Source organism: Azolla caroliniana, unplaced genomic scaffold (assembly GCF_043228905.1).
Source record: "Azolla caroliniana isolate FFs.n. ecotype wild unplaced genomic scaffold, voAzoCaro1.0.p SCAF_4, whole genome shotgun sequence".
Taxonomy (NCBI): Eukaryota; Viridiplantae; Streptophyta; class Polypodiopsida; order Salviniales; family Salviniaceae; genus Azolla; species Azolla caroliniana.
This window is the reverse complement of record NW_028230439.1, coordinates 23,163,368-23,235,456: the sequence shown is the minus strand read 5'-3', so window position 1 is coordinate 23,235,456 and position 72,089 is coordinate 23,163,368. Positions and strand designations below refer to the sequence as shown.

Genomic DNA, 72,089 nt, shown 5'->3' with positions numbered 1-72,089 from the left:
TGGAAAGGAAACACAAATGTAGTCAAAGGTAGTTCATTATATCAAAGTGTTAGGATCAAAATAAACAATATGTGTATGGAAGTCGTATCTATCATAAAAGAGAGTGTGGCTAAGTTGTGCGTAAGTTATAGTGTGGGTGACATTGAAAGGGATGGCCTTTACCATTTATCAATGACTACAATTTTCCAATTTGGAGAAGAAGATAATTTGTAGTTTGGTGCAACATATGTAATTTAACATGATAAACGTTGCCCTAACGTGGCAGGTCGAACAGTGGAAAATAGGGTCACAATACAAAAAGAGTATAATGCAAACCTAAAATGCAAAGTCAACGGCCTCGTGGTGAAGATGATTGGTTTTGGTGGGGGAAGGTGTAAGGTTTAAATCTTAGCATGTGTTTGTGGGAAATAATTATTGCGTTTCCCATTTTCATAAAAAAAGGGATAGGTGAGCATTGAGCATTTAGTACATAGAGACGCTTCTTCTCTCAATATAAAATGGGGAGTTGAGGGCTTATGTTGGGAGGAAAAGTATATAGGATTTTAGAGTACTTTTGTGAGAGCTTTTGACTTCTCCTTTTTCTTCTCTTTTCTTAAGTTTTAGGCTTTTCTTGTGTGAGGTGTGAGAGTAGATATTGGGCCACTTCTCCTTTTTCTTCTTCTTACTTGGTTTCTTTCATAGTTGGTGAGCGTACACTTCCTCTTCTTTGGGATATTTTATTAGGGTTTTCTTGCTTGAGTGAAGGCGAAAGCGACAAACGAAGGGTGATCTTGAGGAGAACGTGAAAGAGGGGATGAGAAGCCACCACAACAAAAGGTGCGACAACCGTTGCTTGTGAGCTCATGCCACCAAAACCTAGAGTTCTTCCTAGTTTACTTTTTTACTTCCTATTTCTTTGTAACTATTTTTTATAAATATTCCTTTCTATTCACCATTTGTAACCACTCGCCATAAAACCTATTTTAGAAAGGGAATCTCTTTGTAAAACAATTATTGGGGTTTGTCCCAACCTAAGAGTTTGTTGGGTCTATCCACTCAAGTGGAACCCACAACCGACAAACGGTTGAGAGCCAGTTGATAGTAGCCAAGAGCCGGCCAAAGAGCCGACTAAGAGTCGGCTGAGGGGCGAAGAGCCAGCTGAGAGTTGGCTGATAATCGAGTGCGGGCCGAGGAACAGAACCGGAAAGGAGCGCCTAGAGTCGACTAGGGCCGATAGAGAGTTTAGAGTCGGCTAAGCGCATACAACCGATTGGGAGTCGGTTGAGTGCTAATTCGACCAAGGGTTGAGTCGGCTGACATCCGATTCACAATTGAGAGTCGATTAAGAATAGGCTCAGAACTAAAAAGTAATATTTATACTTATTTATAAATATATAAATACATATTATATATGTGTATGTATGTGTGTATGCATATATGTGTGCGTGTGTATGTGTAGGGGAAAAAAAAAGACGTTGCACAAAACGAGAGCAACACATATAAAAGGCATGGAGACACACATAGAGAAGAGAACTAAGATATTGAGACACAGAGAGCAAGAGAGAAAATAGATATAACTCTGAGTGAGAGAAAACGGTGTATACAGAGAAAACAGAGAAGTGAGAGGACAGAGAACAAAAACAACAAACGAAGAGATAAAGTGCTCGAGTACGAGAGCAAGAGCGAGAGCGTTTTGCGGAAGAGAAAGCAGAGATTCGTGAGGGGATGTTCGTGATGTAAGGAACCCACGATTGTACAACACCTCTCCCATCCATCCATATTAGGTTCCTTCGTTCTGTGTTTTTTTTCTATTTTCTACTTTCAATTGTTCTATCCACTCAATCGGGTGAAGATTGTGGCCAAGGCCGTTGCCTTGAGGCAAGTACATTTCCTCTAGTCAAAACCTAGAGAGACTGTACTCAGTTGTACTCACTGTTGTTCTATCCACCCAATCGGTTGAGATATTTACATTCCTCTAGTCAAAACCTAGAGAGGTTGTACTAAGTTGTAATCATTGTTATTCTATCCACCTAGTCGGGTGAAGGTTGTTGCCTTGAGGTAGATACATTCCTCTAGTGAAAACCTAGAGAGGTTGTATCCGGTTATACTTGGTACATAGTGAAATTTGTTTTGGAATCTAAGGTTCTAGTGGTTTTTCCCGATTTCGGTTTTCCATGTTAAAATTTGGTGTACTTTGATTTTTGTTTCCGTTGCGTCTCTCTTCTACCATGTTGGAAGTCTAAAGCTCATCTCGATTCAGATCCATATTCCTAACAAAGTTTGTTGTATTGAGCATGGGTAATCAGTTTTAATCATTATTATCCTTGCGTAATCGTGTGGAATGAAAGGAAATTGCATGAGAGAGGTTGATTCTCTGCATTATCAAGAATCCCATTACTCAAAGGGTTTCCTCGAACCAAGTTTCTTCAAACCGAATTCCTCAAAAGAGGATTACATGTACGATACCCACGAAGGATTCTAAATCTTCCCTCACACAATCACATCTTCCATGGTTTAGGTCCCTTCTAGGGGCCTTGTTGTTATGCTAGAGTAGCACAACATGCTTGTTTATACAACATCTTTGGTGATCTTAATAGGAAAGAGCACTAAGGGAATGTAACGATTGAGGGAGAAGACTTCGCAACCATGATCATTGTGTTGATGGACTGCATGTTCTGAGAAAAAGACAGCACGGTTAGGCTAGATAAAGCCATAGAGATGATCATAAAGACATCCAACCGATTCAATGGGAAAGATAACTCATGCTATTGTGAGGCTTACAAAGCCGAGTTGCTTATGAACGAAATACCAGAGGCAAGGTGGAAAAGCAACTTCACAAGGGTCATAACGCCAAGCCTCCATGTGGAGGTGCTTGAATTACAAATTGAGAGTCATGGTTGGGAGGAGTTTGAAAGAGGATTTTTAGAAGTATAATACTTCAATGATTCCTAGCCTTGACAACCACTAAGAGAGGGAAAGAGAGCGGTGCACCAACCATCAATTTCTATTTTGAAGTAGAGCAAACGTTCAAGTGGGTGATGGAGGAGAGGATCCTTGACAGTCACGTAGAGTTCACTCTACAAGAAATTATTGATATAGAGAAAAGAGGTTTCCATGATGTCACCATACACTTGATGAAGAGAAAGCCACACTCGGCCCAAATGGAAGGAATAAAACCTATGAGGGTGAATGCAATGTCATGGATTTCCGCGTGGATGTGTCAGAACGGGGCAGGACCGCGGGGTCTCGAACTAAGGAGCTAGTGAGGAAAAGGGATTATTCGAATCAGATTCCGGGGCTGGACCGACACACGTTATCAGTTCCGGAGCTGCGCCGGACAACGGGCAATGAGCACATGACTCACACACCAAACCCCCACACTCAAACGAGAATAGAATAGAGATGAGATCGCAAGCTCTGGACGTGATAAACACACGTCAAAACAGAAACGACACGGAATTACTGGGCATGAGTAGAAACTCGGCAGACACTAATCATTAACAGAGGAAAAATAGCAGATTACAACCAGACGCTTCCGTGAAAATCCGTCACTATGTGCGGATCGTGAGGCGGAACTGCCGGGGTTATGGACGGGAAGGAAATAGGGCTCACACCCACAACACAAGGACGACTTACACAAACAAGGCGTAAGTATTCGAATGTGTTTGTGAAAAGTAGAGGTGCATGGGCAAGCCTGAATCAGCCCCTAGTCATAAGGCGAATGAATGCACGTGAGGAAGGCTTACACACGGTGTCGTGCCTTTCAACGCCAGATCGTTTGTGTGAGTTGGGTGGGAACCGCTGGGGTTTTGGACTAGGAGGAAGAAGAATTTGAGACGAATCTAGTTATGAATAGATTTTAAGAAAGAGATATAAAAACCTTGTGAATCCCACGAGTATAATGTATTTTATTAGATTAATCAATATTAAGATACGAATATGAATTTGGATTGAAAGAGAGAGATATAGAAACCTCATGAATCCCACGATTATAGTTTATTTCGTGAATCCCACGAATATAATTTATTAATTGGTGTTTTTAGAAATATATCCAATTTCCAAAGTTTTCACACACCTATTACATTGTGCTCCCCATCCTTATATAGTGATGAGAGAGTCTTCGCAATCCATGCTTTTTCTCCAACTATGGATTCCATGCTTTTTCTAAGTATAGACTATATGCTTTCTCTAACATGCAAGTTTTCACACACCTATTACATTGTGCTCCCTATCCTTATATAGTGATGAGAGAGTCTTCGCAATCCATGCTTTTTCTCCAACTATGGATTCCATGCTTTTTCTATGTATAGACTATATGCTTTCTCTAACATGCAAGATTTTACACACCTATTACATTGTGTTCCCCATCCTTATATAGTGATGAGAGAGTCTTTGCAATCCATGCTTTTTCTCCAACTATGGATTCCATGCTTTCTCTAACATGCTTTTTCTAACCTCATGTGCTTTTTATCGACTATAGTGTTTATGCATGCTAGATGTGGGATATCTACTTTTCTAACTGGGAAGGTGTCAAATTATTAACATGGAGGTACAAGGTTAGAATCTTGCCCTATGCATGTAACATGTATTCTCATATTTTCTTTGTTTTCTTCATATTGATTAAATTGGGTACTTTATACGTTTTTCATGTAGTGTACGAATTACACTACGACATTCACACCCTTCGAACCCGCACATCCTCCAGTATGTGCCGAAGTTGTTGGAGCTCGTTATTCTCTTTCATCCGTAATAGCCTCTGTTTCTCCCGCAATGTTGACTTTGTCTCTCCATTTTGAGCACATCCATTCTTTCCACCCGAACCATTGTCGCCATCCGATCCACCATATTCTTCGTTCACTCTTTGCATGGCCATGACCAATTGTCATGACTCCTTGTGCTCTTCTTGAGCTTAACCCTTCATGTCTCGTGCATGTGCCACCTTCGTTCCGACTATCTCCTTGGTCAAGGCACTTCGACCTATCATTTATTCCGGGTTAGGTTTGACCCATCGGTTTCAGTCTGGGTTGACTTCCTTTTCCTCGTGTTCATCGGCCTCGACCGGTTTGACCTCCGGTTGAGTTGGATTAGCTTCTTTCCGGATCAGTCTCGTCCGATCGGCTTCCGATTCAAATGATTTCCATCTGGGTCGGGCTTGACTATTCGAATTTCGGCCGAATCCACTTCCGCTTGGTTCGGCTTTCGTTTAGATTGGTATTTCAAACGGATCATTTGACATCCGAATCGGCTTCTGACTTTACCTTCCTTGCCACCATCTCCCGTCTCTTGGATCTCACGTTGGTTCTCGGACACAACCACCAAAGTATCTAGAATTAGTGGGTAGGAGTCCTCGGTATTATCGTCCTCCTTCGTTTCACCCATAACCACCTTCTCAACTATCTCTTCGTTGTATGCATCGGCTTCGACCTTCATTTTCTCTCCGCCACCTTCCGTCTCTTCGGTCTCATGTTGCTTTTCGAACACAACCGCCGAAATCTCTGGAATTAGTGTTGGGAGAGTCTTGCCTCGGCCATCCGCCATTGACTCATCCATAGCCACCTTCTCGACTATTTCTCTGTCACATGCATCGGCTTCAACCTTTGTTTCCTCTTTGTTGGAGACAAGGTCGTCTATGCGGAAGATCAAGAAGCATTCGATTGTGTTCTGAACACCTGCGTATGACAGTTTGTAGGTCGTTGCACAGAGAGAGAGTGAGTGAGAGAGAGAGAGAGAGAGAGAGAGAGAGAGAGAGACAAAAGACTTCTTATCTTTCAAAGCAATAATACAACACCCAACCTTACAAAAAGGTTACAAGGTCACTATATATAGTGACCGACTTAGGGCAACTACCATTTATGCTAATTACACAAATGGCCCAAAGGGATAGTGTGAATACGTCCATTATACACTTGTATTCGACACTCCCCCGTAATGGGCGTATACATGGTTTATCTAAGATTACAGGTATAGACTTAGGTTCTCGGACATATCAGCTTTCTTCGAGTCGGCAGGGTCCGAAGGCAGAAGACCGAACTGGTCGGGTCGGAACAGTTGAAGCCGATCATTAAGGAACTGATGTCGGTTGTCGGGAACCATCCTGCTCTGTGTCCGGCTCTAACCGGACTGGTTTGTCGTTACGCCCATCTGATGCCGAAGAGACCGAAAACGGTCTGCCGAAAGACACTTGGTCATTCCATCTGCGACATTGTCGGTTGTGGATATTTTCTCTAGACCGATTTTCCCTGAAATGACGCAGTCCCGAACGAAGTGATATCGAACGTCGATATGTTTGGAGGCGTTGTGGTGAACTGGATTTTTCGACAAGGCAACAGCACCTTGACTGTCGCTGTAGACAACTGGAGCCGAGTCATGGTCGACTTGTCGAAACGTGTGCGCCAGCCGACCGAGCCACAAAGCTTCTTTTGCTGCGTCGGACGCAGCTACATATTCTGCTTCGGTCGTTGAGGTCGCTGTGCACTCCTGAAGTTTCGACTTCCACGAGATTGCTCCATTGCCGAATTTGAAGCAGTATCCGGTTGTTGATTTCCGACTGTCTATACAGCCGGCGAAATCCGAGTCGGTGTAACCGACTACGCCTGAGGTTCGGTTCGGACCGAAAAGAATGCCGTGGTCTTTTGTGCCAGCCAGATATCTGAACACATGCTTGACTGCGTTCCAATGCGATCGGCCAGGATTGTGCATAAATTTGCTAACGACTCCTACGGCGTGAGAAATATCAGGCCGTGTCGCGACCATCAGGTACATAAGGGAGCCGACTGCCGGTGCATACGGTACCGACTTCATATCTTCCCCCTCCGGACCGGATGTCGGGCAGTCTCGCTGAGAGAGCCGAAGATTCATGGGGAGCGGGGTTGAAGCAGATTTGGCTGATTGCATGTTGAAGCGTTCTAAGACACGTCGGATATAGTCGGTCTGAGACAAAAAAAGATGTCGTTTATCGCGATGCCGACTAATCTTCATGCCAAGGATGTGTCGTGCCGGACCGAGGTCCTTCATGGCAAACTTCAACCGCAGTTGCCGAATGAGATCGGCAAGTTCGCCCGCGTGGCGTCCAGAAATTAGCATGTCGTCCACGTAAATGATGAGGAAGATGGGTGATCCATCTTGAGCTGTGTTGGTAAAGAGACAATGGTCCTCATCGCTTTTTGAGAAGCCGATCGATTGGATGAAGTCGTCGAACTTCTTGTACCATTGTCGCGGTGCCTGTTTGAGGCCGTATAGACTCTTCCTGAGTCGGCAGACTAGATGTTCTTGGCCAATTGCCACGAAGCCTTTTGGCTGCTCCATATAAATTTCCTCTTCAAGATCACCATGGAGGAATGTTGTTTTGACATCTAGCTGAATCAGCTCCAAGTTGTCGGCTGCCACTACGCCGAGTAGAAAACGGAGGGTTGTCATTTTCACCACTAGTGAAAAAATCTCGTCGAAGTCGACGCCATATTCTTGTCGGAAGCCCTTCGCAACTAATCTGGCCTTGTACTTTGGGGTGGTCGAATCAGACGTCTCTTTTAGTCGATAAACCCACTTGCAAGGAAGAGCACGTCGGTTCCTAGGTAATTCAACCAGATCCCAAGTCTTGTTTGCCCGAATGGAGTGCATTTCCGACTCCATCGCCAGATGCCAGGTGGCTGAATCGACAGATGTCGATGCTTCTTCGTAAGACGTTGGTTCGCCGGCGTCGGTGAAGAAAATTCCAGGAGAATACCTCTCCGGAGGTTGCGACAGTCTCTCGGATCGTCGAGGTAAGATTGGACTGGTCGCATCGGGTATCGAGGTCGGATGGTCCGAAAGCGGATTGTTCTGCTGTGCCGAGTCGGGGTTGCCCGAGTCGGTAATGTAAGGTTCAGCTACCCGTGAAGCTGACCGTGTGTTAAGAGCGGGGCCTTCTTGAAGGGTCGGCACATCGGAAAATGTTACCCTTCGGACTTCGATCGGTTTTTCGACTGATGGATTCATAGCCGACTCGTTGAACACAACGTCCGAACTTCGAACGATTTGTCTGCGTTCGGGGTCCCAGAGTCGGTATCCCATTTCGCCGTCGGATCCATATCCAAGGAAAATGCATTTCCTGGACCGAGGTGCAAGTTTTCGGCGATCATCTTTCGGAATAAGGGCGTACGCCTCGCATCCGAAGATCCTCAGCTTCTCATAATTCGGCTTACTGCCGATCCATAGTTCCTGAGGAATTTGAAGTCCTAGAGGTCTACTTGGCGACATATTGATTATGTGTGCTGCCGTGAGTAGAGCCTCTGCCCAGAAGCCATCCGACAGTCCGGAGTGTTGGAGCATGGAAACTATCCGTTCTTGGATTGTCCGATTCATTCGTTCTGCAATCCCGTTTTGCTCCGGACTGTGTGGTGCCGTAAATTCACGTCGGATGCCGCGTTGTCGGCAGAATTTGACGAATTCTTCGGATTTAAACTCTCCCCCATTGTCTGTCCGAAAGCATTTCAGCTTTCGGTCGGTTTGATTTTCTACCATAGCGAGCCAATCGGTGAAGATCGAGAAGACCCGATCTTTGGTGCGAATTGGATAAGCCCACACCTTTCGAGTCGAATCGTCAATAAAAGTGACGAAGTAAGAGGCACCGCCGAGAGACTGATGCGGCATTGGGCCACAGACGTCCGAGTGGACCAAATCGAGAGGTCTCGTTTCTCTTGGTGCTGATGTCGGGTGTGATGCGGCTGCTTGTTTGCCATACTGGCAATGCTCGCAGAATTGATGGTCGGAGAAGGAGAGTTTGGGGATGTATCCGGCTCTAGATAGGTGCGTGATGCCGGCCTTGCTGAGGTGTCCTAATCTTCTGTGCCATAGTGATGACACAGGAATATCCACCAAAAACAGGTTACCCTCTCTGAGCGTAACATGTAACGGATACAGGGAGTGTATCTTGGGTCCTCTAGCAAGCAGGAGGTTCCCCCTGTGGAGTGTCCACCCTCCCGAAGAAAAACCGGCACGAATGCCGTCTTCATCTAGTTGTCCGACTGAGATCAATGGCCTTGAGAGCTCGGGTACATGTCGGACATTGTGGAGTACAAGTGTAGAGCCACCTGCAAGGTTGAGCTCTACTGTGCCGATTCCGATGATGTCACAGTGTTGTGAGTTGCCGACTCGAACTGAGTCGGAGTGACGGATCGTATATTGCCGAAATTGGGATCGATGAGGAGTCACGTGAAATGACGCTCCCGAATCTAAGAGCCATGTGCTCGATTCTTCAGTCGTGAGTAGAACTTCTGATCCGACTGGATTTTCGATTGATAGTATATTCGGGTCGTCTGGTAGCACATCAGCTGAGAAGCTGACGTAATTGATCTCCTCATGCCGGCCACTCTTCTTGTTGTTCTTGTTCTTGAGTGCGCGGCAGTCGGCTTTGATGTGTCCGGGTTTCTTGCAATAGTTGCAGATTCGGTTATCCCGTGACTGGCTCCGTCTTCGCTGATTGTTCGGCGGCCGTGAGGAATCTCTTCCTCGTATGTTCGATCGGTCTGTCGAACCTTGTACTACGTAAGCGTCGTCTGTTGAGTCTTTGGCGAAAGACTTTCTCCGAGTTGCTTCGGTCAGGATTGCGCTCGTGACTTCGGAGTATTTAACAGCCGTGGTTGACGCGTTGCACACGGTTGTGACGAAAGTTTCCCATGATGAGGGAAGGCTGCTCATGAGTATCATTGCTCTGAGTTCATCCTCGATTGCCGTCCCCTGTGACGAGATTTGGGAGCTTATGCTTTCGTACTCATTGAGGTGTGCTTGAACTGAATCGGATTCTTTCATCCGCAAGTTGTAGAGGCGCCGGATCAGAAACATCTTCGTTGCGGCGACCTTCTTTTCGTAAGTGTCCGACAGTGTTTTCCACAGTTCGAATGCTGTCGTACACGATTGCACCGTAAAGTATACCGATTCCGATAGGTGCATCCGAATCGTGGCGCGGACGATTCTGTCCAGCTTCTGCCACTCAATTGGTTTGTATCCTTCTGGAGGTTCTTCATTTTCGATGGGATCGATTTGCCCCTTGACTATGAGATAGTCCTGCATTTGCTCTTTCCAGAAGTTGAAGTTCGATCCATCGAACTTTCGTAGACTCATTTCTGACGAGCCGGATGTTGATGCCATCAAATTCGGTTTCGGTTGACGAAGCTCGGTTCGGAGTTGACTACGAACCTTGTTGGAGTGCAGCCGGTTGGCTCACCCGATATCGTTCTAGTCGGATTTGAACCCGAGTCGGTTTGGCTTCGGAACTTGCTCGAATTGACTCCGGTAGCTTGAGGGACAGAACCGACTGGTCTTCCCGAATGTTGCCTAGTCGGAGTGAGCCCGGTTCGCTTCGGATATATATGCCGAATACCGATTATTGAAACCGATTATCTGGACCGATTCTGCTTCGGGTGACTGCAGCGACGAGAGAGACGGATCCAACTGATCCTCTCGAATGTCGATCAGCCGGATGAAGCACGAATTGGGGTTGTTGTCTTGAGACCGATCTGCACCGAGTGGTTACAATGAGCGGCGAGCAGCGTTTGATGACCTCTTCGGATGCCGTTTAACCGAATGGAGCACGATCGTGTCAAAGTTGCACAAGGGGATTTCACCTCAAGCGGTTACGATCACAAGGAACGGAGTACAACCTGCTGGCTTACTCCAAGCAAAGATGATCTAACGCGATGAGATGCAGGCCTCGTTTTTCTTCTTCTTCTCTCTTCTTCGAATGACGCAGGAAACCGAATGCTGAGACGACGGCCGACAGCGGGATGAAGGACCGAATACTGTGCAGGCTCTGATACCAGATGTTGGAGACAAGGTCGTCTATGCGGAAGATCAAGAAGCATTCGATTGTGTTCTGAACACCTGCGTATGACAGTTTGTAGGTCGTTGCACAGAGAGAGAGTGAGTGAGAGAGAGAGAGAGAGAGAGAGAGACACAAAAGACTTCTTATCTTTCAAAGCAATAATACAACACCCAACCTTACAAAAAGGTTACAAGGTCACTATATATAGTGACCGACTTAGGGCAACTACCATTTATGCTAATTACACAAATGGCCCAAAGGGATAGTGTGAATACGTCCATTATACACTTGTATTCGACACTCTCTGCCACCTTCTGTCTCTTCAGTCTCACGTTGGCTCTCAGATGCAACTGCTGAAATCTCTAGAATTAGTGGGAAGGAATCCTCAGTATTACCGTCCATCCAATCGTCCTTAGCCTCCTTCGCCTCGAAGTCGTTATCCGTGGCTATCTCTTCAACTCCATAGGCTTCACAATCTTTTCCCTCCTCGATCATGCAAACATCGATTATGCTTACCCCTTTTTCAATCGATGTTTCGGACACTCATGTCCCGAAACCTTCTTCCACCCTTGAAGTGGTGTTCGTCACTCTCAAGTCATCGGCCTTATCCTGCCAGGCAGAACGAATGAATCAAACGTTGGAGCAGTATCTTCGGTGCTTTCTAAGCTATCATCAGGATTATTATAGATCTAGGTACTAAAGTAAGCTTAAGATAAGGATAAAGAAATGAAAGATAGAAAGGCGAAAGAGAAAGAAGGGTGCCGATCCACCCGACCACCCCCGAGCGAAGGGATCGAGACGGACTCGAGCCTCGATCGGCATCCCATACCACCGTTGTGGCGTCGAGTCGTACCTGGTGTTGGCGCGCTCGCTACAAGAGTTGACCCACCACACGAGCAGAGTCTCGATGTAGTCAAAAAATGATCAAATGAGGGTAGCTAGGCCTCTTATTTATAGCGATACCCAAGGCCCCCAGGCAAGTTCACAGTTGACCTAATGGGTTGTCTCAATCCCGAGGATTAAAAGTAATCCTCCCCTTCTTTACACTCTCGTTTAACCCTCACACTTATCCACGTGTATAGAATACTACGGTAAATTCTCACCACGGGATATTATATGGTCATGCCCGTAACATACTCCCCCTCTTTAAAACATTGCACTCTTGCAATGGAAAGTTAGGGAAATTAGTTTTGAGAGTATTTTCCCGTTCCCATGTGGCATCTTTTATTGATTTATCCATCCATTTTATTTTAAATTCTCGGATTTCTTTAGTACGTAATTTTTTTGTTTTAACATCGAGAATTCTTTCTGGTACATGTGGTTTAGAAGATAATTCTTCAGAAGTAACCAGAGTTTCAGTCGTAACTGTATTGTCGCCAGAACCTAGAAGTTCTTTTAGACGACTCACATGAAAGACTGGATGAATTCCGACACCATCGGGAAGAGCGAGACGATAGGCTGATGACCCAATGCGTTTGAGGACTGTAAAAGGTCCACAAAACCGTGGGGCTAACTTAGCGCACTTACCCGTAGACAGTGTCTTAGAATTGTGAGGTACACGTTGTCAAGATATTACGCAAGTGCGTGTGGAAACGAGGCGGGACCGCGGGGGTCTCGAACCAAAGAGCAAGCGAGGGAGGAGAAAGAGAGAGAACCGGCTACGCAGGACCGGGGATACACAGGGACACGGCCCTTCAGCACGGGGAGCGCGAACAGACACCGACACAGACAGATGCGAATGACTAAATATGTATATTAAGAAAAATGGCTAACACGACTACAACCCTCGATGGGGCACATGTTGGTTACAACCGAACAGGCCGGCGAACAGATGCCGATGCTTGTTCGCTTCAACGCACAAAGGGGTAGCAGGTCGGAGGTGCTGCCGGAAGCACTCAGGCGTTCCTCGAAACAGCGCGAGCCTCCTCGGGACCCTGCACAGAAAGCTATGGAGCTCAAGAAGGAAGGAAACAGAGAGAGAAGCGTCCAGAAACGGTCCGACAGCACTTCGTCCTCTCTGCGCGAGATGCCTGCAACAGCTCTTTCCTGCTCCTTATATAGGCCGACGAGCAGGCCGTCATGTCAGCTTTATTCCCTGTCCCTTTCGAACAGGGATCCGCTCCGTTCTTCACGCATCCGCGTAGTTACGCCGCCGACTCGTACAGTTCCTTAGCTCGCGCGCGTGACCGAAAAGACTATTCGCGCGGTCTTTGTCTCCACTTGTGTTAGGGCCCGTTCCTGCCGATTATCCTCCTAATTCGCTTCTATGTACAACTTGGAGCGTGCACGCGTGAAGAACCGGTTCCCACGCCTTGGTGCGCCGATTCCGTTTATGGACGGTTTTCTTCACGACATCCGCCCCCACCTAACCGCGCATCCTCTGGTATGCGCCAAGAGAGTTGGGACGGAGAAAACCGGCCCGTCTTCATTCCTCGCCCATCGGTTCTTCCTCGTTTTCGGATCGTTCGTCATTGCTGACTAGGAGAGCCGGGTCTGGCTCGTCGTCGTGTCGCTTCTTGAACGCTTTGATCCGCTTCCCTGCAACCGGTATCGCCATTCTCGTGCCGTCGAGTTCCGCCAGGTGATATGTCCCGTTGTCATTGGCGCTCCATACCACGTAAGGCCCGAACCACCTTCGTGCGAACTTCCGTGTAGCTCGGTGCTGGTTGTCGAGGCTGCTGTCGTAGACGAGCACCCAGTCACCTTCTTCGATTTTCTTCGGTCGGAGCCGGTGCGTTCGGTCGAACCTGGCTTTGTTCTTTGTCCTCGCCACCCGGAGCTTCTCCGCAGCCAGTTCCACATCCTCCAGTCTCCGCTCGAGCTGTCGTATACGCGCGGCCAACAACTCCTCCCGGCTCATCTCGTCCCTCCAGTCGACCGTTGCCCACGAGGAGATCGACCGTTCCATCGACATGATCGGCTTCTGGCCGAACATGAGCTCCGTCGGCATGTACCCGGTTACCGAACTGTGCGTGGTCCGGTCTGCCCACAAAGCATAAGGTAGCAGCCGCGGCCAGTTACCGACTCGGCCTCCGCATGCCCGAACCAACGCCTTGACGATCGGCCCGTGTCCGCGCTCCACCTTTCCATTCGCCTCCGGATTGTACGCAGTGGTGAGCGAGAGCTTGACTCCCAGCCGGTCGAACAGCTCCGCGGCTTCTTCGGCGTCCAACTCCCCTCGGTCAGCCACGATCTTCCCGACGCACCCGTACCGGCATATCACGTCCTCGATTAGGAACCGACATACGGCCGCGGTCGTTTTGTTCGGAAGGGCCCGGCCTTCCACCTGGTTCGTCAGATCCTCCCGCGCTAGGACCAGGTACCTCATCTGTCCTACCCCCATTGGCATAGTCACCAGATCTACCATCCATTTGAAGTGGATGGTCGGAGGGTGCGTAGGGTGAAGCTCGTCCCGGTGTCGGACCACGGAGTGCATCTGACAGCTCTCACAAGTTGTCACGAATCGATGCACGTCCCGGTACAGTCCCGGCCACCAGTACTTCTCCTTTATCTTCTCGAACGTGGCCCAAGTTCCACGGTGTCCGGCCCAAGGGCTGTCGTGGTAGGCCGTCAGCAGCTCCTCCTATTCTTCCTTCATCGCCACCACCCGGAGCGGAGCGCCGTCCCTCTTCTTCGGGTGCTTCCATAGATAGCCATCCCGGAGAAAGAACCGGTACGCTTTCTTCCGGATCCGGTTGGCCTCGTCTTTCGTCCATGACGCATCCGGCGCCATTGTCCTCAAGAACCCGCCGATCTGCAACCACTCCCCGTCGTACTTGCTCGCGTCGAAGTCGTTAAGCGCCGGAGTGCTCGTCCCGTCGGATGTTACGTATGCTGCCTCGAAGAAGTCCACGCCGACCTCTTCGTCCTCCGAAACCATGCCGCCCTCGTCATCGAACCTCGCCCTCGAAAGCATGTCGGCCATGGCGTTGTCTTTCCCGGAAATGTGTCGTATTTCCGGGTCCAGGGACTTGATGTACGCTATCCACCTGAGCATTGCCAGGTCCGGCGTCGCGCATCCGGAAACCATGCCGAGAATCAGCATGCAATCCGTCTCTATGATTACCTCTGTCCCGATCAGATAGTCCTTGTCGGCCTTCACCGCCGAAACGATACCCCAGAGTTCGCGTTTAACCTGGGCGTATCCTCGCTGCCGCTCACTGAGGACCTTCGCGCCGAATCGGATCGGAAACCGATTGCCGTCCTCGTCTTCTTGGTTGACCACCCACCCGATTCCGGTGGGACTCGTGTCAACCGTTATGTACACTGGGGTGCCCTTCCTGTAGACGGCCTTTCGGAGCGCCGGTGCTGCCGAAAGAGCCTCCTTCAGCTTCCGGACCGACTCCGTGTGCTTGTCTAGCCATTCGAATCTTCGCCCTTTCTTCAATAATCCGTACAGCGGCTCCGCGACGTGCGCGTAATGCGGGATCCATATGTGGTAGAAGGCGCACGCTCCCAAGAATCTTCGTACTTCCGTGACCGAGCTGCAATCAGGCTTCATCGCGGAGATGGCTTCTACCTTTGCCGGAGACGGTTTCCGGCCATATGGTCCACATAAATGTCCGACCACCATGATTTCCGACTGCCCGAAGGCTGACTTCTCCCCCGAGAAGGTGAGCCTCGCATCCTCTAGCCTTTGCAGCACCTTCTCGCAGTCGTCGATGTGCGTCATCACGAATCGTCGGCATCCGTCCGGCCCGATCGTCTCGTCCTTTTCTTCTACCGGGCATCCCTTGATCGGGATGTCGTCTAGAAACGGCATGGTGATGTCCGGGATGCAGTCCCTCAGCACCTTGTTCATTGCATTCACCATGTGGGCCACCGAGTTGGTCCCTCCTTGCGGCAGCGTACACATCCGCACTAGGCCGAGGGGAGTTCGCATCGTCGTAATGTCTCTGCTCTCCACGGCTAGCTAGAACTGGTCGTACCCTGAGTATAGATCACCGACCGAGTAAATCGACCTTCCGGCGAAGGCCTCCGCGAACTCATCTATGGTCGGTCCGATCCCTGCGTTCCGAATGGTCACTCTGTTGACCGGCTGCAGGTCCTGAATGAAGCGCAACGATCCGTTTTTCTTTGGTACGGTAAACCATCGGTTTGAATATGGGGCGCTCGACGGCTCGAGAATGCCCATATCAACTTTCTGCTTCAACAGTTCCATCAACTTCGGGATGTGAGCTCTCGGAACCGGAATTGGCTTGAGATTCCACGGTACATGCGGTACCGTGAATATCACCATTGGCTCTACGATCGTCGGGTCTACGCACCCGATTTCCTCCGGTGAGAATGCGAAGGCTTTCCCGTGCCTTCCGAGCATTCTCCGAAACCGGTCTTCCTCCACTGGCAGTAGGAACCCGCCCCCACCGATCTTCAGCTCGCAGAGCGTCTCGTTGGTGAAGGAGTGTCCTATGCAGGCCGGATCTCGTAAGCTGGGGTCCGATGCAACCCCTTTGATTCGGGATTCGCTGCCCTCCGGTAAGGGCGCCGCAACTGGCCTCACCTTCCGGTCCACAGTCTTGTACTTGGTGCTAACTCGGGCCGTCCGTTCCGAATCGAGCCCTCGACCGAAGTCCGCGATGACTTCGTACATTTCTTCGGAACATACCGGTATCGTCCGGTCTTCGTTAAGGTCTTCTTCGACTACCTTCCCCAGCATTCCCAAGGTGTCGTCGAAGGAGACTGCCTCCACGGCTCCGTCGATTTCTTCGTCAGGGCCGAGAACTCTGCACGCCCGAAGTCTCCCCTCCGTCTTTGTTTTCTCTCGGCCGGCGATGCCGACCATCGTACATGCTCCGCTGTCGGAGAAGCAAAATTTCCTACCTATTGTACACGGTTTTATCGTACAGATGTGGGGTTTTCCCGGAGCATCCGGACTGTCGCGGCCCCACGCCTTGGCAGTCCTCTCTAAAAATCCTCTCGGTTTTCGGAACCGAGGGAGTCGCGGTTACGTTCGTGGTTCGGCCGTACCGTCAGAAACTGGACCGAATGGCGCCCGTCTTGGCTTTTGACCCTCGCGTAGGCCGAACCATTGTCCAGCACCTTGGTCTCCATTCATGCCACCGTGATGTACGGCTCTCCCAGTATGACCGGATGCGAAGACGTCTCCTGCACGAAGAAGTGCTGGTCAATCTCGACGTCGCCGATCTTGACTCGCACATTCGGACAGGCCCCGTGCAGTTCCTCGGTGGCGCGCGTTGCTGCCCTTATTTTCCACCCGTGCTTGGTGTTGATCGGCCATTTGCCCTTCTTATAGAAGTCCATGGACATCAAATTGATCTCCGATCCGTGGTCCACCAAAGCTATCACCAGTTCCTGGACATCGCCGATCTTCACCGGGGTTTCCGTGGTCGCTCGGGCCCAGTGTGGTCTCGAATAGTGGCTTTCCGCCCACTCGTCTCCCAGCGCCATGTCGTCTAGGTGCGTCGTCCGCACTTCCACCGGTCTTTCCGGTTCTGTCTCCGTTGACAGCCTCTTCCGCTTCACCAAGTCCACGATGGAGTCGTGGAACTCCTTCTTGGCGATTCCCAGCACCTCTCGTAACGACAACTCCACCTTGCTGTCGAGGATCCGTTCCTCCAGGACCTTTCGTAAGTCCGTGGTCCTTTCTATCTCCGTCCCCAGACGGTACCCGCCCTTCTGGGGTTTATCTTGCGTACCGGCCCCGCCGGCTTCGTCCCGTCGTGGCCCGGACCGGGTCTCGTATCGTTGTGAGGGCCCGGTCGTCCCGGGTTTCCCCACCCGCTTCTCTTCTACCAGAGCCTCGTAGTTCTGGCAAGCGGCTTCCACGAAGCCCGTCTTTTCCTCGACCGGGTCGCTCCACCCGGTCATCTCCCGCACCCGTTTCTCCGCACGGTCTGATTCCTCCCTTTTAAGCCTTGCACCGGCAAGGCCTTCCAGCATCGTCGGCCAGAATCCGGCTTTGCTTTCCCTTCAGGCCTCGCCGCCCCCGACTCGAATGCCGGCCGACGCCGAGTAGTGGACGGTTTCCGCGTGTCGGGCCGCCGCCTCTTCCATCAACCTTTTCATACCACCTCGCCCGTCGTTTCGGCTCAGGGCCCTTCGGGTGTCGCTGGCATGCACCCGTCCTTCCCACAGGTACACCACCTTGTTCCTCAGCGCCTCCGCGAAGTCGCCGCAGTCCTTCCGAATGTGGCCGACTTCATCGCACCACATGCACCTGTTTCCTGCCGCCGGCCGTCGGTCACGAGCCGGTTCGCCACCTTCCCTTCGGGCTTGCGCGATTTGGAGGTCCTTTATCGCCCTCGTCAATTCCTCCAGCGCCGCTCCTCCGGTTGAGCCTCTGACTACGCCGGTCGAAGCCGAACCGGTTTCCAACCACTCTCGGGTCTCTTCCTTTCGCACTTGTGGCGCTGGTTCGAGCTTCCTTGCTGCGACCGAGCCCGACCCGGTTGCCCCGTTATCCGCCCATTCTCGCCGTTTGTCGAAACGGCCACAGACTTTCTTGACAGCCGCCCAGTCGGTAGTGAGCCCGTCTTCGGTTTCCAGCAAGAGGCCCACTTGCTCCCGATCCCGCTCGTCGACCGACTTGACAAACAGCAAGACCCGGCTCGTGTCCAGGATGGTTCGGTCGAGCGCCGAAAGGCGCGCAAAGTTTTCCTCGAACTCCCGGAGGAGTGCCGACGCGTTTCTTCCCTTCCCCGGGGACTCCACCCATTCCATGAACCTTCGCCTCGAAAGCCGGAGCGCGTCGTCCAGCCCGTATTTCTCTAGGAGCCGACCTTCGAACTCCTCCCAGGTACGGCTCTCCGCCCGCACCTCGAGCACCTCCGCATGGATGCTCGGCATCGCCACTCGGGGAAATCCGGCAAGACGCCTTTCTTCCGGAATGTCCCGCATCAGCATCTCTGCACCGTAGGACGCCAAATACTTCGTGGCATCCTTCCCATCGAACCGGCCGATCGTGCCGACGACCGCCTCAATAGCTCTGTCGAGGGCTCTGGTGCCCTCGCGCGCGTTTACAATCCGATCCACGGCCGAAGCCATGGCCTCTGCAAGATCCGACCCCCTCATCTTCTGCTCTTCTGCCGCCTCCTTCACGTCGGGTTCACCAAAGATGTCAAGATATTACGCAAGTGCGTGTGGAAACGAGGCGGGACCACGGGGGTCTCGAACCAAAGAGCAAGCGAGGGAGGAGAAAGAGAGAGAACCGGCTACGCAGGACCGGGGATACACAGGGACACGACCCTTCAGCACGGGGAACGCGAACAGACACCGACACAGACAGATGCGAATGACTAAATATGTATATTAAGAAAAATGGCTAACACGACTACAACCCTCGATGGGGCACAAGTTGGTTACAACCGAACAGGCCGGCGAACAGATGCCGATGCTTGTTCGCTTCGACGCATAAAGGGGTAGCAGGTCGGAGGTGCTGCCGGAAGCACTCGGGCATTCCTCGAAACAGCGCGAGCCTCCTCGGGACCCTGCACAGAAAGCTATGGAGCTCAAGAAGGAAGGAAACAGAGAGAGAAGCGTCCAGAAACGGTCCGACAGCACTTCGTCCTCTCTGCGCGAGATGCCTGCAATAGCTCTTTCCTGCTCCTTATATAGGCCGACGAGCAGGCCGTCATGTCAGCTTTATTCCCTGTCCCTTTCGAACAGGGATCCGCTCCGTTCTTCACGCATCCGCGTAGTTACGCCGCCGACTCGTACAGTTCCTTAGCTCGCGCGCGCGACCGAAAAGACTGTTCGCGCGGTCTTTGTCTCCACTTGTGTTAGGGCCCGTTCCTGCCGATTATCCTCCTAATTCGCTTCTATGTACAACTTGGAGCGTGCACACGTGAAGAACCGGTTCCCACGCCTTGGTGCGCCGATTCCGTTTATGGACGGTTTTCTTCACGACAACGTAAAAATACCTTCTGTCCAGGGTTGAATACACGAGGTTGCCTGTGATGATCGGCATAAAAACACGCTCTATCTTGAGCTATTTTTATATTATCTCGTGCAATATGCAACATATCTTGCATATCCCGAAGAAAGTTTTGCGTACTTCGCAACTCATCATGATGTATATTAACATCAATCGGGGCTCATGGCTGAAAACCATACATCAACATAAAAGGACTATATCCCGTCGACGTATGCTTGGAGCTGTTATAAGCAAACTCCAAAATTGGGAGATAACGTTCCCATTTTGTTGGTTTTGCACCAACGTATGCTCGAAGCATGTCCTCAATAATTTGATTTACTCGTTCTGTCTGTCCATCGGATTGAGGATGATCCATGGAGCTCATGCTCAACGTAGTTTCTAACTTCTTAAAGACTTGTGTCCAGAAGTCACTAGTAAACTTTGGATCTCGATCACTCACGATATCCATCGGTAACCCATAAAAACGAAACAATTCGTCAACGAATTGGTAAGCCAATTCAGGAGCTGTTACCGTGGTTTTAGTAGCAATAAATCTGGCCATTTTAGTTAGTCGATCAACGACAACCTAGATGGCATCATGACCTTTTTTGGTGCGAGGAAGGCTAACAATAAAATCCATGGATATACTTTCCCACTTATTATTGGGAATGTCCAAGGGATGTAGAAGTCCTGCGGCTTTAAGTCGCTCGGCTTTGTTAACCTGACACTGGTGACATTTAGTCACATAGCTATGTATGTCAGGATGCATCTTAGGCCAATAAAATTGAGTGGAGATGAGAATGAGTGTACGATGTATTCCAGGGTGCCCTGCTGAGGGTGCATCATGGCATTCAAAAAGAATCCTCTTTTTGACCTCAGGTAAATCTGGAACACAAACCTTCCCATTACGGTAGAGCAAACCGTTAGCAATGTGGAAGTATTCCTTCGAGGATGTGGTGGTGTCTGTTCCAGACTCAACTCTTGCCCAGTATTTTGCGAAATAACTGTCATCAGGATACTTTCCTCGAAGGTGATCATAAAGATCTGATGATATTTCAGTGAAGCTAAGCATGTTAACTTCACGGATGCGACTTAGTGCATCAACGACAGTGTTCATGGAACCTTTACGATATCGTATGGAAAAATCAAAGTCCTGGATGAGATCAGCCCATCGTGCCTTACGACCTTTCAAATCTTGTTGGTCACAAAAATATTTCAAGGACTCGTGGTTCGTAGTTACCACAAAGTGATTTCCATAAAGATAATGGCGCCATGTTTTGAGCGCATGTATAACTGCAAATAATTCCTTTTCTTGAACGGTATACCGACATTGAGCAGAATCAAGTTTCTTACTCTCGAATGCTATTGGTTTACCATCTTGATACAAGACAACACCTATAGCATAATCGCTTGCATCGGTTTCAACCTCAAAAGGTTTTGACGGATCAGGTAAAAGAAGTGAAGGAGCCTTGCAAACCAGGTCCTTGAGTTCCTTAAAGGCAAGGTCTAGTGTAGCATTCCACACAATAGGTTTTGTAGACTTACGCGTTTGACCTTTTAAAAGATCAGTAAACAGCGTCGTCAATTGGGAGTAATTACGAAGAGACTTTCGCAAAAACCCCACAAAACCAAGGAATGATCGAACTTCTCGAATATTCCGAAGAGTGGGCGAAAGCTTGATTTTCTCAATGCGAGAAGGATCAATTTCAACTCCTCGTCTGGTTATGAGATGTCCTAGATAAGTAATTGATTTCTTGAAGAACTCACATTTTGAGATCTTCGCATAAAATTGTTTGTCACGCAATGTTTGTAAAACAAAGTGGACATGTCTAGCATGTTCTTGTAATGTACGGCTATAAACTAAAATATCATCCAAGAAAATAACGACAAATTTTCCAAGTTGTTCTCGGAAAATGTCATTCATTTGTTGTTGAAAAGTAGCCGGAGCATTGGTCAAACCAAAAGGCATAACCAAAAACTCGTAATGGCCATAGCGCGTACGAAATGCCGTTTTAGGAACATCGTCCTCACTTATTCTTATTTGATGGTAGCCAATACGGAGATCAAGTTTCGTAAAATACCGAGCTCCCTGGAGACGGTCAATTAGATCGTCAGCCCGGGGCAATGGATACGAATTCTTGATCGTCACTTTATTCAAGCGTCGGTAATTAATACACATACGCCATGTGCCCTCTTTCTTTTTAACCAAGAGAACTGGTGCACCCCATGGAGATTTACTATAACATATATAACCCATTCGTAAATAGTCCTTGAGTTGCTTAGATACCTCATCTTCTTCGGATCGACTTAAGCGATACGGAGGTATACTTATTAGTGCAACACCAGCTACAATATCTATACGATGGTCTATATTACGTTTAGGAGGTAACCCATCAGGTAGTTCACTTGGAAAAACATCATGAAAATCATTTAAGATTTCATCAAGTTGTTGTTCAAAATATGTTAATTGAATCGGGACATTATCGATATTGTAAACGTGAATGTCCGGATCAAGTACACAATAAAATAACGTAGAACAAGACAACTCAGATATTGATGGACACGAGGAAACAATCGAGAGGGATTGTTTTTTTACACATTGAATAAAATGCGTACAATCGTTCAGTACAAAAGAAATGGAATGACGAACCCAAAAAGAAGAGTTTTTATTATAAAACCAGGGATAACCCAGTATTACATCGGTGGTACAAAGATTCATTACATGGAAGTCTACTTCCTCTATATAAGTATCAATAGAAATTCCTAATGAATGAATCGCCCCGTTGATGTATTGTACTCTTCCATCAGCCAAGTGCACCATGTAGGTGTGATCACTTACGGTGGGTTGGATTCCCCATATCTGAACCAAACGATCATTCACAAAATTGTGTGAGCTTCCCAAATCAAATAAAAATTGTACGGGAGATCCATTGATATACCCGTTTGCACGTATTAAATCATTGGGACCCAATACATAGTGAGAGAAAGAACATTGACAATTACTTAAATGATGTGTATAGACCTGAAGGACATTAGGAATCTGACCTTTATGGTCTGCAACTTTAGCTTTGTTGTCGTGCTCTTTCCGTTGGAGCTTTCAACATTGATCTTTTGTATGACCCTTCTTTTTGCAGAATACACAAAAAGGATGTTGTCGCTTACAATCGCGATCCAGGAATTCGTTGGGTGTCTTGCGTTTCCCAACAAATTGCGACTGCTTAGTCCCGGGCGCTTCGTTGGGTTTGTTATGGTCCTTCTTCGAAGTGCGTTGATAGCGAAGAACTATTTCAACGGCCTCTTCGAAGGATTTTGGATCCTTATCGTGCACTATCCAGTGATAGTCCGAATTGGGGATGCCATTGACAAAACAAGTTATCAACCAATTGTCCCCTTCTAGACCCAATTTTTGGATTTGGGTTCTAGCATGGTGAACATAGTTTTCTAGCGAGGAAAATTTCCTGCTAGAGAGGTTCATTAAAGCTTGTGCTGCCTCGGTTCGAGAGGGAGGTTGCAGAAATTGGCCCTTAAAAACCATGACAAAATCTGTCCAGGTATCGGGCAATTTCCCCATAGTACGGAGGCCACGCCACCAGGCGGCGGCCTTACCCCCGAGTTCTCGGCCGACATATGCAATCTTCGTACTATCTGGCGTGGGATAGAGCTCAAAATGAGACTCCCATCGTCCCAGCCATGTGCAGATTGCTTCTTCGGTTCTTTCCTTTTTGTCTCCCGTAAATGGCTTAACGACAAATGATGGTTCACCTTGTCGCTCATCAGGTCTATTAGTCTCACGTTGTAGACTAATGACACGTGCCTCAAGAGCACTCTGAGATTGCCGAAGTTCGGTCATCTGTTGAGTGGTGAAACTAAGGTATTGGGTTATTTGTGCCAAATACATGTCAGTGGACATTTGTCCAGGAGGATTCCCTTGAGTTCCTTCCGCTTGAGCGGATGACATCGGGTCGTTAATTTGAGCCATTAAAGATTATTTCTGGAAAAGAAATAGGATAAGGTCAGAGATATAGTCATAACATCATGTCGTGATGTAAACATATCATGGGCGAGCATTAATCGATATCATTATCTCACGTCAATACCCCTCTAGACGTATGAGATGAGGTTCAAGATCAGGTTACTATGGTAACACAAAGGTGTTTTAAAAACCATGGGGGTGACAAATAAATGTCTTTCCCTGATCTCTATATCGATTTTTTCATGGTGGCTCCCCGAGGCTCAACCATGTATGTTTGCGTCATGAATAGTTTATACACGAAAAAAATGTTAACAATAAACTATGTTTCGGTGCCCACATAAGTGGTTTCGGCTCTTTAAGTCCTATTACGAGGACCCCGAGGTGCACTTAGACCTTAAGTCTAAACATGTGTTATAGTCATATGTATCAAGGATGTTGTATGGTCTTGGTCATATTTGAACTCGAGACCTCGAGAACAAATACATTAAACACTTGAGCCAACCAAGTAAGTTGCTCTTCTCGAATGCTTAATGTTTGATGCGTATAAGAGATTAGCGAGGCAATTGATCATATATGTTTTTTTAAAAGAACATATATGTCAAGGGTCCTTATTTCGCCCTCATTTACCAAAACTATGTTGGTACGTTACCTAACCTCAAGTCTCATAATTACGATGGCATACGCCAAAGTGCAACCTAATGGTCAAGCCAAATGAGCCCTTGTTTCGTAGTAGGCTCACGTGGGCCATCACATGGACACGTCATTACGAATGCCTCTCGTAAGAACGAGCTCATGGTGGCATCGTATCCATGTAACGAGGGGGGGATGTTGGATACGTGCGTCATTGGAGCGACCTCACTTGAAGTGGGTCAAGCCCTACGTACTCAACATCATTATGGCTATTGGCGTTTCTTTACGTAACGAAATCGAGGTCATCAACGGGGTTATCAACAATAAAAAATTGTTGAAAAAGGGATGGTGACAACGCCATTCTCACAAAAATGTGAGGACGGCCACCAACATCCTTTTCCCAACCATGACAACTTTCGACATAATCACGTAATAACGAATATACACATATGTTTACTTATCACATATATACGATCAAATACGTATATATGTGACCACATATGCCTATATTAAACATATCGTTATATTAAATAGCCACAAATGATGTGATCGAGATACGTAATCGAGGTAGATACCTCTACGCACACGAAACATCCACAAATAAGAGATCATCGTAATACGCAATGGAGGTATTGACCTCTTACGCATACGAGACCAAACGCATATCGTTTACAACAAATCAAGGTATTAAACTCATACGCAAACGTAACATATGTTCGTGAACGTAATACGTAATTGAGGTATTAACCTCGTATGCATACGACACTCATCACATATTATTAATATGTCAAACGAGGTATTGACCTCGTGCACATATGTAAACGTTTTAGATAATCAATTAAAGACCACTACAACATCATTGACTTAATGAAAAAAATTACATATAAACTATACACATGATTAGATGGGAGAAGAGAGAATAGAAAGAAAAATTATGGAAAGAGTTACCGAAGTTCTTTGTTGATCGTTGTCTAGATCAAGGCCAACTGCACAACGATCGATCAGCATCAATCAAAAGACAAATGAAAAACAAAGAAACATTAGTACAAAAATCTGATACCAAATATTATAGATCTAGGTACTAAAGTAAGCTTAAGATAAGGATAAAGAAATGAAAGATAGAAAGGAGAAAGAGAAAGAAGGGTGCCGATCCACCCGACCACCCCCGAGCGAAGGGATCAAGACGGACTCGAGCCTCGATCGGCGTCCCATACCACCGCCGTGGCGTCGAGTCATACCTGGTGCTGGCGCGCTCGCTACAAGAGTTGACCCACCACACGAGCAGAGTCTCGATGTAGTCAAAAAATGATCAAATGAGGGTAGCTAGGCCTCTTATTTATAGCGATACCCAAGGCCCCCAGGCAAGTTCACAGTTGACCTAATGGGTTGTCTCAATCCCGAGGATTAAAAGTAATCCTCCCCTTCTTTACACTCTCATTTAACCCTCACACTTATCCACGTGTATAGAATACTACGGTAAATTCTCACCACGGGATATTATATGGTCATGCCCGTAACATACTCCCCCCTCTTTACACTCTCGTTTAACCCTCACACTTATCCACGTGTATAGAATACTACGGTAAATTCTCACCACGGGATATTATATGGTCATGCCCGTAACAAGGATGACTATGCGGATATTCTCCACTTCGCCGAATTTGCCTATAATAACTTTGTCCACTCATCGACTAAAGTTACGCCATTTTATGCTTATACGGGTTGTCACCCCCGATGGTATGGATTTGAAACCCTAGAGTTACCCACAAATACTTGTGTAGAGGATCGTTTGGAGCAATTATGCAAGATACAAGCAGATTTATCTACTCATTTATAACAAGCTCAACAAACACACAAGGTTTAGGCGGATCGTCATTGGCTTCCATCCAGTTTTAACATTGGAGATCGGGTATGGCTACTATGACGACACATCAAGACTACTCACCCATGCGAGAAGTTGGATTATCGGCGATTAGGTCCTTTCTGTATTATCGGAAAGATTAATGATGTCGCTTTTTGTCTCGATCTACCCCCGCAACTTCGCATACATCTGGTGTTTCATAGTTCTCTCCTCGAACCCTATCAAGACAACACCAATCCAGGATGTATTCCACAACCTCCACCCCAGATCGAACTTGAAGATGGACCTGAGTACGAGGTTGCCGCCATCCTCGATTCCAAGATTGTTCGCAACAAGCTCTACTACTTAGTCGATTGGCTAGGATATAGTCCCAACGAGCGTACTTGGGAACCAATAGAGAATGTGGCCAATGCCCGTGCTCTTCTTGATAAACCGGGTCCTCAATCCAAAACGACTCGTGACACTCGTTGTTTTAAAAGGGGGATAATGTCATGATATGGTAAGACTCGAACCCATGACCTTATGTTACATGGGTCGAGCTCTTGACCATTATACTATCTATTGTAATATGTAGGATAGTATTTTTATTTAAATTTTACTATAGAAAATTAATGTATATTCCAAATTTCTCTAGAACATTCTAGAAGCTTCAAGACTACTCCTGAGAACACTATAAAAGGAGGCACAAGGCATTATTTCGAACCAAATCGGTTCAATGCCAGTCTTAAGCCTCCTAGCCTTCCTTGCATATTCTTCTCACATAATATATCGTTGTCATCATCATTTTCTCTCCCTCGATCTCTCTCTCTCCCACCCTCCCTAAACTATTAGATACACTAGATATAAAGAAATTAGGTAGATATATCTTAGAATTGAAACAACACAGAGAGAATAAGTTACAAAACGTTGATAATAATGTTGCTAATGTTTACCAACATGTAACAAATGAAGTTTTTCAGGAACAGGGGGAGACAATGAATGTCGACACACCTGCACCACTCGAGCTTTTCCTTGACGAAGCAGAAAATCAAAGAAGAACCAAACGCCCTTGGATGCCGGGTTTCAAAGCAACTCGACGAGATGTAGAAGCAATAGAGAAAATAAGGGAACGTGAATTACACCGCCTAGAAGCCATGGCTAGGGCACTCTATGCATCAGGACCATGGGTCACACCCACACCAAAAACTTTTGACCTCCCACTTCTTTTTGAGAGACTTGGGTGGAAATGAGATTAGGGTTAGTGCAAAGTTTTATACACTACTAGAACTCTCTTGGCTTAAGCTATTTTCTTTTATTTTAGTTTTGATGATTGTATAAACACTCATTTTTGTTGTAAACCAATTGTCTCATGGGCCAAATTTGGCCTTAGAAGACGTTAATATATCTTTCTTTCTCTCTCTCTCTCTCTCTCTCTCTCTCTCTCTCTCTGCATGTGCTAAATTTTGGGGAAATCTAAAGGGAAAACGTGTTGAGAGTTATGGTGATTTAACTCTTCACGACTTGTCTATGCATTGTAAGAATTTATATGAGTTATCTCTTGCCGGAAAGATGATGTGTTATGGTTCTCTTTCACATATGCCTTCCTTCTTTACAATTGAAGATATATGCATAGGACTTAAGAAATTGGCCTCTCGAAAGGCAAGCGATCTTCAATGTATAAAGGCTGAAATGCTCAAATGGACGGGAAAGGAAGCACATATATGGATAAGCGATATGTTTAATGATGCATTGCAACATGGTATGCCGTACGATTGGACTACAAATTGGATCAAACCTTTACATAAAGGTGGAGATATAAATAATGTAAACAATTATCGAACCATCATGGTTGGCTCATTAATGGCAAAACTATTTGGATGTATAATGGAATCAAAGATAAGTGTATGGGCTGAAAAAAGTGGTAAGAGAGCTTATGGACAAGCTGGCTTTCGGAAACACCATAGCACCATTGATCACCTTATCACCCTTCGAGTATTAATGGAGGAAAGTCGCCTTAGAGGTAAAGGTTTATATTGTTGCTTTGTAGACTTCAAGAAAGCTTTTGATATGGTACCTCGTGAGCATCTTTGGAGGCGAATGGAAGAACTTGAGGTGCCAAGTGAATATATGCTTGCAATTTCCCGAATTTATGAGAAGGTTATATGTTGTGTGCGCATGAAAGATAAACTTTCAGATTTTTTCAAAAGCACTATTGGTGTTAAGCAAGGATGCCCACTCTCACCAACACTATTTGGTCTATGCATTGATGAATTGGAAGAAATGGTTACCAAGTTTGCAAAGGAAGAATGTGTTGAAGAAGTTGCCATTGGGAATGTTGTGATTATGCTTTTGCTATATGCAGATGACGTAGTGCTTTTTGCAAATACTTTAGGAGATGCACAAAAGCTTATGAAGGCATTGGAAAAATTTTGCATGCATACTAAATTAAGTGTCAATAGCTCTAAAACAAAGATTATGCTTGTGAAGAGCCAAAAAAGAGATAAACCATGCATTATGTACAACAATGAGCCACTTGAATGTGTGGAAAGCTTCAAATATCTTGGCCTTGAAGTTCCTTCAAATCATAGATGGAATGAATGTGCTACACGCCGCTTAGAGGCGGGCAAACGAGCATACTATGCATTTGAGAACACATGCAATCTTGGAGATATTAAGTGTTGGGTCCTCAAGAAATATCTTTTTGACACTTTGGTGACACCAGTTCTTCTCTATGGGGTGGAAGTATGGGGCGGTAGCATCCCTAAGTCTATGTGGAAAGAGTTTGAAAATGTCCAAAAGCATTTTCTTACCAAGTTTCTACAAGTTAAGAAACAAACGCCCTACACCCTCCTCCTCCTTGAAACGGGATCGCTTCCCATTGAGATCATGGCCATGGAAAGGGTTGTTGAATACATGCTTAAGGTTCAAAAAAGTCCCTCACATCGACTTCCTAGAATTGCGTGGGAAGCAAGCAAAAAGATCCAAAAGACGCATAAAAGCAAAATTTTGTGTTCCGGTTGGATGCAAGATATAGAAAAATGGTTTGGTAGATGGGATGCGAGACACTTGCTTCATGATGCATCATTAGATTCCTCTGTAAATGAGGCATTTTTGCAACGCCAATGTATCATGACATGGGACAAATGTGGAGGCTCACGCTTCACACATTATACTACACATGTTGCACCTAACTACAAAACCATATTCTTTGCGGAACGGGGAAATCGTACACATCCATACATGTTAGAGCCCATACCGTTATCTGCCATTCGAACCATTGCTTCCATGCGACTTAGCTCACATGCATTGCGATGTGAAACAGGGCGTTGGGGTACAAGTGATGAGAGTGGTCGGCTATGCACACTTTGCCCTAAACAAGTTCGCGAGTCTGAGTATCACACTTTGATACAATGCTCTGCCTTTGATCATATTCGACCATGCTTTCCACATCTCTTCGATCGAGCCCAATCTTTGCATGAATTCCTCTCACAACCACAATGTGCACTCTCGATTGCAACATTCATTGGTAAAGTTCTTGAACATCGAGAGTCACTACTCACTTTCACACGTATCACGTGAAATGTAATATTTTTGGTCTCATAGGTCATATTTGATCTCCGAAGACGATAATATAATCTATCTATCTATCTATCTATCTATCTCTCGTGTTCTACACCCTCTATTCCTCTTAGTACTAATATTCCTCTCTTAGTACTAATTTCTTCTTTGTCTCAGTACTATTCCTGACAATAAGTTTGAAGTGGTTATATTTGAAGGTTGTGCATTGTACATCTTGGAACTAAAGAATCAAGGATGTTTGGCACTAAGTTATGTTTTTAAAGCCCTGCTATAAGATAGATTGTTACCAAGATAAAAAAAATGGTTAATGTATTTCATGTTGCTCCACTACAATATGAATTGAACTTTTCATTTGATTTAATTTTACAATGAGTTGCAAATGATTGCTTCTTATTGAAGTTACATTAATGGTGATATCATAAGTATGTGTTGATAGGTTGTTATCATGTAATTAAACACCAAATGGGATTTATATTCTAGTTGATGTAACAAGATTTAGCTTATTTGAAGGTTTGTTTTATTACAAATAATGTTTAACATATTAGTGGTTGAAGTTAATCTTTCCACCTATAATGGCATGACTATGTTGTTTTGACTCATCCTTTTATCACATTGGAATTAACTCTAATGAATGAGGGTACGAAATCATTCAAGGTTAGATACTTTCTTATATATTGAACTTTAGAAAATATTATTGGGTTACTCCAAATGGAACTTCTTCTTCTTCTTTTTCAAAAAACACTACGCATTAGTTAGCAAATAGAATACAACAGAGTTTACCCGAATCCACAGTAGAATCAACGTATACAACTCAGAGGAACAACTCCAAAACTATCAAACAAAAACTCACACGACCCTTAACTCCAACAAAACTGAAATAAACCCCATTTTAGCTGACTCTACTTCTCCCAACTAACTCTTTTATAACAAAGTTATCCAAGTAACATGACTATAGTAACCCATTGCCGCTTCAATTATACATACATAATTACAACCCATGTACAATATTGGGAGCCATTGGTAGAAATAGCCACCTAGGTGCCTGATAATTCCACTTAAGCCTCAACGAAGATTTGACCATCATGGGAGAACCACCCCATTTCAGCAAGAACTTTGGCCTTGCCCTTTCTGCTTCATCTGATTCCCCTTGAATCGAGTCACATCATCCACGCAACCAAGTCACAAGCTCAAACCAGATATTTAACATCACCTCCCCGCATGAAAGCTTTTGCTACCGAAAAACAAATTTACAACACCTGATCCAGATGTGCCAGACCAATAAACATGCCACCATAAGCCAAATCTCCTCAAAAAAATCAGAATTTGTGTCAGGTCTCACCCCATCACATTGGAACGCACTACCATCTTGTACTATAAATCCATGTCCTTATGGGTTTAACTGTTTCCCCCAACTTTCCCCTTTTAGAGACAGTCTTTGTAGGGAGCCCCACACAACGTTCCCATTCACACCATAGGCTGCCACAATTCGAAGGCTTCTACTCCAAATGCTAATCGCCTCTGTACAATTCCAAAAACAATGAGAGATTGATTCCAAAGCATGTCCACATAACTTACAGCTAGTCTCATGACCACGAGAACTCAACCACTCCCCTACAGGTACCGCCTTGTGGCTAAGAAGCCACAACCAAGGCTTTAGTATTTTTGGCGTATCCAATGCCCATAGTGTCCTCCAAAATGACCTCAAATCGTCATTTGATATGCCTTTATCCTTCCAACTATTGCGAATCATTACAACACCCACCACTTTGGAGCCAATGATTCGTTTTCCTACCTTAGTATTGTACTCAAAAAACGTTTTCAAGTTGTTTGTTCCCAGTGTCTACCACCATACCTCCAATGGATCCCACTCCAAATCATATAAGGGCTTGTTGTCGAAAAGCCGTATTTTACAATCCTGATCTATTGTCTTATGGTTCGGGTTCAATTGCCACCTCCTACCCTCCAACAAGTCAACCAACTTAAGCTAGGATATTTGGCTTGAGAGAGATCTTTGAAGCTACATATAATCCCTTGGAAAGTTGAGTTATGTAGGTTATTTCTTTGATGTATTAGCATTCTTATTTGAATAATTCGTTCTAACAAGTTGCATGATATTTGTAGTTGATTCACTCTTGATACATAATATCATCTCCTTAGTGTTCTCAATATTTTACTAATTGTGTGTTCGTGACAAATTGTGAAATTTTCCTACGGTTGTTCATGTTCTATGATTTGGTATGTGAAGGAAATTTTATTAAATTTATCATTGTTCTAGATTACATGAAAACTCATAGGTAAATGGCCGGGATTAAAGTTTTGAAAGTATGGTTAGACTAATGAGAAGTAGGAGATTTTCCAACAAGGATCAAAATGTTTGCCCAAACATTAGCCTCAAATACATCCACTTAGCTAATTAGCTTATTTTAGCTTATTTTAGCATCTACTAAGTATTGTGTGTAGCATATGCTAGTTATTTCATTAACTATTCGGCTCTCTCATTATTGTATGCCTAACTTGCAACGTATAAGTCAATATTAATTTGACTTAACCTTTCATATTTTTTCTCATCTTTATAAATTTCATCATAATGTGTGAGCATTTCAACAACAATATAATGTTGCCCTTCAATGTGGCACATGCAACACTGTCATTTTTGTATTTGTTAACATAGAAATTACTATGGTCTAAGAACAACATTAGTATATTATTTACAAACATGAGAAACTTGATGTTTATCTTCAAGCTTAATTTCGAAAAACAATTAGTGAAGTTAGACCATTTCACTTGCTCTCCATCTCCTTGCACTACTAAACATCAATTCAACTCATTAAAAATTCATGAATGAAACTTGAAAAATGAAATCATGAATCAGAAGTTACTTTGCTCTATTTCATTTTTTGACTTTTTGTCTTCATCGCAATGTTATGTGAGGGGAGTTTTCTATCTATGTCATTGTCATGATGTTATGCTAAAAATGCAAGATGAATGAGGGTTAGATGTCTATTGTTGTTGTGGACGATATCATTACATATTGCATGTATTGATTGTGATGGAGATATAAACCTTTGTTATCAATGACATTAAACATATTATGCCTTATACTTGATTTTGTTGGTAATTTCTATATGATTTTGAAGTGATTGTGAGACCTTTTGAATGCATGTTTAGTGTAATATAATCAAATATTATGCTAATCTCCATTATGAAATATGAGAGAGAGCTAGATTAATCATTTTCATATGCATTGAAATATTTACACATCCATATCGATGCCACATTTTAATATGGATAGACAATGATCTACATACTTTCATAATCTAGAATGATCTCCAAAAGAATCTTGAAAGGTTATAATTTTTTTTATAAAGAGTATAAAAAAACTTAATTTGCTGCATCTTAATCTGATTGCGTGATATTCCCTAATAAGTTTTTGTTATTGATGTTGACTATCTTTCACTAACAAGAATACTAATTTGACTATAAAACTTCCAACCTTTTTTTTTTTTGCGCGATAACATTATGCCATGGGAAGAGTGTGCATGAGAAGATGTGAGGAATTGTGTTTGTACACATGTAGCATGTAATAGAAGTGTAAGGTTGAGATTTGCAAATATTGCATTTTCCATCAACATCAATTTGGATTGAAATGTTATAGAATTCTTATTAAAATTGTTCAAAGCTCTAGATAAACATCCCAAATTAATTTGTCTTAGCTCTTTAATTTAGCAACATTAAAACTCAATGTTATAATTTCTTTAAATATGACATGTACTATTATAAAATACATGACATAATATACGACAAAATTTGGAAAACATATTACATAATTTAGCATATGAAAGGAAGGAAAAGAAAAAATAAGAGACAAAGAGACACAACATGATAATATTAACCATAATCCATAAGCTTTTGACATACAACCATTATCAATAAATCGAGATCAGAAAAAGGACTAAGTTAGGTGCATTCATTATAAAATTGTCAATTTAAAGCATGGGGTATCTTAAGGCTTACGAATTATAGATTTTCAATCATCTACTTAACTTTAATAACCTACTTGTTACAGAACTCCCAAATTCCATTCAAGGACTTGGCATGCTCATGAGTCATGAGATAGTTTCATCGAAATGCTTGATCCCATAACTCTCTTGACATGCTATCTAGTTCATTGTCCATTAGGCCATGGACGCATGTCAATCATCTCTTTACCCTCATTTTCATTCTTCTGTTTAGCTCATCCTCCATTTATTTTCTAAAATCCTTGATTGTCTTGACCCAACTATTAACTCTCATTTAAGCTATCCCCATTACCTAGGCCAAGTTGTCGCTCAACTTGCAGAGGTTAGCCATTTGATATTGCTTGTAGGTCCAACTTAAAAATTGACTTTAAATTGATTGCTTTAGCTAGCATATATCAAATATAAGCTTGGTGATTGTTTGGATATCACCTCGTCGCTCAAGTATTTCAAAATAGTCATGGGTCTTGATATCATTTAGCTCCATTTGGCCATCAACTATAACTTATCTTGTCTTATCTTGTGGCTATCAAACATCATCTATCTCTTGGCTTGGCTTGAAGAATGATGGGATATTGACCTTTAAGGTAGTGAACACTCAATTTTCAACATGGCTAGGCCTTTGGATATATAGGATTTCACTTAAAGACCATCAACCATCATTTTGGTTGTCAATTCATAATTATATATCATTGGTCTAGAGGTTGCTCGACTATTGACTAAACTTTGTAACGAGCCATGTCTTGGCTCTTGGCTAATCATTGACTCGACTCTGCGCTCTTTTATGACTGGATTTTCTTGTCTCATTCTTATTCACCCACTTGATATTCAACTTCTTCTATTCCCTTTCCTTCATCATTTGCATTGTTGGTAGTAGCATTCTACTAGCAATCGTGTCCCAATAGCAACAAGGATAGTTGCTCATCCCCATGGTGACCCAACGGAGGCAAAATACCCCTTGGCAATTGGGACCAATTAAAACACCACCATTGGAAATATTCGGATATCAACAATCACTATAGTGACATTTATTACATTGGAACATAGTTATCAATTGGGGAAGCTTGGGGAAGCCTTCATTAATTTGAGAAAAAATTATCTTAATAATATAAGTGGTAAAGAGGAGAGTATAATTTTAAGCTTATATCATAAGGTGAGAGGGTGACAGGTGAGTAGGAAACAGCCAACGTGGGGGCTGGTAGTTCCACCTCGGGCCACTCCCGCCTTGCATCACCATAGGTGTGTTCCACCATTTCTGCCAAAAGCGCAAACGGGCAAAGACCACATCGTTGGAGTGGCTGCAAATCTCTTCCAGTTGCCCTCGTAGGCAGCTAATAATCGTGAACCATATGTCCATGATCACTTCCTCCAGGGGCCATACCGTACCTTGGAAAACCTTGAGGCAACGCGCTTTCCATATATACCACAAGGTGAAACCTGCGATCAACAGCCAGATTTCTAGAAACCTAGGGGATGCGGGCTGCAAGCCTCTTTCGAAACGGATCTTGACGATTTTGCCTCTCGTGCATACATAGCACCAACTATCCGCATTGACGGTGTCCGTCCACCCTTCGATCGAGTGATCAATCCATGCCGCAACGCTCCACGAGGTTGTTCCTTCAACTTCACATGCCGCAAGGAGGCGAGTCACTCTATCCTAGACCTTTTGAGCTTGAGGACAATCCCATAGACAATGTCTCAAAGTCTCAATAGGTCGAGAGCACAGTGGGTAGCCTAACGGGCCGCCATGTTTATCTAGCCATTCACCAACGGGACCACATTATGACCGATCTGCCACCAAAAGAGCTTGATCTTTTCAGGCATGTGGAGACGCCAGAGACCCTTCCAAAAGGTAATGAGCGCCTCATCGGGGATGCCCAATGATCGCCAGCCATTGCGAAGGGGGCTGCCTAGCTGCAGCTGCAAAGTTTGACCCAATTTAGTGGTGTAATCGAATAAGTGATGGAGTCTATTGTCATGTTTCCATCTGAAATCCCCTGGGTCCCAATCCATATCGACAAGGGGGCGACAACCGTATACCCTTAACCTCCAATGGGGTTCCACCTTAGCAACATCCGGGTCTGTCTTCCAGATGTTGTCAAGAGCCCTTGCTCTGACTGTCCCCAAAAACTGTATCTCTCCCCGATCTACTCACACCCTTTAGCGACTTGACCATTCCAACCTCATCAAAGAGACCGAACCATGCATGTTCTCTCGCCTCCCCCATCGGAACCCTGTCAATTGCCTCAGCTATCAGTCTCCGCATTTTCGACGCTCCCTTGAGGGGAGGGAAAAGGTCCTCTTGGGCTCTTTCTGAAATAGCCATGTGTCTCCAATCGTCTATAGATAGGAGGCTTGTTTGTGCCAGCTTTCCCCATGCTAGGCCCTTTTGTTGCCCTAGCATCGTGTCGTCACTTGTTTGCACGTGAGGATTTCAGAATAGTGGCTGTCTAGTCCATTCGGTCAATGTCTCCGGGGTGTGCTTGACCAAATGTTGTCGTCGATGGCACCATGCCCGCAAGATGGAGTTCGCGACCCTGTCCTCCGGATGGCAAGCCAGCTTGGGTGGGACTCCGCTCGTGCAACACCAATTCAAGGAGTCGAGCCAAGGCCTACCATACTTGGGAGTCCTTTCTTGCAGCTTGTTGCGAAGTAGTACCTTCCAACACCCCTTACCTGGCAGGAGGCAGCGAACCACCAGTTTAGCCAACAATGAACGACTTTGCATTAAGGGGTCTATGAGGCCAAGCCCCCCTTTGGCCCACGGTTGCGTTAACCAACACCATGACACTCTAGCGACAGCCCTTGGGTTGTCCTTACCTGAGGATATAAACCCTTTGATGGCAACCTTAATCGCGTGCAAACCTGCAGGGTCCATAATCCAGCATGAGACTGAGTGCCACATGGTAGCGAGCAGCACTTGGTTTGCAACAAGGACCCTACCAGCGAAGGATAGTTTAGATCTACTCCATTGGGTCAACTTCCTATTTATTTTGGCTTGTATGTGGGCCAATTGCGCTCCCTTGGGGATTGACCTCCCCATCGTAAATCCAAGGTACTTGAACGTCGTCCCATAAGGGACCCACATAAAATCGGCATGGGGTTGCCATCTTGGTTTCTCTTGTTCGCTGAACCATAGGCCTTGGGTTTTATTCCAATTGATCTTGGCACTAGCCGCCTGACAAAAGTCCTTGACAAGATGTTCAACCCGCTGCAAATTCTCCTCATCACCTTGCAAGAAAAGCCCGTTGGCATATTCAGAACTGTATTGTCGGCATATTCAGATAACAACAAATCTTCAATCGCATTGGGGATGGGCAATCCCCGAAGCCCGTTGGTTGGTGCTTGTAAGTAGGCGGAGAAAGCCTTGGTTACAAAGAGATAGAGATATGGGGCTAGGGGACAACCTTGCCTCACTGAGCGTTGTAGTTGGAAGGCGGGTTTCCTAGAACCAACCATCAACACGCTACTCGTAGCTGTCCGATAGAGTGCAGAAGTGCAATTCCTCCATTTTTGAGGTATGCCCAAAGCTCTCATCACATTTTCCAAAAAGGGCCATAACACCATGTTGTAGGCCTTCTCGAAGTCTAACATCAGAATAGCTGAGCTCGATACGGAGCGGTCGGCCAATGCCATAGCTTCCCAAAGAAGCAACACATTATCAAAGATACACCTGTTCTTGACAAATCCAATTTGATTGTCATGTATGATGTCCAATAAGAAGCTTGCTAACCGTCGAGCTAGGACTTTATCGAGTATCTTGTATGCCGTGTTAAGGATCGTGATTGGACGCCACTGGTGCAACTCTAGGCTTCGCTCTGACGCTTTGGGGATGAGATATATCATCCCCTCAGCCAAACCAATCGGCATCTTTCCTGAGGACCAAATCTCTTGAACTCTGGCTTCCAAAGACGGGATAACACATTCCCAATGAATCTTGAAGAAATCTCGCGAGAGACCATCGGGGCCAGGGCATGCACCCCTTCGCAATCCCCTAACCACCTCCGAGAGTTCTAAATGAGAGATGGGGTTATCGAGCACAACTTCCATCGCATGGGTTACCTTGGGGTGAATGCAAGACATCACTCGATCAGCCAACTCCATGTGTTGCCTCACATGCATAGGTGCAAGGAGGTCACGATAGTATTGTGTTGCCATTTCCAAAATCTCAGTCTTGTCCTCCGTTATCGAGCCGTCTGGTTTTCGCGGCCCTTGTATACGTCCACCACCACCCTTGGGTGCCTTGTAGTGAAAGAAATGTCGGTTGACCTTGTCGTCTTTTCTAGCCCACCATGCTGCGTTTCTTCGAAACAACATTCAGTTCTTCTCCAAAGTCCTTTCCTGTACCTTCATCTTTGCTTCCTCTAGCTTAGCTCTAGACCAATTGCAACCAGGGTCTACCTGTAGCAGTCGTTGTGCTGCCGCAACAGCCTTCCTTAATTTTGTTTCAATGGCTCTAACTTGTTGGAGGGTGCACTTGGTCTCCCATTATAAGAAGGAGGAGGAGAGGGCCAATTTTTTCTGCAAATCTTCGTTGGTTAATTCACTGCCCATGGTGTCCTGCCATATACTTTGTAAACCGACCTTCACCTCTTCACTCTTCATGATCTTTGTGGGGATCTTCACATTGAGACTGCCCTTGCTATCGTTGGGTGGGTTAAGGTCTAGTCTCATCGACTGATGATCTGAAAAGGTAAGACCTGCCAAGATAGCAAAGGAGCCCCCAAGCTCTTTGAGGGATGAGTTGATGTATATGCGATCTAGCCGTGCAAGACTACTGCCCCTAGCATTCCCGGCGGCTCTAGAAAAGTGCAACAAATGTGAGCTTCTCCTAAGGGAAGAGCCCCATGTATCCTTCACCCCGATTTTGCCCATTAAGAAAGCCCATGAATCCAACTCCGCACCATAAATAGGCCTCTGGGTCCCTCCTTTCCTATCTCCCAAGTATTCAGTCATGTTGAAATCACCTGCCATTCCCCAAGCCTTGGCATTAGGTAATGTTGTCGCTAACATCCTCCAAAAGATCGCTCTCTCGTGGTCTGAGTTAGGGGCATAAATGTTTAGCACCCCAATCTGTAGGCAATTCCATTTCAAAAGCACGTATAAGGCCCGAACCTCCACCAACGTGCCAGATGATGTTACTTCGTATCGGGCCTTATCACTGATCGAGATACAGACTCCTCCTCTTCGGTGGAGGTCACCCTGTGCTGCCGACCACCATGTGGTCCACCCACCCGACAAGGGGTTTACTAAGCTCTGAGTTCGCTCTTGCGAGAGGTGGTGTTCCTGCAAAAGCAATATGTCAATATGGCCCCCTATATTAAGGGGATTCAGCTCCACCAAGCCCTTGTACATTCCACGTTAGGATCCTCATCCAAAAGCGGTGACGTTGACGCCCATGTTCGGGCCGATCCCCATGTTATGGGGCAAACTAACACCTATTTCGGGGGGTATGGTCTCCACAGCAGGTTGCAAATCCCCTGCGGGATTCTCAGCCAGTCGTTCCCGACCCACTTCAAATAGATCCCTCGATACATTTGTGCTCCGAAGCGGTGGCACATCTTGCATCCCTCTATCTAAGAGAGTCGTCGCCAAACCAGGTGTTGATCGGCCTATCTTACCCTTTCCTTTGTCCTTGAGCTTGCCCGTCTTCCGGGGTGGACGGTACAAGTTGGGGTTGCATCTCCATCGGGGTAGAAAACATGAGTTCAGGCTCTCGTGGGAGCAGGCATGAGGAGTCGCATGGGGACAGTATTGCTGCCAGCGCTTCTGGGTCGCCATCCCCTAACCCTTGAAGAAGTGTAAATCTGTTGGTAGCTCTCACCTGTAGGTCGGGTGCATTGGCACTCCCAGAGAGGATCTTTACCCGTTTCAAGGGTTGCTCGTCCGCACTTGCTGGTGACAAGGTAGCGGGACTTCTTTCAAAGGGGTGGTCATGAAAAAGGGCGGAAGAGGATGCACCTAGGCCTCCAAGTTTCCCCTTCTTCTTAACGGGTATCCAAGGAGCCTCGTCACCCTTGGTTGTCCTGACTTTGCCCGAGGGTCGAGGTCCCGAGCTTCCCTTTCCAGTCTTGAGAGGACACGCCTTAGCTAGGTGTCCTGTCTGTTTGCAAATGAAACACTACCCCGGGAGTCCCTCATAAACCACTTGCACCAATGTGAGACCTAGCTCCTCAGAGTAGAGTCTAATCCTTGATGGAAGTCCATGGAGGGAAGGCACCAAGATGCGCAACTTGGGTACCTCTGCAACTGTGTCTGCCATTGACACTTTTTGAGGACATATCATCCCTATTTGCTCGCCAAAAAGAGGGAGCAGATGGCACAAATGGGGAGGGAGGCCGGGAAATGTTGCGATGATCACCCTAGGGTTGTTGAGTTTTCGTAACTCTTCAATCAGATTGAACCCTGGTGACCATGGTTGGAGCAACACCTTGTCGTACTTCAGTTCGAGTACCTTGAGCTCGACCAATGGTTGCACCAGCGAGCCATTACCTAATTCAATGTGGAAGAAGTTTTTCCCTAAACCTCTGACACTCTTGATCACAGGCATGTTCTCCATCACAGCCACCTGGAACATGTCCCGAACCATGCCCCGACTTGGTCTACCTGCTCGAAACCTACATACGAAGGAGGTACACCGTAGACGTTCGATTTCCTCCGATAAGAAACGGTTGGCCTCAGGGGACAAGGTAATGTCGAGATCTGATCCACCTTCTTCATCGAGCAAAATGGGCACTGGTGGAAGCTCGATTCCTCCCTCCATAGCAAGTTATGTGTCTTGCGAGGCTGTCTGTGTTGGTCTTCCCTTCCCCCTTTGTTTTGTGTGTTTTTCTAATTAATTAATTATTGTGCTTTTTCTGGTTGGGGGAGGGAGGGAGGATTGTGGGTGTGGGAGTACCTAGACAGCAGCTGGCGTTGTGCTCCTGCTCCTGCTCTGTTGGACGCGCGCGTTCTTCATCGTGCACTTGCGCCTGCTCCTGCGCGCCCTGTTCTGCTGCTCCCACTCCACGCTCTGTTGTTCGCGCTCCCGCCATTGCTCTCAGTAATGGATATCATGAATGCTCTTCATCTTGGCTCTTTGAACATTCGTCTTCTTCTTACCATAGCTCGGTAAACTTGCGGTAAAACAATTGGGAATGGGTTTAGTTAAACTTGCGGTTCACAACTTTTTATGCTTTGAAAGCTCGGGATGATGTGGTCGCTTGGAAGAGAAATTTTTAGACTCTCTCAATTATTGTGACACCTTGGTTTGATTGTAGTGCATAGTCCCCACTATGTTTATATTGACCAAGCCAATAGCTCATTCGAAGTTGTAAGTATTTTGTACAATACCTATTATAGTCCCTTGAATAGAAACTTATCTGAGAATTTCAATTTCCTACCATTTTCATGGATCTTAAATTATATACAATGGAAAACACTATCCTTAAGAAATTGCTTCACAATATAAAACAAATTCAAATATTATGACAAGTGACATTTGTGAGGCTCAAAGCTATAACCTCGCATCACACATTAAGTGTTAACCTATAACCTATACAACTATGTCTTGTGCAGTATTACATTCATGATGACTCAGATAAGCAACATGGTTGTCATGCATCACACGTAGCACGTGTCCAAAATGGCAATCACACATCACAAGGACTCCCACATACATGCATTTTTATTTAAACACTATTTAGAGATAGAAAAGGAAGAGTTGATTAATAATCAAGAGATTAGGTTAGCTCAATTTGAAGGTTTTTCATCTCTCATGATTTAAGTCAAGGGTTCGAGTCAAAGTTTAGCAAAAATAAGGTGCCATCATTACATTGTAACTTTGGTAGCTAAAATCTTGGATGCACAATTTAACAAAGCATATTTTTATCATATATACTCTTTGCTTCTTGAATCTTACATTATTTGAATCATCTCTTGTTTGTGTTCGTCTCTCTCTCTCTCTCTCTCTCTCTCTCTCTCTCTCTCTCTCTCCTCATTCATAACCCTTACAACTCAACACACCAATCGTGAACTCTACGACAACGTTTTCTATGAGGGATATTGTTTCTTTTGCTTAATGGGTCACCTTTAGCTTCACGGTATCATCATCGTCATTGTATCAATCATTATTTTGTTCAATTTCATGAGTTGTCGAAGGCTAAGAAAAATAAGTTGGAAGTGCTTGAGCTGGTGTTGCTCAATAGGGAGCCTAAAACAAATGCAACACTCATTGTTTTGCAGACGCATGGGTGTTTAGGCATATGTATACCTTGATACACATGTCTAGATTCTAAGGGTGTTGATGTCCTTAGTCTCAACCATACCCAAGCTTTTGGAGGGGCTCAACAAAGGAGGAGCTAAGGAGCGGATTCATGCAGTAACGGCGTTGCAACCTGCAACTATCGTGAACACTAATTTGGTGATGTGGAGAGGGAGCATATTGAAGTTCACTACCAGGTTAAGAGGTGTATGTTGTGTGTCGTAAGGCCCTTATTGGGTCTATATCATGTAATTTAGATATAGAGGTTGACTTGGTACATTGTATTCATTGATCTCCAAACCCTATAAAGACGACAATAACCAAACAAAGAAAGTCACTCTACCCGAGGGTTACAATAGAATGTGGTCCATCAAGAAGGGATGTAATAGGACTCATTGAGTGGCATTATTCTTGAAGGCTCATGCTCAAATCTCTTACCATTGTTTTTGATAGCATTATTTGTGCTTAACCAAATCCTAACTAAATGACGTACACTCCCTTTTTATATGGTGACTATTGTGTTAGGAATATGTCCCTCCAGTGGGAGGAACCGACTGATTGGATGAGAGCCGACGGTTGAGGATGACAGGAACACACACTCCCGATGAACAACGCTCGGCCACAACGGAGCTTAGAATCAAACACAAAAAACGGGGAAAGAATGCATGACACAATGGAGAGAAGAGTACACAGGATGTTTACGTGGAAAACCCAAACACGGGAAAAACCACAGCAGTCCACTGACTGTTAACTATCACTATGTAACAATATACAATAGATGAACACAGAGGCAACAACCTCTTGTTCACTGTCTTCGCCACAGGCGGTGGTTACAACAGAGATACGAACTCTTCGTCTCTTTCTCTCTCTCTCTCTCTCTCTCTCTCTCTCTCTCTCTCTCTCTCTCTCTCTCTCTCTCTCTGTACACTGTTGCGCTCTAATCTTGCGCCAACAAGAATGACAACAACAACAACAACTATGGTACTAAGTTTGCCCTAAGTCATATTTATACTAATATGACTTTTCGGCTATTTACAAATATAGCCCCGATGGACTCTCATAAAACATATTTACGAATATGTCCCTTCATCCGGTGAGCACTCCTCACCGAGCCTGCATCATCCGGCACTTGCCGGGCACACTTCATCCGGTTCCCACCGGGTCTTCACCATCCAGCTCTTGCCGGGTACTCGTCATCCGGTTTCGGTCTCAGTCGTATCTCATCAGCATTGTTCTTCTCACTTCCCATCCAGAGGGGCCTGTTTCCTAACAGAGGAATCGACTTTAGAGAGAGTTGATCAAGGTCGAAGACATGACTGGCTAGTTGGGCCAACCAGATGTTCGATGACCAGGCCGAGTATTCGGACCACCCCGACAGTCGACGAATGAGTCGACTGATTAGTAAGACTATTATTATTATTATTGGATAATAATAATGGCCAGGACTGTAAATAGCCCATTCTGTGTATTAGTATAAATACAGCTAGGGCAAACAGAACATGAAGAGATATATATGGGTGAGCCTCTATAGAGTATGGCAAAGATGAGAAGAGAGTGTGTGGGAGCGTGAGTGAGTGAGCGGCGCCATAGCTGTGCTTTAGAAACAGCATATGCCAAGAGCCTTGCGAGGCTGTTTACAGTGTGTGGAGAGACTATTGTACTCTGATCTTGTTGTATATGTGTTGTATAGTGAAGCTACGTTCTCCGTGGTTTTCTCCCACTTTAAGGTTTTTGTTAAGAAATGGGAAGGCAAGAGTGGTTGCAATGCAACGGAAGGTGAACGTATGTGTGTGTGTGTAACAGTAGAGAGAGAGAGAGAGAGAGAGAGAGAGAGAGAGAGACAAAAGTGTATATGATATTAACAAAACGAAATACATCCAACAGTGACTAAGTTACAATGAGGTAGTTTATATACCAACTAAGTTAGGGCAAGCGCCCTTTCTATTATTTACAAAACTAGCCTGGAATGTCCATGAGCTAGTGTGAAACCTATCTATGGGAAGTTGAGTTCGATTCTCAAAAGTTTTCCATGTTAAATCTGTGCACATTGTTTTCTGTGTTTCAGAGTTGTGTATTTCAGCATATTCCTTTTCTTGTGGATTGACGATTCGTTTCTCCACATATTGTATATCATGAGGATAAAATGAGAATCAACTACAACATTCAAATAGTTTGAGAACATGTTGATTCAAATTCAAGCATAGACTAATTAGAGTTGCACATTACCACTATAAGAATATACGTATCAAAATAACAATACATACATAGTATAGCATGATATTATAAAAGTGCATTAAAGACAAATTTAAATTATGAATATATTTACACTTTTCTCCATTTGTTCTTTTTTACATTGTGTGCCCTTGGGACAACTTTTTACACATGTTTGGCAAGTTGATATCCCATCATTGATTATAAATACATAATAAACGTTGGTTAACTTACCATTGATCATTGTCATCTTATTTTTGGTACAAGTTATTGTTCCTATTTTACACTCTCTTTTTTCCAAATAAGAATATACTCCATTAGTTAAAATGACCTACAACACACAACTTTAGTCCCTTTAACGAGTAGTCATTACCTACTTCCATATGGGCTACATCACTTATTTATCTTACACTCAATAGCCCACATGTTTGTTCTCTATGTTTCTCATGTCATCAACGCCCCTCTATCATCTAATGGTAGGGGGGAACAACCATCTCGGTACTACGTACTGCCACCGTATATCCACTCTAATTTTTGCAGCCATCGGTGTAGTACACCATCGTTTTCTAAAATTCAGCCTCCTTAATTCTGAAGCATCATTTGTTCCATCAATCTGCTCATATTGGGCCCTCAATGTAGTTATTATTGTGTGCCATATTAGCTTAATAGATTCTGTTGGAGGTCGTTTGTTTGCTGAAAATACCCTGGTACATCTTGTTGTCCAGATGTTCCATATGATAATGAGTGCAAGCAACATCCATTAATCTCCAATTTTCTGCTTTTGGGCATTACTTTAGGTGCACTATTGTCAATGATCAATCGAATAGTTCCATTCTCCCCTCTGTACATTGCTTTGCATGTGCTATCAAATTTCTCCACATCATCATCAAAACAGTTCCAAGAAGCATGTCCCCATTTGAGGGTAAATGAGGTAGAGGAATGGCATAGCAATCGTAATGCCCTTCTCCATACAGTCGTTGGCTCATGACATTCCCATAGACAATGGGATTTATGCTTTCTAGTTGTCCACATGCACTACATCTAGGGTCTACATTGGGGCCTTTAACCCACACCCCTACCGGCAAGGCTGTATGCACAATAAGCCATAAGCACATCATTATCTTGCGGTCACCACTGTCATGCCATATCATTTTCCAGAATTTAGCTAATCTCCTTTCACTAATGCCCTCTTGTATCCAAAATTTACGAGCTGCAATATCTTTGTGTTCTTGTTTTAGTATAATTTGCGTCCTGATTTTCGTGTTGTACCTGAAAAATTGAACCAACTTGGCACCATCAATTTGTCCTTGAGTTCTCCAGAAATACATCATTGGGTCCCATGATAGCTGATTTGAATGCCCTTCTATCGGCCAACACACTGTCGTTGGTTTGATCTCACTTGGCTTGGGGTCAACTATCATATCCTTCCCATTTTTTGCAAGCAACCTAATCGGCCTTTCATATTGATAGGCTGGTTGCTCATATATTACCATTCTATGCTCTATTTTGTAGTAGCATGCCTCATTAGATCCTGCTTTCATTCCCTTAATTCCAATTAGATCATTTTCATCATCAATAAGTGTTCTCTATTCAATTTCAGAGGGACTTATGGCTTCGTCTTCCAAGGTTTGCATGTTGCATGCAATGGCATCTGTAATCCTTATTAGCATGCATTTACCCTTGTTTATCCTCCATATTCTAGCTTTTTGAGTGCCCACATCATTACACAGAAATCTCTTCCAATCTGCCAATGTATTCCCTTGGGCATTGATTAAATTGGCCCATTTGAAGCCTGCTTTTTGTCCTGTGATCAGCCCATCCACATCTCTAATTAGTGGGTTCCAAACAATATGCATGTACATTCGGGCATATGCATCATTTCTCCACCTACAAATGATTCCCTTTCTTATTCTTTGCCATGCCTTCATAATTCCAACAGCACATATACTCTGTGTACATCCCCGGTATTTGGTTCGCATTTCTGGCACAAACCCCCAGAAAGCGCTACTTGGCCAACTTCCACCTTGTCTTGGCAACCACATCTTCCCTCTACGTCGCCAAAGAATTTTCCAAGGTGCCTCAGGTGGTTGCAAGCTCCTAACCACCAATTTGCCTAGCAAGGCCTTCGTTTGCACCACAGGATCTATTAGTCCCACCCCACCTTCACTTTTATCAATTTGCCTAGCAAGGCCTTCGTTTGCACCACAAGATCTATTTAGTCCCACCCCACCTTCACTTTTATCTTTTATAAGTGTGGTCCATGTAACCTTTGCACGAGCATGTTTTTCCTCTGTGCCCCCCCCATAAGAAATTTCTGATCAACCTTTTTATCGCTTTCATCGACTTGGGTGCGATTATCCAACATGTTGTAGTATGCCATAATGTGGCCATTAGAACCTGATTTGCAATCACAATCTTGGCTACAAAGGATAGTTTTCTTGCATTCCACCATATTAGCTTCGCTTTTATTTTGTCCACAAGTAGATTGTAGTGTTCTGAGCGATCAATGTCCATACCGATTTTGAAACCCAAGTATCTAGTAGTTTCTCCTCTTCTCAACCATCTGAAATTAGGGTCTGGAGCCCAATTTACCAAGTCTAGGTTATTGCTAATCCAAATGCCCACTCATTTATTCCAGTTTATTTTAGCACCCGATCCCCTACAAAACTCATTTATTGCACTTTGTAGTCTATCCAAGTTGTTTGCATCCCCCTTAACGTAAGTTGTTGTATCATTAGCATATTCTGTATCAAGCATCATTCCTACATCCTCGGGTAGGGGAAGGCCTTGTATTTGCCAATATCTATCAACAATGTAATAATGCAAAGCTTTTGCTGCAATAATGAATAGGTATGGGGCCAATGGGCATCCTTGGCGTACCGATCGTGTCATCCTAAAGCTCTTCCCCAAGCTTCCAACCATTAAAACCTGGTTAGAAGCATCCCTGTAAAATGTAGCCAATCCAAGGATCCATTGTAATACTCAAGTGGTGTACACACACATCGTACAACCAACAACGTGTGTGATATACATAGGTGTAGAACGTTCCTACAGTGTACACTCAGGTCGAGCAACCAACAATGTGTGACATACATGGGTGCATACTTATGTGTGTGATTGTGTATGGTTATGATTGACAAGTGTGTAAAAGACATAACTAAATGGTGTCTTAAAATTTGTGAGATGAAGGTCATGTGGAACAAGAAAATTATGGAGAAAAATGGGGATATAACAACAAATCTATGAAGAAAAACATTATAGGTATGGACCGATGGCAAATAAAAATGTGTTTATATGCCACCATCGATATCTCAAATATTTCTTATTCATAAATAGAACTATAAATAGCATAATGGAGATGTTCTTACTTATTGAGCACAAGTTTAATGATTAAGCTCACATCCCCTCAAGCGTACTTACTATTGATATGAACATAATGTTATTGGTTGGAATTGTGCTGCATTGTTCATTTGGTGAATTTAAAGTGGGGACATATCATAAGTTGGGATGCAAGAGACATCAAGTCTTGGATTAAAATGGTGAAAATTTTAGATGATAATAAATTTAAGCTCTTGGATAGGGTTTATGTTCACGATTATTTTGTGGGAACAAAGTGCGAAGACTTGAGATCGTAATAAATATTAGATCTTAAATTAGAATGTACCTCATTATTGGTTTATGGATTTAAATTGCCAATGTTCTATTGTAAACGTGAATTAGAATTGAATGAATTCTAGGTTTGTTGAAAGTAGAATCTCTCAAAGATAATTGGTCACGTTCAGGAATAGTTGGATACTTCTTTCTTGCCTCCACTAACAATCGGCAACGCGAACCGCGAAAACGCGGTTTAATGGCTTAATGGTTTCAACGGTTCGGTTCAGATTTGGGTTTTTTAAAACGGTTCAATTCAGTTTCAACAGTAAAAACCCGCGGTTTAAACGGTTTAACGGTTTTTATTTTTTTATTTTTTAAAAATTTGTACAAATTTTTAAAAAATTCTAAAAATTTTGAAAATTTGTTTTTAAACAATCTTTTCATTTTTAGACCTTATTCTCACATTTTAGGAACATCTTAAAAATTTTTAAAAATGAAATATTATAAATTTTTAAAAATTAAAATTTTGGCCTATGTTGAAAACCGAAACCGAACCGCGGTTTTGACAGTTTGAAAAATGTTTAACGGTTTCGCGGTTTGGTTCGGTTTGGTTCAGGTTCCAAAAAAATTAAACGGTTTGGACCGTCTCAAACTGAACCGAACCGTTGCCGATTGTTAGCCTCCACTTCAACCAACCAATGTGCAAAATATGTGATCCCATAATCCATTGTAATCACACTAGCTTCAAGATCTGTAAAATCTGTGACAGATTCAAAAGTTCATCACAAGCTCGCTATTGCCTAATTTTGTTGAAGGATATGATAGGTTCAAGGTGTTGTAAAGTAACTCCCATGACATTTTAGACTTCCAAATATCCTATGGAAGGCTTCAAAGCCGCATAAGTCTACCATCACCATCATTGCTAGATGATCATGCAAATGCTAACAACTAGAACTTTCCACTCCTCAAGCTTGTTTTTTATCTCCTATATGTTCTAAACTTTTGGCAACATGAATCCTCTTTCTTCACATTTCAATGGAAAAACTTAGAGAATCCTTCACGTATATTGAATCCCATCAATTCACAACACAAAATCCATACTTAATGAGCAATTGTAATCCAAGTGTTAGAGTTCATTATATCATAGGTTACCTTCATTCTCTTTGCGAGTCATCACTTCGTCCCACTCACCTACAACAAAAATGTAACCTTTTAAATTTACAAGATAATTGTGAACCATAGTCGTAATACAATAGCTAATATTTATTATGATATTTGTTAACGTCAACACTCAAAATATACACACTTTAAATTCACAAAACAATTGTGAAGTGCAATTGCAATCCAAGAGTTAATCTACATTTGTATCTCTTTTACAATTCAAATAGCCAATCATCTATCAATCAAAAGAGAATATATCAAACTTGTTAATGGTTCCACTATTGTTCAACAAATATTCAAAATTGTACTTTGTTGTTTCTCAATCTAGACAATGAGCAAATACCAACCATAAACTTATTTGACAACATTGAGCTATATATTTCATAAAGTAATTGAACCACCCACCAATTCTTTGGACATCCTTAGGTTGGTTTTATCATTTTGTTTATGTAATAAAACAAATATATCTTTAAATGTGACAATCCATGCATTCCGAACATTCAATCTTTGCAATAGCGTAGTGTCGTATCCTCATCGTGCTCGTAAGTTCCTCTTCTCCCTACAAAAAGCATTCGTTTGATTGTTATATATGAGAGAACATAACTTCAACTAAAAAATTTAGGCTTCTGATATTTATTTGATTTCGTGATGGTTTACTTACCTATTAAAAGAAATGGAATTTTCATCATTTTGTTTAAGAAATTTGAGAGAGTTGCATTATTGTAAGTGAAGATAATCGATAGATCTATCCAATCAAAAGTTTGAGTATCGAATTATGTGTGTTATGCAATGTGATAACAATGCATACAATGTGTCACATGAGTGCAAGTTGTTAAATCTACGAATTCCCCCCATTAATGCTCTTTTGTCTGCTTGAACTTCGACATACATAAGGGTGACTCCAAGGGTAATTTTAATGACAATAGATGCTATAAATATAAATCGTTGGGTGGTTCACTACACAACATGTCAAAGATCAGCCGAGTACATAGTCAAGGACAATTACAAATGTTAAATTGAATATCGTCTAAAGAAGAAAAAGAGAGCAATGTCTAGGGATAAATAATTGTTGATGCCACAATGTGAGGACGTAAGGGTGAAACGGTACATACATTGGATACTACAAGAAAGAAATTGAAGGAAGCGCAAGTTTATGGACAACCAAATACATCAAAGTACGAATATTAAATGACATGTGAATGAATTGTGGACCAACAACTTGATGTATGGAAAACATGATTTAATGTGCCTGAGTTGGCCTTTAAGGTATTTGCATACATCAACCACATATTGTGTCTAAACAAGAAGTTTGTGCATGACAGGAAGCACATTGACTTTAACCAAACATTGGGTTACTATGGGAAACCACTTACATGAGTGGTTGGGGAGATCCCATTATGCTTTTACTTTATTTTTCTTTTCACACGAGAATATGAATACTATCTAATATTGTTTCCACTTTAAAATATACTAAGCTTGGATTTTACATAATAATGTGTATTGTCATTTCTTTACCTTTATAAACATTGCTAGAGAAAATATATTGGTAAAATCAATTAAGCTAGGATTTGAGTGCCATCTTTGTCTAATAATAATAATACTATTAGAATATCGATTTTGATATTCCATTTTTTATTATTTCAAATCTAATTGAATTAACTGGTTTTTAAGTATTATAGATTATAGATGCGGAAAAATGTTTTATCCCAGGTATAAAATAGAGGAATTGCAAATATTGTTTGATCTTTTTTTTAATTGCCTAAAATGTGATACATACATGACATGATATATGGCTATTGGTCGATGAATAAGTAAAATATGAAATTATGTGCCTCTTAATGCAGATGTCCTTAATCTTGAACTCCTCATGAGATTGTTATTCTGAAATATGTATGTGCTCTCCATCAAATGAGTTGAGCTGAAGGTAAAATTAGCACTGCATCAAGGCTTGTTTCCAATCGTGGACTGTGGAGTGCAACCTATAATTAAGGCAATGATTTGAAGTTGTGCTTTACCATATAGTTATGGATGTTTTGTTTATGTTCTTCCATAAACATTTGTATGCACATGAGGGGTGCTAGATTATAATTTCAGGGGAAAACCTTGAATGCATGTGATATAATAGAGGGTTCATAGATAGTCAAACATCTTAGCTTAATCCAAAATAGATTGTTTTCATAATGTTGTCAAAAGTAAGACAATTGCATATAATTATCCCCCTAGAAGATAGAGAATGAAACACCACCAACACAACCTAACTAGCATGACAAAAAGGTAAGAAGCTTGATTATAACTAGGATAGTTGTACAAGAGCCATCTCATGGAAGCCAATGTGACCTAACTACGCAAATCAAAGTCAAAAACATTTATGACTAATATGCATGATACATAATCCATCCTCATAATCAATGACACGGAGATAAAACAAGAACCAAGTGAACATGACCTAACTAAGCATATCATTTACAACTAACTAAAGGGTATGTGATCCATCCTCAAGTTCGAATATTGTTAAGTTAATCACCATGAACACTTCAGTATCTATGTCATCAAATCAATATGGTTGGCATATATTTATATTTCAGAAACCTCCTTAAATTGTAAATGGTTGCAAAATAAACTTTTCACAAATTTTTGTGACGTGCCACACCAACTTTTTCCCATGATGTGAAGTTGTAAATTCAAAATTGTTGGTATTTGAGAATGGCATGTTTTTTGTTTCTTAAGTGACACTAATATGGTACCTTTACCTTGTGTCTAAAACACCATGCCCAACAACATTGCAAAAAAAAAAACTTACAAACTAATATGAAAAGAATAGAGTCCCAATTTGGCTTATTAAAATCTAGTTGGGTGGTGGAATCACTGAATCAAGTGAAATATTCGACAAAATGCACAAAGGGATTTCCTAACAAAATGAGAAATGAAATAAACAAGGTCATTGCATGTAAGTAGTGTTAAAGGAAATCTAATACTTGCAAGCGATTCAATGTCCAACAACTTAATTCTTTTAAACTAACCCGAAGTCATCTAAACCTAAATTATCCATATACTTCTAGTTCTAAGAATTTAGGAATATATCATTTCCTTTTGGAAAAAATATTAAAATTTGATTCAATAAGTATATCATAGTGCAATAGATTGGGTGAGCTTGAGTGTAATATGTGTTTGTTGTTACTTTCAACCAACAAACAATATTAATGGTACTTCCACAATAAAACTATGTGGTACATCATGGTACAATCTATTTTGAGGAAGCAAAAAGAAACTTGGAGGTGTATAATCTTACATATGAACATTATTGTGGCATCATATCCAAGAGGGGGGGTGCTCATAAACAAAAAACCATATCAAAGTTTGGTCAGTTCCTCCATAACAAGGGGGCGAATTTCGAAATGTAAGTGCCATGCAATTCCAGCTATATATGAGTAATTTATCATGTTGTACATGGTTAGATGCAATCATGATTGCAACTAGTGAAGAGTTAGAAAAGTCTAATATCAAGAGGATAAAATTTTGCATAAATGAATCCTAAAAGAAGTCTGAAAAGATTCGTGATGATAGATTAACTCGTGAGGATAGTATCTTTCTAGTTTTGGGAGGCATAGAGGGCTTGAAATAGGAATTGATCTTCAATGTTTCTCACACTATGGAAGTAAATTACAAACCTCTCAAATCCTACACTCTATGGAAGTGAACTATAACCCTCCCTATTCTTGCAAAACAAAACTCATGTACCAATGCTTATAACATATGATTGGATCATATATGCGGGAATGAAGTGGTTTACCACACCAAAGATATTTTGTTTTGGGGTTTATGAAATAAAAGCAACATGTCATAGATAATGCTATATGATTGCATACTGGATTGGAAACAAATGGTATACTACATCCGAGAGATAACTATTTGGGTCAATCCGCAAATCTATGAGTGAGATTGGGAGGGCTTATAAGAAGAAGCTCAAATTACAACATTGTAGGAACATTAAGGAATTGGCAAAAGGCAAAACCTCTTTAAGGAAAATAATAAAAATAGTGGGTCAAAAACTCAAGGGGAATCCTCAAAGTGATCGAAATCCTAGCAAGAAGGCACAAAAGTTTATGAGAGTTTCATATGAAAAAATAAACATAAAATGGAAATTTTGAAACCCTTGGGAATCACATGGAGCATTCATGATGATATGAAAACTAGGAGAAGAAGAGACATGAGTTTAAATTACTGATAAGTGAGAGTTCTTGACATTATACGGAAACCTCACAAACCCATGACAACTTATTCCAGGGTTTTAGATTCTTATGCAATGTTTGAGACCTTCATGAATCTCACAAATCTACCTTAATGATTGATCGAGAAGAGATAGAATTATTCACATATACATTAATTATTGCCCTCTAACGTCACACCCAAATGATGGGTTCAACGTGAAAATTTTCACTTTCATGTAATGTGTGTTGCACATGTGACCAAGAGAGAAATGTGTGATGAGAATGTAGATAGATTAAGGTAAAATGTGTATATGAATGAATCTTCTTAGAAGTGCATTAATGCCACATCTCAAATAGATCATTTGGATGGAGGAGAAGGCCAGGCTTTACCATGCATGGGTGGATTTGGTTTGCCCATTCACGGAATGTGCTCCACTCCCCCTCACAGTATAGCACATTGTTGTTGTAAAAAAAGCTTCATTCACTAAGGAATGTGTTGATATTGATAATGATTGCCTTCACTTGTGAAAGAGGTGAAGTGGGTGTAAGCTTGTTTAGTGAAGCATGAAGGTTTGCATGTTCAACCTTATAAACCCCATACTTAGCATGAGAGTTTGGAATAACAATGGCAGGTGTTGGCGAAAACTTGTGTTGATTGTAATCGACTTAGCTCTTTGCATGCGCAAAACATTAGCGAGAAAGTTACCACAAATGACCGAAACTCCGCATGATAAATATAAAGATGTTTCTCTCGGTAAATATACTTGAGTATGCAAGTTGAGTGTTCGACCAACGTCTTTTGTGAAATAGGGCATCTGTTTTTTTGAGCATCCAACTTGAATGCATAAGGAGAAGAGAGATGACTCTTTTGTAGCTCCTAGGGAAACATCAAAATAGTCGATGTTATTAGTGAAACATGGGGCAACACTAGCCAGCAAGTGGTCTCTTTGAACACCAAACTCAAATGCTAAAAGAGAAGGGGTCGATTCTATCTTAGCTATTGGGGAATCTCATTGAAAGAGCAAGTTGTGGAGAATGACATGAAACCTACTTGAACAAAAGGGAGTTAATACCAATGAGTCATCATAGTATGAAAAAAGTTTGGCCATACCATGAGAAAAGGTGACCAATCTAGGTAAGAGTAGATAAAAGTATGTATGATTGAGAGAGAGAGAGAGAGAGAGAGAGAGAGATGATGGTAATCAAATATAGTTGTTTAGGCCAAGCATATAGATGGACAAAATAGTATGAAAAGAAATGTAATAATATTAATAGGCTGGTTTTAGTCATGATTTTGATTGCTAAAAGAAGGGTGGTGGGTAGGCATGGTATTTGAATGAAGGATTTTCCCCTTACCTTTTTTCTTCTTGTCTTTCTTTCTTCTGCTCAACCATCCATCTTATTTCATTCATGGTGTGCTCTTTCTCTACCCTTTTTAGCTATTTATGTCTCTACCCCCACCTTAAACACTTTCCTTCACTTACTCAAAAGGAGCCAATTCTATCTTCCATTCCTTGCTCTTCTCCTCTTTCCTTTTTTTAACTATTAATTTGTTTATAGGTTCATAAAAACATCTCACCTTCGTTAAAACATCTCCTTCCTTTCTCAAAACCATTTCCTCCTCTTAATCCCCCCCTTAATCTTATATGATTTTGCCATTCACCCACTAATCTCTCCATTTCCTCCTCCTAATCTCCCTATTAATAACCCACCAATCTCCCCCTTAATCCTATATGATTTTTGCCATTCACCCACTAATCTGTCTTTAGTCTATATAGGTTTGCTCTTAATCACTCCCTAATCTCCATCTTAACCTTATGTGTCTTACCTATCATCCTCCTAATGAACCCAACAATATTCACCTTAATCTTATGTAGACAGATCCATGAATCTCCACCATAATACTATGTGGTTTTGCCATTCTGCTCTCTAATCTCCCATTGATCTTATATGGGTTTGCTCACAAACACCGACTAGTTTTCACCCTTACATGCCTCCCTAATCTAACGTGGGGTTTGCTCCTATCCTAATCTTCTCTCAATTTAATGTGGGTTAACTCTTAATCACACACCAATCTTACCTCAACCTAAAGTTGGGCTTGTTACTTATCGCCCACCTTAACCTTAATCATAACTACTGATTTTAATTAATGAGATCCATATATCTATGCAATGACTAATCTTTCTCAGTAATCTAGTGAAAAATCTATCTTTTTTAATACATACTAGATTTAGGTATATTAGAAGTATGGGTTGCTCATCTTCAAAGTCTTTAGGAAGAAAGAGGAGAGGAACAGAGTACTCTGTTCCACAAAAAGCCATTACTAAAGGTACTATTACTACTACTAGCACTAGTAATGTTATGAATAAAAGCTGGTATGCCCCTGTTTCAAGAACTGTATCAGAACCCATAAATTACCATCATATTGAAGAAGAAGAGGAAGAAGAAGAGGAAGAAGAAAGCGAGGGAAACCGAGTGAAAGGCAGGTATCATGTCGTGCCCCTTGCTTCTAGATCAAGCTATGGTTTCCTCAAGCTCAGTGACAAAAAGGATGAGTTGGGCCACATTTATAATAACCTCAAATCATTCAGAACAGAGCTTAACCCGGTCATTGAAGAAGAACAAGAGGAAGAGGAAGAAGGTATGGGTCACCCAGATCAATATATTATTAATGCTAATCATAGTGTGGATCAATTAGAAACTATTAATGCATGGGAGCTAATGGAAGGATTAGATGATGATGATGATGATGATGATGATGATGGTCATGGTCATGGGGATGGTTATGGTCATGGTCAAGGTCAAGAAGGAGGAAATCCTCTAAATATAGAAGGGTCTCTATGTGTTAATAGAATCCATGACCTTGATTCTTGCTTAGATCAAGAGGCTAGTTCACCTCCATGGAAACCTTATAATGACTTCACAACACAAAAATCTAAAATGCAGCATCCTCACCATCAACATAGGAGGTTCAAATCTTGTGAAGGCCTTGATGTAGTGCTAGGAGAAGAAGAAGAAGAAGAAGAAGAAGAAGAAGAGAAGGAAGAATATGATTGTTATTCTTACATGAAAAAACCTATGAAGGTTACTACTACCACTAACTCCCCCATGAGAACACCCCCTAGGAGGCACTCCAAGACCACAAATACATTAAAAAGTCCTAGTGGGAAAAGCCCCACTACAATGTGGTCATTTAGAAAGAGCCCTAGGAGCCCTTTGATCAAGAGTCCTCGTCTCCTCCTCAGTGATTCGAGCACTCCCCTCTTTGACCCTAGCCTCCTTGGGAAATTCGAGAAAGCATTGCAAACCATCAATCCTAGTTGTGACGATTGGTGTCTTGTGAATGAGCTTTGTCGTGCAAACCAAAGTATATCCATAGACCACTCATCCTCATCACATAACCAGACATTGGTTTCCTATGCATTGGCATTGACCTCCACAAGTAGCTCGGGTAGTGAAAGCCCACAATATGATGTTAAAAATATGCACTCTTCGTTGACAAGTCTAGAAGTAATGAAGAGGGAGAATGCCCATATCATGTCCCCTTGTACCAAGGCCTTACCGATCCCTTGTGAAGATATATATATGAGTGAATTCTCGTGTGGTTTGGAAGACTTTGAGCTAAGGTGTCCCCCTAGAGGTGAACATAAAGTTGTTCTGTACTTTACAAGCTTGAGAGGCGTGAGGAAGACATTTCAAGATTGTTGCCACATGAGGCTCATTTTACAAGGCCTTAAAGTTGATGTGGATGAGAGGGATGTTTGGATGCATTCCAAATTCCGAGAAGAACTCACTGAGCTCTTGGGAAACAAGAGGTTTCAAGTTCCTCGGCTTTTTGTGAGAGGCAGATACATCGGTGGTATAGAAGATGTGAGCCAATTGCATGAAGATGGCATTCTTGTTGGTTTGTTTGAAGGCTTACCGTCTTTTGGTATTTACCGCGAGGCATGTCAAGGTTGCGATGGAGTGAGGTTTGTTCCTTGTCTCACTTGTAATGGTAGTTGCAAGATTCTCAAGGACTTTGATAGAATTGCAAGATGTGACAAATGCAATGAAAATGGTCTCATTATGTGTCCTTTGTGTTGCAATACATAACTTATATTGTATGGAGCAAGGAATTGGTGTTTGTGTCTAATCCACTACTTAACCTTGTAATAAAGCCATTGCAAGGTGTGGATGCCGCATGACTTAGCATACATGCTATAATAAGCATGTATGCAATTATCATTGTGAATTTAATTCGGATTTGTACATAGCTTCTCTATATTATTGTTTGTTGTGAGCTTAATTCATATTGATAATGCTCTAAGTATTGCATGGATTGGTGGACTAAATGTTAACATAGTGGGATATATCATAGGCTTTCCATTATGTTGGGATATTGTGCATATTACATACACATTATATAATCTTTTACTAAGTAAGCATCATGGTGTTTATTTGAATTTGTCAACAAGGTCATGATATGAAGGCTCCAATTCCTTGTTGATTTATAAATATTTGTAGGAAGATTATGCTAGCAATGACTAGCCTAATTATAGCGACTCCATGCATGTTTAAACAAAATGTGGTTAATATTAATATATGCAGGGTATATGTGGAAAGGAACTATATGTTTTCTTTTTAATTAGTTCACCAATAACACCCATTCCATATGAATTTTAATCAACTGAGAGTGACTCCAAGTATGAATTATTTGAAATAGAATAATATTTAAAATAATCTACTGATGTGAACCACTAATGTATGTGAAGATTATGACAACATAGAGCAACATGTAGAAAAAATATGGTTCAAAATGTTTGTCAATTACACCTCAAAGCATATATAAGCCTAAAGGTGATTCTAATGATGACTTACATGTTGAATGTAACTCATACGTAGAGAAGCATGAAGAAATAAGTAAGGTTGTAAAATACACCACACCAATATCTAAGCCTAAAGCTAATTTAAAGAAACGATTGGAGGAAGAATTGCATTTGATGTTTAGGTATGCCATGTTAGGATGATATCTTGCATATAACATGAAATGTCTCTGATGTAGAGGAAAATAGCTAATTTAAAGAAACGATTGGAGGAAGAATTGCATTTGATGTTTAGGTATGCCATGTTAGGATGATATCTTGCATATAACATGAAATGTCTCTGATGTAGAGGAAAATAGCTAATTTAAAGAAACGATTGGAGGAAGAATTGCAAGTGATGTTTAGGTATGCCATGTTAGGATGATATCTTGCATATAACATGAAATGTCTCTGATGTAGAGGAAAATAGCTAATTTAAAGAAACGATTGGAGGAAGAATTGCAAGTGATGTTTAGGTATGCCATGTTAGGATGATATCTTGCATATAACATGAAATGTCTCTGATGTAGAGGAAAATAGCTAATTTAAAGAAACGATTGGAGGAAGAATTGCAAGTGATGTTTAGGTATGCCATGTTAGGATGATATCTTGCATATAACATGAAATGTCTCTGATGTAGAGGAAAATAGCTAATTTAAAGAAACGATTGGAGGAAGAATTGCAAGTGATGTTTAGGTATGCCATGTTAGGATGATATCTTGCATATAACATGAAATGTCTCTGATGTAGAGGAAAATAGTCTTTTACAAATGATAATGGAATCGTGTTACTTGGATACATGCAAAATTTCTTCAATAATCACATTTTATATTTTATGAAGCTTAAAGATATTTCAAAGCTTCATTCTTAAGTTGTATTTGTATCTTTTCTCTTGAGGGCATATGAGTTACAACTCTTGTTGTAACAAACACTCTATATTAATCACACTTCACGACTCTACTATTTTTTAATATAAATCCATGTCTTCTCCATAATTGTTTTTCATGTATAATATCCAATTTCCATTCAATAATTAACATGTATTAAATCAATAGAGGTATTGGATTAGGATATTCAAGGAAATCAATTAATCAAGGTGTATATGCAACGAAGATTGGTTTGATAGGTGGTGTTGTGAAGATGGTTTCAATTAATCCTAGTGGGGTGACACTAAGGGTATAATGTTGGATTCCTATGAACTCCTCAACATCACACTAAAGAATTAATTTTGCCTTTAAAGCAAAGAGGTTTACAGAAAGATAAAACGCTTTTGCGACCAAATGTTCTCGAAGTATTATGATAAGAATCACACATTCAAAAAATATGATAAGAAACCCTTTTCGTTGACAATCGAAGACATATTTGTCATTCTTAGTCATATGAGGAAAATTTGGTTCTTTTTAGCAAACCTTGAAGTCTATTAAGGTTGGATCAAGTGGAATTGTGGGGGCAAAAGGTTTGGGAGAGTAGACAAGTATCAAGCTTTGGTTTCGATTCTCCTATATTTGTGCAACACAAGGCTAAACATAGCCTTTGTTATAATATTGTTGACAATGTTGTGATGCATCTAGGAAATATTCGTTGGCAATCCAGGATGCATACTCTAAGGCGCAACCTAATTTGGAATCAAATTTGCTCCACGAACATCATAACTTGGCAAATGTTGTGGTATTCATAATTTGCATTCACAACTCGACACCTTCATTACACAAATGCTTCTTTATGGGGTCTAAATATGACATGACTCACATCCTCTTCAATGTGAAATGAGATGGGTACTAGGGATCGGCAACAGTTCGGTTTAGGCTTAGCAGGTTTGGCCTGATCCAAGCCAAACCGGCTAAGCCTAAACTGTTTCCGGGATCGGTCTTGGTAACCGGTTTCCAAACCGGCTTGGAAACTGGTTTGGAAACCTCTCTCTCTCTCTCTCTCTCTCTCTCTCTTTCCCCTTGTCTATTGTCTCCCTCCCTCTCTCTTCCCCTCTCTCTCTAAAATTTCTAAACGGCTTAGCCGGCTTGAGCCGGTTTGGCGAGGCTCAAGCCGAGCCGAGCCGAGCTCAAACTGTTAAGGCAAGTTCAAGCCTAAACCGAGCCGCTAAGCCGCTAAGCTGCTAAGCTGTTTTCAAGCTGGCTAAGCCAAACGGTTTAGGCTTGAGTTGAGCTGTTGCCAATCCCTAGTGGGTACTCACTATGTATAGATTTATTGCCTTGAACAAGTACGTATGCAATGGAGCCGAATATCCGAACGTGTGAAAGATCCGGCTTCTTTCCGAAAAACTTCTCATGTGGGGTAACCTCATGCACACTAGATGTTGTACACCGGTGTCATGAGGAAAATTGACTACAAGAAGAAATGGAGACCAAGGGCGTGTGAACCAAATTGTTATATATATATATATATATATATATATATGACGGGAACTGTACGCTCCCCTCCCCTATACGCAACGCTCGGCCGCAACCAAGCTTAGATTCATGCACAGAAAATGGGAAATGAAAGCACGACACAAAGAGGAGAAGAGTACACGAGATGTTTACGTGGAAAACCCAAAGAGGGAAAAACCACGGCAGCCCACAGGCTGCAAACTATCACTATGCTAGAATGTACAACAGTGAGTTCACGGAGGCAATGACCTTGTGCTCACGATCCTCGCCACAGGCGGCGGTTACAACAGAGGCAACGACCTCTTGCTCTCTCTCTCTCTCTGTACAGTATTATGCGCTCACTCTATTCTTGCACCAACAGGAATAACAACAACAACAGTCATCTAAAAAAAGTTGCCCTAAGTCATATTTATACTGATATGACTTTTCGGCTATTTACAAATATAGCCACGATGGACTCTCAGAAACATATTTACAAATATGTCTCTTCATCCGGAGAGCACTCCTCACCGGGCCTGCATCATCCGGATCTTGCCGGGTACTCCTCATCCGGTTCTTCACCGGGTCTGTACCATCCGACTCTCCGTAGCTAGGTACTCCTCATCCGGTTCTTCACCGGGTCTGCACCATCCGGTTCTCCGTAGCCGGGTCTGCACCATCCGGCTCTCCGTAGCCGGGTACTGCTCACACGGTTTCGGCCTCGGCCGAGTTTGTTCATCAGCACTGTTCTTCTCCCTTCCCATCCGGAGGGACCTGTCTCCCAACAATATATATATATATATATATATATATATACTTGTAGATAACCTAGGACTAGGCTAGGTCAGCGTGATGTAGGAAACTTTAATACGACAAATTAAATACATGAATAAATCTAGGTGAATCTCTGTCTGAAACGGTCGAGATTAACTACTTGATGTAATTGCCCTCTCTCTCCTTGGTCTATAAAAGGAGGGAGAGAGGACTGAGTTAGGGATCGCAATTAAGGAGAATGAAGTGTTGTTGGACTGGGAACTGAGCATTGTTCACTGCTTTATCCTCTACAAGAGTTCTTTTGCCGGACACCTCTGCTTGCGTAGAAAGTCGTGTGCTCCCAACAAAGGCTCCACATTGCATTTCAGTGTTCTGTGTGTGTGTGTGTGGGTGCTCGCTGAGATCGTGGCCCGGACCGGATTGGCCTCTTTATGGACGATAAAAATTCTAATTCTAACTAGCGCGGAATTATTGCTCGGCCACAACCGAGTCTCAAATCACTCTATGAAGGACCAAACATTAGAAATGGGAAATAGGTATGATGAATGCACGTACACAAATCAATGATAAAGAAACATAGGATGTTTACGTGGAAAACCCTAATCAGGAAAAACCACGGGAGCCCACTAACTCCAAACTATCACAATATGAGAGGAAATACAAAGTGGAAACACAGAGGCAATGACCTCGTGCTCGCGATCTTCGCCAGACAGCGGTTACAACAGAACGTGATCATAGCTACTCTCTCTGTGTACAACAAAACTAACAACAAAACTAACAACAACCCTCTACAACTCACAGTAAAGTGATTGCCCTAAGTCATATTTATACTTATTTGACTTTTAGGCTATTTGCAAATATAGCTTCAGTGGGCTTACTCTAACATATTTACAATATATGTCCTTGGATCTGGTTCGCACCGGATCCATCCGAATTCACTGGTTCCGGTTTCCGGATCTTATCCGGAACCCTTCCGAATCTGGCTTCTTAATCCAGGTCGTCCGATCCGAGTCCTCCGGTTCTCATCCAGAGGGACCGAATTCCCAACAAACTCCCCCTTCACTCCGACATGGGATTTCTCGTTAATTTGATTCGTTTTCGGCACGCATCCAGCTTGTCGGTTGAAAGCACCTTGGTCAGCATGTCCGATCCGTTCTCCTTTGTGTGGATCTTCGTCAGCACGAAGTCTTGATCTCCTACCTTCTCTTGGAGCCAGTGATATCTCCTTTGGATGTGCTTGGTCCGGGAATGGTAGGCCGCATTCTTCGCAAGGTGGATGACACTTTGACTGTCGCAGTAGAGCCGGAATTCCTCCTGTCGGATCCCTAGCTCTCCGATGAAGTCCTTCATCCAGATTATCTCCTTGCCGGCTTCCACAGTTGCCATGTACTCCGCTTCCATTGTCGACAGTGCAACGGACTTCTGTAGCTTCGACTGCCATGATACAACTCCCCCTACATAAGTCATGACATATCTGGATGTAGACCGACTGGTATCCGCATCAGCCGACATATCCGAATCTATGAATCCGTCAAGTTGGGGTTTACCGGAGCCAAACCGGAGGCACATACTCGGGGTGCCTTTCAGATAACTGAGTATCCACTTGACCGCGTTCCAGTGCTCTCTTCCCAGGTTGCTCAGGAACCGGCTGACTACTCTAACAGCGTATGCAATATCCAACCGGGTGCACACCATTGCGTACATTAAGCTTCCGATGGCAGAGGCATATGGTATCTTCGTCATATCTGACTTCTTTGCCTTTTTCTTCACACTTTGCTTAACGGACAACTTGCAGTTTGCCGGAAGTGTCAATCCGACTGGTTTCGCCTCCGACATGTTGAACCTTTGAAGCACATTTGTCACATACTTCTCCTATGACAACCACAACAGCTTCTCCGACCGGTCCCGGATTATGTGCATCCCTAATATCTGTCTTGCAAGACCCTAATCTTTCATTGAGAAAGTCCGGTTTAGGGCCTTTCTCAGCATTCGTAACTTGACTTGGTCTCGTCCGACAGTCAACATGTCGTCCACGTACAAGAGCAATATCAGGAAATCTCCTCCGTCAAATTTCTTCACAAACACACAATGATCGGCTTGCGTCTTGTGGTACCCTTGATCCGTCATGAAGGAGTCGAACTTCCGGTACCATTGCCGGGGGGCTTGCTTCAATTCGTATAAGCTCTTCTTTAGCCGGCATACCAGGTGCTCCTTCCCTTTCCTCTCAAATCCTTCCGGTTAATGCATGTAGATCTCTTCTTCGAGGTCACCATGTAGGAAGTCGTCTTGACGTCCAATTGCTCTACCTCGAGGTCCATGTTTGCCGTTATGCTCAATACCGTCCGGATAGATGTCATCTTTACTATCGGGGCAAAGATCTCATCGAAATCCACTCCTTTCTTCTGATGGAACCCCTTCACCACGATCCAGGCTTTATACCTTGTTGGATTTCCAACATCTCCTGGTTTTAGCTTGTATACCCACTTGTTCCGGAGTGCCCTCTTTCCTTTCGGCAACTCTGTCAGTTCGTATGTGTGGTTCTCATGCAGGGAATCCATCTCGTCTTGCATGACACTCAACCACATGCGGTTGTGGGTGTCTTTCTTTGCTTCTTCGAAGCCTTTCGGTTCCCCCTCATAGGTCAACAATACGTGCTCTACATCCAGAAATCTCTGGGGGCTCTTCTCTCTCTGAGACGGTATCTTTATCCTTGGTTTCTGACTACCGGTTCCTCTGTTTGTTCTCCATCCAAATCCAATTCGGGATCTCGTCTGGTTCTGGTGTCTTCTTCTTCTTCGTCTTCGGTCGGTTCAGTTTCTTGTCCGAATCCGGCCGGTTCATTGAGTGTCATCCGGTTATCGGCTAACATTCGGTTTTTAACCGGGTAAGTCCTTGTGTCCTCAAACCGGTTTTCATTGGAAGATCCGGAGTTCATCACCTTCTTCTCTGACTGTCAGAACCAAGAGAAAAGATAGAGTGGCGGAAGAATGATGGAAAGAGATCACAAGAAGAGAAGAATAAAGTGATAAGAGATTAATGAATGTATATTAATAAGATAGAACGAAGATGGATACAAGATAGGCGACGAAAGCTTAAGACTGGTGTTGATTCGAATTGGTTTGAGAAGAATTATATGTCCATATTTATAAGTTCCTATAGCCTAGTGATTTCTATAATGTTCTAGAATGTTCTAGACCTAGAATATTCTAAGAAGTTCTAGACCTAGAATATTCTAAGTTGTTCTAGGATATTCTACAATGTTCTAGAATGTTCCAAAACATTTACAATAGTTATTCTATTACAAGAAGTAGCTTTTATTATTTCATATGATCATATGCTATCTTAATGGTTAGGTTCTTGATTATGTATTACAAGGTCTTGGGTTCAAGCCCAAGTGAAGCCATGATGCTTATGTAGTCATGACACGATTTCCTCTTCGAGAGTGACGAGTGGAAGTCGTCGTTAACAATGTAGGGCCCGGTTTGTTTGGATAACGACGATGGAAGTCTTTGACAAAAGCTTGAGCATTAGAAACATTATTGACGGGTTCCCAAGTGCGATCACTCGGAGGATATAGCCTACCCAATCAACTAGATAATAGAGCTTATTTTGCACAATCTTTTTATCGAGAATAGCAGCTACCTCGTATTTAGGGCCATCAATAAGTTGGACAGAGGGAGGAGGTGGCACGACACGATTAGGAATGGCAGAGGTGCGACAAGGTTCCAAAAGAGAGCTATGAAAGACTGGGTGAAGCTGCATGTGTGCTGGAAGATTAAGACGAAAGGTGGCATCGTTAATACACGCAGTGATGAGAAAAGGACCTAAGCACTAATATATCAAGCTTCTCACATGGCCGAGTAGTCTTGATGTGACGACGAAGCAACCATACTTGGTCACCAAACTTAAAAGGAGACTTAAGACGATGGTGATTGGCATTGGTCTTATGTTGTCCTTGAGCTATCTGAAGATGTGAAGATAATGCTAATTGAATTCGATGTAGTCGATGAAGATGATGCTTAGCACTAGGGTTTCGAGTGACCTTGGGAAGATCCAAGATACACCATCGAGGATGGTTGCCGGTGTACGCAAAGAAAGGTGTAACCTTGGTAGAAGAGTGTACTATGTTATTGTATGCAAACTCAGCGAGATGTAGAATATTACTCCAATCATCTTGTTGATAATTGATGGAGCATCAAAGATATTGCTCGAGCGTTTGATTCGTGCGCTCTGTTTGTCCGTCGGTTTGTGGATGATAAGCCGAAGAGAGTTTGTAGGATATTTTGAGGCTTGCCCATAGGTGCTTCCAAAAGTGAGAGATAAATTGAGGACCACAATCAGTAATTATATCGTTTGGAAGACCATGATGGCGAAATACTTCACGCATAACGATATCTGCGGTTTCCTTACTATAGATTCTCTTTACACATGGTAAAAAATGTGCCATCTTGGTAAACCAATCCACTACTGTTAAAATAGTATCAAATCCTTATGAAGGTGGCAAATATGTAATGAAATCCATAGAAATAGATTGCCATGGCTTGGTTGGAGGCTGTAACGGTCGTAACAAGCCATAAGGATGATGCTTGGGTATTTTGGCTCGACAAGAGGTGTCACATGTACGAACATAATGTTCAACAAATTTTTGCAAATGAGGCCACCAAAACGAGCACTTCACCAACTCCATGGTCTTGGCAATACCAAAATGTCAAGCCATAGGGGCATCATGACAATGCTCTAATACTTGAAGGCGAGGTGATCCATCAGGGACATAAAGGAGATTCTTGTAAAAGAGTAAGCCATCTTGCCACTTGAATTCCTGATAATGTTGACTCAGAGATGAACCTTGCATTGTGGAGCAAGATGCATGGCTTGGACTAATGTGGACTGAGACATCCTTAGCGAAATCATCAGAGTGAAGTTGTTGCCGAATAGTATCAACAAGGCGTGAATCCAATGGCGTGGCATAAACTGTTGTTGCTTGTAGCTTTGATGGTCCTAGTAGAATTTGCTTTTGGTTGTCGAAGGCCGGATCTCCAGGTCGAGGTGCGAGATATGAACGTCGAGATAGAGCATCTAGCTTCCCTTGTTGCTTCCCAAGGCGGAAAACGATCTTGAAATCAAAACGAGTTAGAAATTGTGCCCACCGAGATTGTCTCCTATTTAACACTCGAGCCGTTTGAAAATACGTAAGATTTTTGTGATCACTATAAATGATGATTTGATGAGGCAATCCTTCCAAGAAATGTCGCCATTGCTTGAAAGAGTCAACCACAACTAGTAACTCCTTGTCATGCACCTCATAGTTTATCTCGACAACAATAAATTTTCTCGAGTGAAACGCGACTGGATGGGACTACTCTTAGATGAAATAGTATAACCCAAGAATTCGACTTGTTCGCTGTCAAAACTGCACTTCTCAAGCTTAGCATATAGACCATACTTTCTTAAGCGTTCAAGTACTTTCCGGACATGTATATCATGCTCCTGCTGTGTTTTAGAGTAAATCAACAGATCATCTAAATAGATTATGAGAAAGATATCCAGAAAATCCTGGAAAATGTCATTTGCCATATGTTGGAAAACTGTGGGTGCATTTGTGAGCCCAAAAGGCATGATTGTATACTCGAAATGACCATAGCGAAGGCGAAATGTCGTTTTCCACTCATCTCCCAATCGAATGCGAACAAGATTATATGCACCCCTTAAATCAATCTTTGTAAAATGTTTTGCCCCACCAATGTGCTCTAAAAGACTGGAGATTAAATGAAGAGCATACCTATTTCTTATGGTGACTTTATTTAATCCCCAATATTCCACGACCAAACGAAGCGACCCGTCCTTTTTCTTCACAAAAAATATAGGAGCACCGGCTGGAGACTTTGAATGTCGAATAAACCCATGTGCAAGATTCTCCTCGATGTATTCTCAAAGAACCTCAAGCGCAATTGGTGACAGATTGTAGATTGGGCCCCATAGTGGCTCTTTCCTGGTTGGAGGTCAATGGGACAATCGTACGACCGATGCTTTGGAAGTACACTAGCTTTGACTTTGTCGAAAACATCAACATATTCTTGATATTTTTCGGGAATTTGGATGTCTGAATTCCCTTGAGTGGCACTAGAAGGTGTCACTGATATTGCAAACAAGAAAAGTTCCTCCCATTTGGAACATTTGTTGCAATGTGATAGTTGAGATTTGGTGAAAAGGAGATGGTGCACTGGTAGAACTATATTCTTTAAGGGAATAGTCCTGGGTTCGATCCTTAGCAATGATGTTTTTTGTAGAAGGGCACCAAATCTCTTGCCTCCCCCAATCAATTCGTGGGTTATGTAGCTCGAACCATGGCAAACTAAGGACAATTGGATGCTCAGGGCTACAGATTATATTAAAGGAAACTACACATCCTAAATCACCTAAGAGTATGTGTATTGGTTCAGACTCTTCAAATATCTTCCCGGAATCTATGGGACGTCCATTAATCACTACTACAAAAACTGGGCAAGGATATTTGATGTTTTTGGGCAAAATCTCTATCCATGAAACAAGAATTGGCTCTGGTATCTAAGAGGGATTGGACATGAAGTTGGAAACTCGGTGTCCTAACTTGTACTTGGGCTGAGAAGACTCTACTAACATGCTTGGATGAAATGGAACCTACACTCAGTTGTACAGAGCTAGGGTTGTCCAACCAAATGGCTCCTATTTTGGCCGGATTTATTCGTTTGACTCCTCTTCTAATTGGTTTAGGACTTCAAACTTATTGGACAAGGGTGGATTATTCATAATATTAGAATCACTAAGTGCTTCTAAAATGTTGGATTTTACTGTCATAGTGAATGTGATTTACCTGACGTCTTGGCCTACGGGAACAATGAGTGACTATGTGTCCTGGACCTCCGCAATATAAGCACAGACGATTTGCTCGGTGTCGTTGCTTCTCTTCTTTTGACAATGGTCCTCGACGTTGGGTCATATCGATCTCCATGGGCGTTGGCCTATCCATTGGGGCTAGGCTACGTGTTTCCTTGGGGTTGGAGCAGGGTTATACGTTTGCCTTGGAGACGATTGCGCCGTTACTGATGCATAAGTTGGTGTGTATCTTGATCTTGTTATTTGTTGTTGTCGCTCACATCGACGCTTAAAAAGACAATTATCACACCGTATCTGTTAATGATTTTGGATCCTCGGGGAAGGTAAGAAGAAAGTACTTCACATCACCACGAAGACCGGAACGAAATTGCTCCATTAGGGCTTGTTCATCCCAAGGAATATCACTTGCGATGAGACGAGAATTAGCTGCATATGTTGAGGCTGGTTGCTCACCTTGACGTAGTGTACGAATCTTGTTGATTGTCGTTCTTGCCCCATCTGTATCTCTGAAGCAAGCCTTAAATTCTTTGACAAACTCCTCGAAATTATGTAGTAGAGGAGAATTTGTCTCTAGTAATGGAGCAAACCATGACAATGCTATGCCACTCAATAAGTTGCCCACTAACCCGACTCGTGATGCATGTGTCGGATAACGCGTGGGATGCATTTGGATTACCAACCGCACTTGATTCAAGAAGCCTCGGAAATTCGCCCTCGAACCATCAAATTTAGCCGGGAGACTGATTTTGGACTCCTTAATACTTCCTTGACCTTCGACCCTTTGTTGTTGTAAAATTACAATTGTTGATTCTAATTGTTGCACCCGTCGCGTAAACTCTTCTTCTTGTTGTTGCTTCTCCACAATAACCTTTTGTAGATCCCCAAGAAGATGTTGATTCTCTAATTCAAGAGATGCGAACTTGGATTTAAGATTCTCCATTTCTGCAACAAGGGTGAGATATTTTTCTGAGTTGATGATAGCCATGGTTTCGTGAGGTTTATAGAGGAGGATAAAAGGGGGGGGGGGAGAGAGAGAGACAGAAAGAGAGAGAGAATTCGAATCAAACTGTCAGAACCAAGAGAAAAGATAGAGTGGCGGAAGAATGATGGAAAGAGATCACAAGAAGAGAAGAATGAAGTGATAAGAGATGAATGAATGTATTAGTATGATAGAACAAAGATGGATACAAGATAGGCGACGAAAGCTTAAGACTAGTGTTGATTCGAATTGGTTTGAGAAGAATTATATGTCCATATTTATAAGTTCCTATAGCCTAGTGATTTCTATAATGTTCTAGAATGTTCTAGACCTAGAATATTCTAAGAAGTTCTAGGATATTCTAGAATGTTCTAGAATGTTCCAAAACATTTACAATAGTCAGTCTATTATAAGAAGTAGCTTTTATTATTTTATATGATCATATGCTATCTTAATGGTTAGGTTCTTGATTATGTATTACAAGGTCTTGGGTTCAACCCAAGTGAGGCCACGATGCTTACGTATTCATGACATTGACTCCCAGTCAGCAATGGTCCTGTCTTCCATGAAGACTATGTCCCAACTTCGGAACACCTTCTTGTCGACAAGATCCCATACCCGGTAACCGAACTCATCATCGCCGTATCCGAGGAATATGCATGGCGTGGACTTCGGATCCAGCTTTGCTCTCTTGTCCTTTCCAACATGCACATATGCAAGACACCCAAACACCTTCAGATGCCGGTAAGATACGTCTTTACCGGTTCATACTCTCTGTGGTGTGTCTCCTTCCAAGGGTGCCGAGGGTGACCTGTTAATCACGTATGTTGTCGTCATCAGCGCCTCAGCCCAAAACGTCTTGGATAGCTTTGCATGTGCCAACATGCTCCGAACTCTCTCCATCACGGTCCGGTTCATGCATTCGGCCAGCCCGTTTAGTTCCGGCGTCTTCAACACAGTGAATTTGAGCCAGATTCCCTTCGATCGACAGTACTCCTCAAACTGCCCCCGGTATTCTCCTCCGTTATCTACTCGAACCGCTTTTAGCTTCCGGCCGGTTTTTCTTTCCACTCTCACGTGGAGTTCCTTGAAGACAGACAACACCTAATCCTTCATCTTCAATGGTGAGATGCATAGCTTCCGATTGTGGTCATCTAGGAACGTCCTAAAGTACTGTGATCCGGCATGTGACCTCGTGTCCACTTGACACACATCGGTATGCACCAGTTCTAGTGGTGCATTCCGTCTCATTGGTGGTCTTGACCAGAAGGAGGTTTGGTTTTACTTGCCGGCTAAGCAATCGGGGCATTTCTCAAGATGCACGTCTTTCACCTCCGGAATGAGGTTGTCTTCAGCAAGTCTTCTCATCCCCTTCTAGCTCATATGACACAGTCTTTTGTGCCACAACTCACCGGGAGTGTCGAGAGTCGTTTACGCTTTACCAAATCCACGATAGAATCGTGGAATTCCCTCTTCGCGATTTCGAGCACTTCTCTCAACGACAACTCCACCTTGTTGTCGAGGATCCGCTCTTTGAGGACCTTCCGCAAGTCCGTCAATCTCTCAATCTCCATGCTTAGCCAGTAGCCGGCCTTCGTTCCAAACCGAGTCTCATACCGATTCGGGCGTCCGGTCCCTCCGGCCTTTCCCGAACGCTTGTCCTCTACAAGAACTTCATAGTTCTGGCACGACGCTTCCACAAACCCGGTCTTCGCCTCACCACATGCACCGTTGTTTGGCTGGAGGCCTCCGATCGCGCGACTATTCTCCATTGTCTCTCCGGGCCTGTTCGATCTGAAGATCATGCACCATCTGTGTCAGCTCTTCCAGAGCCGCTCCTCCAGATTGGCCCTTGACCATATGCCGGTTAGGGCCGAGCCCGTCTCAAGCCAACTTCGGGTCTCCTCCTTTCGCGGTAGCAACGACTCCTCAAACTTCCTTGCCGTGACCGGTCGCGCTGTCGACGAACCCTCGTCGATCCACTCGTGCCGCTTGTCGAAACGACTGCAGACTCTTTGTACCACAGCTCAGTCAGCCGTCAACCCGTCATCCATCTCCAGCAGGAGACCCACCTGCTCTCAATCCTGCACGTCCACAGACTTGACGAATAACAGGCCCGGTAGGCCTCCAAATAACTCGTAGTGTTCTTCCCTCCAAACCGGCCTATTGTGCCGACAATCTATTCGATGGCCCTGTCGAGGGCGCATGTGCCTTTGCGAGCGTTCACTAGCCAGTCGACAGCTACCACCATGGCTTCGGCGAGTTCAGATCCCCTCATATTCCACTCCTCTACCGCCTTGTTTCACATCGGGTTCACCAAAGATGTCGTGTTGTTTTGCGTGCGCACAGGAAACTAAGGCGGGACCGCAGGGGCCCTGAACCGAGGAGTGCGCGAAAGTAGAGAAGGAAGAGAACGGAAGCGATGGATTGGCAAGTACTGGTTACCGGCAAGAACCGTGCTCACCGGGTCAGACGAGAACACAACTACGTGCGAGTTAGACAGAGGAGCGTGCCCATTCGGTTACGGAGACAACAATAGATTAGAGAATGTCACAATAAAACAAGGAGACCACTTCCAAAGAGGAATCGATTACGACTAACAAGTGATTACAATCTTTCTGATATTACAACCGACACACCAGTGACCAACCAAACACATGCACGCATAAACACACAACCGAGTTGTGCAGTGGAGCCTTTGCCGAAAGCACCCGGGCTTTCCTCGCGAGCAGAGGCAACCGACCAAAAACCTGCAGAGATCACCCAGAAACAGTGCTCGGTCCCCAGTTCGACAACACCTTCCCCTTTCTCCCAACTCCCCCCCCCCCCTCTTAGTCTCTCTTCCCCCCCTTTTATAGGCTGTTGTGGGTGGGCCATTACATCCTAGTAACATCACCTTTATTCTCTGTCCCTTCGGGCAGAGATACGCCTAGATTTGCTAACCCCTATCACGCAACCTATTCTTATATAAGGTATAAAGGTAATCAATGTAAATGACGACCCGTGTGGCACCGGTTCGCGCGCTTGGCCTCCCGATTCCTCCCATGGTCGGTTTTCGTCACGACACCGGCATATCTGGGCATGCATCAGGTACAACGTGTTGATATTCCTGGCTCGAGCCACGATCAAACTTCCCTTGTTGAACTTCATCAC

General features: G+C 43.4%; 1 protein-coding gene across 1 annotated transcript; it reads left to right on the top strand.

The window, feature by feature from the left end:
* Positions 1-55,133: 55,133 nt before the first annotated feature.
* Positions 55,134-57,424, top strand: LOC147865482 (uncharacterized). The gene is made up of 2 exons (XM_087318307.1): positions 55,134-57,224; positions 57,274-57,424. Exon 1 carries the CDS (start codon positions 55,351-55,353, stop codon positions 57,196-57,198), a length of 1,848 nt encoding a protein of 615 aa, XP_087174433.1. The 5' UTR covers positions 55,134-55,350; the 3' UTR covers positions 57,199-57,224; positions 57,274-57,424.
* The last annotated feature ends 14,665 nt before the right edge of the window (positions 57,425-72,089 follow it).

What these genes read in the sequence shown, in the direction of transcription:
- LOC147865482 (XM_087318307.1), top strand. Translation starts at nt 55,351, where the DNA reads ATGGGTTGCTCATCTTCAAAGTCTTTAGGAAGAAAGAGGAGAGGAACA.